The following is a 62736-nucleotide window of genomic DNA, read 5'->3' on the forward strand; positions in this document are numbered from 1 at the left end:
AGAAGAAGAAGAAGGGGAGTTTCGGTCAAGAGAGGGGAAAAAGAGAAAAGAGAGAAAGAGAAGAAAAGAAAAAAGTAGGGGAAGGGGGCAGAAAGTGACGTGAGGAGGAAAAAGGGCAGAGAAGAAAGAGAGAGAAAAAGAAAGGGGAAGGGGAAAGAATCGGCCGAAGGGGGAGATCACGTGGGGGGGCGGAATTAGGTTTCTTTTTCTTTTTGAACTGTAAGATAGCCGGGAGCCACGCTCACCCTATCAATAACAATCTCAAAATTTAGGCATGAATAGTATTTGTTAGTAAAAATTTACATTAAATAAAAATTAAAATATAAACTTCTAAAGAAGGAAATTCATACGCTAAATCAAATCTTCCAGGTAAGAAAATCATTCCAGCACAAAATATAAACCTATTAAAAAATGTATGAGGTCATTTATACGAATTTATTAATTTAAAAAAGGATTTATACGAATTTATTAATTGAAAAAAAGATTTTTAAAACTCTTGCAACATGATAAAGAATGAGAGAAGCTTGAGGACTTTTCTTTTTCGGGAATTTTCTAAGACAAAAACTCGAATTTCCTTTCCCCTCCTTTTTTTTTTTTTTTTAATGTGATTGCATTTAATTAATCTAACTCAACCCACGGAATAAAATAAAAATCTATAATAATTTACTTAGTCACATAAAAAAAGATAAACTCCAGCAAAGTAAGGAATGAGGACTCGGGATGAAAATTACAAATTATTTATTTATTTTAACCAAATTAAAGGAGTTATAAAACTAATCCTGTTCCTGTTTCCGGACTAATAGTCCCTCACACATCCTCTCAGCACATCCTCTCAGAACTCACACAGACTACCAGACAACAACCAAACAGAGAGACTACCACAAAACACCCGCTGGCTCCTCCCTCCCCCGACCACCGCTAAACCCTCCCCACTACTCACATTTTTTAAAAAGCAAAGTAAAAATGGTATTACCGATTTGATAGTTGTGAGGGGGAGAGGGAGGCCGCCAGTGGCTTGCGCTCGCCAGACCGACAAATCACCCCCGACCCCACCAATGAACCACCGCACCGGACCAATGAACGCAGCACGACGTGCGAGAGGAGGCGGCGAAGAGAGAGAGTCGGGTGAGATGGAGCGTGAGAGGAGAGAGAGCGAGAAGGGGAGGCAGAAGAGAGAGAAAAGAGCGTATGGAAGAAGCACGGGAGGGATGAACAGAGAGAGGAGAGAGTGAGGGATAGGTGACAAGTGATAGGTGTTGATGAATAATTACGCTAGTCAGCTTTTTCTTTTTCTACACATTTATAGTACAAATAGTACAAGTCTACGTTCTAGCAAAATAAGGACGAAAATTAGAAAATATTTGTTTTTTCGAAATGAGGGAGTTATAAATTAATCTTCATAAAATTTAATTTTCAATCGGCTAAATAAACCTTAAACCTAAGTTAAATAATGATTTTTCTTCTTCGTTTTAATTAATTAAATTATCGAAGCCTCAACCATATATTTATTTGCACCGTGTAATAAATAATGAACTATATAGTATGAAAAGAATTCTTGATGTATAATAAAAAAAAAATCTCTAGATAATTGAAAAAAAGTTTAATTGGATTTTTATTGAAAAGAAAAAGACTAATCATAAATAATTTATCAACAAATTTTTTTAGATTAAAAATTGCCAAACAAAAAAAAAAAGCCAAAAAGATCATGACTCATGATCAAGTATCCAAGAAACTCTGGACAAATTGGTTTAATATTTGTGACCATCTTCATAATTCAACTTCATTGCCAAATAAAAAAATAAGTGTTTGCATAGAGTTTGGACACTACTTAACAAAAAGCCCCGTGTAAATACCTAACCATTTGAATGCTAATTCCATTTTTTCAATCAATTCCAAGGCTTTTTGGGGGGACATGGACATTTTTAAAATTTTGTCTGTAATAGCTCAATTTCAAATTTGTCACCCTAATCCTATTATCCTCTTATTTAACTACCTAGACAAAACTCTTTTTTAACTACCTAGACCACGTAAGAATATATATATTTTTTAAAATATACATTTGGGTAATATGACACTACATGTAAATATTACAACCCCAGTTTTAAATCTTGAAAAAGAAAATTGCAATGCAACATTCTTACCCTTAGTTTCTTCAAGAGCTTCTCCCAAGATCTCCTTCAAGATGATTAAAGTGAGGTTATTCTTGGTGGCTTGGGTTAAGATTGAAGCGTGGGGATTTAAGGATATTAACTTATTAAATAATTGAATAAAAGAGTGATTCACTATCTTTGGTTAGTGGACCGGAGTAAAATGATTTTCTGGGAACAATATTTTCTCAGGCCATTTTACTCTCCCCGTGACATTATATATTTAATTTTAATGTGTCTGGCAATGAGTAATAAAACTTGTTTTATTGTTTGCCCTTAAATCTTGTTAAATGTTATTATTAAATGTTATTATGAAAAAAGATTTTGTGGCATTCAGGAAATAATGCTGAAAGTTATAGACCAACTTATAGACCAAGATGGCATATGCCCAGAGATGCACGTGTTAAGTGTGTTGAGCAAGGTGAAGGTGTCAACCTTGGAGGAGCAAGTTCATCTTATTTTTAACAGTTTTCACTTAATCATTCGCAATCATCACTTATTTTCCTCCTTTGTTATACCGGACGAAAGAGACAAGTGAGTTCATTTTTCCTATTATGGTTGAAAATCTCAAGTTATTATCCTTAAAAATTTCAATTGTTGATATGAATTGTTGATACAAATTCATGTTTGACTATTTAATAAAAGCTGCCCAAAGTCATCATTCACTAATTGTGGTGGTTGGCGAAGCCCACATCCCTGGACTCTCAAAATATCTCATAATAGAGGCTTTATAATGAAGGCCGAGAACTCATAAAGGATCATGGTGCATGTTTGGAAGGCTCATAAGATCACATGTTCCAAATGCTAATTTTGTGCTTTTGACCCTAATCCTTAGGCTTGGTTTTGTGCAACAATCTTTTTTGCTAATGGCTTCCTTTCCTCCTCTCTATCTCTCTCTCTCCGCCTTTTTTAATCAAAGAAAACCTGTTATTTCCTATTCCTCCTCCCTCCTCCCTTGGCATGACAGCTCTCGTATTCCCAAGGGTTGAAAATGAATTTCAGCCAATATGAACAACAACAAGAACTCAACATTCTCAACAACTCGGCGTATCTTCGCTTGGCATTGGCAAAGTAGTACGCTACGCGCTCAAGTGGACTCCTTTCTAGACTTGTTTTAGAGGAGAGGAAAGTGCCCCTAGATTTATGGTAAATAGGTAGTATCATATCAGCATACTCTCTTTTAATAAATAATAAAATAGAAAAGTACCTCCTCAATACCTTACATATCTAACAAATTATTTAGCTTTTCAAACAAAATAAAACAGGAAAGGCAAAGAAGGGCAAAGTTTAGTATTAAAACGAGTTAAATTGTCACACCACGGTCTTGAGACCATGTAAGGTTCATTCCAACTAATAATATGAATTGCTTCGGCAACCCTTGAATCAATTTTTTGGCTAATTTAACATGGAGACTAAATGTCCATGCCCATGCCCATGCCCCTGACCAATGTTCTATTTCTAAGTAGTAGAGCATTGGGATTTCTTAAACTCAAGTTTTTCTAAGTAAACAAACTCTAGAGATTCATTTTATTTTGATTAAACAAGACAAAACAAGAGACTAAACTAAGAGACTAAACTAAACCTTTAGTTTTTCATTTCATCTTAAATAGACCATAGCTTCTTCATCCTTTATTTCAAGATTTCAAGCTTGGATCAAATTATCTTTTTTGAATTATTCAAAGTTTCATTAACTTTCTTTTTTTTTTTCTGAGGAACTTATTATGAGCAAGACCTTGAATAGAATATTCTATTCAAGACTTAATTCTCACCTAGTGGAGGAATTGCCTCATTTACATTGCATTTGGAATTTTTTTTTTTCATTTAAATGTACGCCAAGCCCATAGAGGGTAGCCAAGCTGATAGGTCCACAAGGCGTAGAGCCTCCTTATCCTAAATTTGATTTCCAAATGCCGGTTAGTTAAGTAAATCTCAAGATAATGTAAAACACACCTAAGGCTAAATCTCAACACAATGTTGATCACTAATTTTAAGAAAAATTGAAACTTTTGTAAGACAAGTGGTGGCCAGACAAGCGGAGGCCAGACAAGACAAGACAAGCAGAGGGCAGAGAGCGGAAGAAGAAGAAGAAGAAGAAGACAGGCTAGAGAGACGGAGAGGACCAGAGAGGTTGGGGAGGGGGAGGGGGAGGGGAAGGCTTCTCTCTCGCTCTCTCTTTTTTAATTTTTTTCCCCTCCTCCCTTATTCTCTCTTTTCTTTGTTTTGGATGTTGTTTACCAAGAATGCGGAAAACGAGGATTGTTTTCTTGCCGTTTTCTTGCCCGTGATCGACAGTAAGAAAGAGAGGAAAGAGAGAGAGCTCCGATCAAGAAAGACGAAAGGAAATCAAGATGAAAAAATGGTCTTTCGCTGATCATGAACACGAGCGCCCTCATTGGTTTTTCTGCACAAATTATATTATTTTCCCTTCTCTATTTAAAAATTTACTGTCATTGATGGACCTGTTGTTACTTTGTTCTCTCTCCTCTTTTATGGAGTAGGCCTGCACGCATTAATGGAATGGCGCTTTCTCTCTCCTCCTTTCTGAAGAACGAATGCCCCCACACTGCAGCTTCACTTCCCTCCTTTCTTTCCTTCTCAATTCAAAATTTTGGGTGAGAATTCGCTTTCTACGTTGCGTTGCTTCTCTGGCCTGCTCCGGGGCTGGGTCATCTCCGCTCTTTGGCCCAAAGCACGTTGCTCCTCCGCCTTGCTCCGGCGCTGGCTCATCTTCGCTCCTTGCCCCACAGCTCGTTGCTTCTTCGGCCTGCGTCGTTGTGTCCCTTCTTCGCCCTGCTCCGGTGTGGTTTCCCAGCGCAAGACGGCGAGGAATGTTCTTGCTGTAAGTCGCAGACTCCAAGCGATAAGAAGTTACAGCTCCCTCCAATTCGGCTTCGGATCGGCTACGTTCGCGGTTCATAATAGCGAGTTGATTCGGCGAATGCTTGCCGCGACCGGCTGCACAAGCTGTTGGTGAAGGAGATGGAGGGGTGGACTGGCATGTGCAGCGACAGAGGTGGAGAAAGCGAGCGGAGGAAGGTGATGGAGGCGTCATGCGGAAAGATGGACAAGGAGGTTAGAGGGAAGGACGTGGACTCGTCAATGAGGATGGCGGATTCGCGAGCAATGTTGTGTCATGGTGACGTGGGCATGCCCTTGTCTGTTGATCACAAGGTGAGCTCTCGCTCCGTGTTTGTTCGTTTCCATTGAAGCTGTGTAGCAGAAGTTTTAGGTGTCTGTATTTGATAGCAGCGTTTACTTGCTGCAGGAGACTATTATTTGAAGCCATACGTGATAGCAGAGCCAAAGATCACGGTAAGCAAGAGAACAGAGTTGGACGACTTCCTCGTGATAACAAGCGATGGGTTATGGGATGCGCTCTCTAATGAGGTTGTTTGCCAAGTCATGAGGAGACACCTCGATGGACATATAAAGAGGAGGTTCCCTGAGGGGCTAAGAGGAAGTAACGCCGCCGAGGCGGCTGCGGTGCTAGCCGAACTGGCCATGGCTCAAGGTAGCCAGGACAACATCAGCGTGATTGCGGTCGAGCTGAAGAAACCAAACTCAAAGAGTCCTTCAAAGTTCTTTATGGCCAGTGTTGGGCTAATCAATGTTCTTGTATAATCTATTGTATTGACTTCAAGTAGGTATTAAAATGCCAGATCCTTCATGTCATTGCTTTGTGGTGTTTATCGTTTATACCATAATGAAAAGAGAAAGTAAAGAGGAGTGCAGGAAATTCATGAACAAAGTCAACATGGGAAGAGCTCTCTCCAGATGAGCAAAAGTAAACTCTAATACAATTAAATTCTTTAAAAACCGAATAGATACAACTGTTTTACAGAATGCTAATCCTAACAAACAAAAAAATTGTTGCAAAGTTTTTTAACAACACAATCACGAGAAGGAAAAGTTCAAGGAATAAAAAGGACTCCGTGAACAATAAGGAAGCCTTTTCTTTTCTCACTTCTCAGCAAACCATGCTTTGTTGTGGCACATCTCAGACTCTCTTTTAATCAGCGAAGTAGAGGGGAAAGAGGATGAGCACTCGTTTTATAATGTCTCTTCACTCCTTTCGTCCTCCAATCCTCGCCCTTATTCAACTTGGAAGCAGGTTCGGACATCATGAAGCAAAGACGAAAATTTTCGAAAAGAAAGAAAGCGAGAACTTTCCAAGACCGTGTCTGACGGGTATGGCTGCACAATCCTTTACATCCCCGAAATCCAGAAAAACTGTGCAATTACTTCTGAAGCTGGAGTATCTTCCTATACCAGAGTGTAGCTTGAGATGGAGATGTCCGCTCGAGGCGAAGCGCGGATGTGCACAATACCAGAGGACACAGATCACCGCCGCCTCCTCCTTCCCCACCACCGCCACCACCGCCGTCAACCTCCCCATCCTCATCAACGTGTCCACCCCCTTCCCTCCAACCTCCTCGTCCATCTTTCCGCATGACGCCTCCATCACCTTCCTCCACTGTGAAGGTAGCCGATCCGAAGCCAAATCGGAGAGAGCTGTAACTTCTTATCACTTGGAGTCTGCGACTTACAGCAAGAACATCCTCGCCGTCTTGCGCTGGGAAACCACACCGGAGCAGGGCGGAGAAGGAACACAACGACGCAGGCCGAAGAAGCAACGAGCTTTGGGGTAGAGAGCGAAGATGAGCCAGCGCCGGAGCAAGGCGGAGGAGCAACGTGCTTTGGGCCAAAGAGCAGAGATGACCCAGCCCCGGAGCAGGCCGGAGAAGCAACGCAACGTAGAGAGCGAATTCTCGCCCAAAATTTTGAATCGAGAAGGAAAGAAAGGAGGGAAGGCAAGCTCTAGCGTGGGGACTTTCGTTCTTCAGAATTGAGGAGAGAGAAAGCGCCATTAATGCATGCAGGCCTACTCCAAAAAAGGAGAGAGTAAAAAAAAAAAAAAATGTCGGTCCCTATACTGCAACAAACTTTCAATCGGCTCAATATTCATAAATGTCCAATCTAGTCCTTCTATTTTTCCTTTTTTTTTTGTTTTTTCTCTCTTCCCTCTGCTGGAGCCGGCGGAGGGAAGCCAGCATCGGGCGAGGGCCGTCCTCGCCCGACACCGGGTGCTCCTCGCCAGCGTCGAGCAAGGAGCTCCTCGCAAGGTTGCTCCCTCGCTAGATCCGCAAGGGAGCCCCTCGCTGGCATCGGGCGAGGGAGCACCCCGACGCCGAGTGAGGGGCACCCGAGGGCGTCGGACGCCGGACCCTCCGCGGCTCCGCTGGCTCCGGAAGGAGGAGAAAAAAAAAAAAAAAAAAAAATTAAAAAGGAAAAAAATAATGAAGGACTAGATTGGATGAATAGTTGAAGGACCAAATTGAGCCGATCAAAAATTCATGGACTAGATTGGACATTTATCAATAGTTCAAGGACTAAATTGAGCCGATTGAAAGTTCAGGGATGAAATTGCACATTAGGCAAAAGTATAGGAACCATTTGTGACATTTTCCCTAAAAAAACAAGAACAGGTCTACCAATGACAGTAAATTTTTAAATAGAAAATGAAAAATAATATATTTTGTGCAGAAAAATCAGTGGAGCCGCTCGTGCTCACGTGGAGCCACGTGTCACTTTCTCATTAGTCGGGAGCACGCTGACTTGACGCTTCAAGACCATCCAATATTTTCCCGGGGAAATCACGCTTTTTGTGGCTTTTCGGAAATTTTTCGAACGACAAAACTCAAATTTAATTTTTAACCCTGTAAATAAATAAAAACTCCAATTTTTGGGGCACAATTTGGGCCATTTTCGAATTTTTTTGCTCATCCAACAAAAGAAATAATCCAAGAATAGAAAATCGGACAAATTTACAAATGAGAAAAAGTAAAAGAAGTTTTATTCAAGGCACATAACTTTATCATTACTATGAGGAGCTAAATTTAGCTCTAGGGAAAAAAAGAAGGATTTATTGGAAAAAAAAAACATAAGGTTGAATTAAACTAATCACTAATCAATACCTTTGTTTAATATTATTGCATCTCTCACGGTATTATTTTTCCAATTGATAAACAAGTTATCTATAATTTAATTTGATAACTATATATATATGTGTGTGTGTGTGTGTGTGTATATGTATGCCAACAACTCTAATAATTCTTTTGTGGCGGTAGTTTATTTCAATATATTTGCTTAATCCAAACAAAAGAATACAAGGGCCATCCATTCACATGCCTGACTTGTAAGGATTAAAGAAGAGCTAAAAGTTGTGAGTATTCATGAAGAAAATTCTAGGTTTGCAAAGGTTGGTAACCAAGCAAACTTGATAAAAAAAATACATCAAAAGAAAAAAAGTCAAAAAGAATGGATATTTAGGAGAAAACTTATAGGATGGAATCTTTTGGGACATTGTTCATTATCTATAATTCCCATTTGAATTATAACCAAATAGATTCACATCATACACATGGAGGCGGCTTCTCAAGTTTTCAAAATCTTTCCACTTCCCCCTTTTTTTTTACGTCACCTACGCGTGGAATAAAAAATAACTATTTAATACTTACATAAAAAGGTTAAAGGTCGGTATAGATTTGCATGCATGGAGTTTAGAATTAATAATTCCAAAAAATCACATTATTTCAAATTTAAAATAAGTATCTTGACGGCGTGATGGATGTATGATATTACTAAAATAGGCAAGCCACCCTCGAAGTTCCTCCTTTCTCTCTCTCGTCCCTCCACTCTCGCGTTCTCTCTTTCTGCTTGGGAGATTCGAGATTCGGAAGACTCTCTAGCCGCAAGCATTTCTGAGCAAATCAAAAGCAAGCAAGCGAATGCATGATTATGTGGACAAAAACATTTAAAAACACCATCGGCCGCGGTGGCTCCGCTGGATAAGACTCTGCTAATCCTCAGCCCAAAGGTGAAGGGTTTGAAATCCAGAGGAGGCGCTAGGTGTATGAAGTGTGAGGGGTGGTGAGTCATCCTACTTACATGTCACTTGGGGATTTACGGCGCGGCTGTCGGCTGCAAGTCGGTTCCTCCAATACCAAAAAAAAAAAAAAACATTTAAAAACCACGTGGCAATTTAATCATTTATTTATTTTATATAAAACAAGTACTTAACTCTCTTACCTAATTCAAATATAGTTGGAATGACGTTTCATTTTAGTTATATTTTCTAACTTTTCCAATCTTATGGTACCTCACTTTTTCTACTTTTTCTATTTGACGATGGTGTTAAGCTTTTCACGACCCTTAAGTTTTATTTTGATTATTATTATAAGCACGAGATATATTTCATTTGAACTTATCTTTGAAGAAGAAGCTGTGAAAATGGGATGGAGGTTTCATTCTTTGCTTGCCCGATTTGTTGTGTGATTAATGTATTAATGTGGAATAGTGATGTTTAATTGTAGGTTTGCCCACATTGACTTTACAAAATCGGTGGTTAATCTCGCGACCCCATCGATGAGGCTTAGACCGAGAGGCCACGGTGATAGTGATGGTTTGACCGTGGCAGGGGAGGTTGGAAGTTGTGGTGGTGGAAGGGGTGATGGAGGTCAGGTGGTTGTGGTACCCAAACCAACAGAGCCACCATTTCACCACCAAAATTAGAGGTAAATTTGCTTTTGAAGATTTACCTATAATCCATCCTAACAACTAAGAAGTAGGAGGCGGGTATATTCATTTAACACTATTAATACTCATTGAAGAGCTTATTTACTTATAGGTAGTTGTATTTTTTTATTAATTTTCTTGTCAATCTTGAAATTACGGGTTCAAAATCAATGGTGTACAATATTATTGATATTTTGCTAATATTGCGAGGCTAGCTCCTCTCCAGCAAATTAGAAAGGTGTTTGGAAAATAAATTGAAAATAGAGGTCCCAAAAAATAGGAAGTTTTGGAGAAGAAAGAAAGAGGAACCCGCGGTTCAAGAAGAGCGAGTGAGGCGGAGCAAGAAATGGCTCCTCCCGCCAAAAGGGAATAGGAGCGAATGACCTTGGACCAAACTCCAATCAGATGTCGACCCCAGAGAGACACGACACTTTAGCACTGCAAATTAAATGAATAAATAAATAGATAAAAAGGGAAGAAGTGACCGTCTTCTTCTCCTTCCCATAAAGAGCGTAAGATGCAGGCATTTGGTCTCTTTTCAAACCACCCCTCAAAACTCGAGAAATTTTTTTTTTTAAAAAGGAAAAAAATATCATGCTTTAGAATAATATTTTACTCTAGTTATAAAAGAAACACAGGTGCATTGGAAGGCTTTAGAAAATGGAAGCTGGGGAGGGAGATAGAGGATTTGGATGGAAAATAATTTTTTTGCTCCTTTTATTTTCCAAAAACAGCACAGCAGCCTTGATAATTTTTATTATGTTGGTCCTCGCATGCATTCATCGCATTTCCTTCTTCCTTTTAAAAAAGCATGAGCTAATTCTATCTTATTAAAAGAGTTTAGGTGTGAAAGAAATTTTTTATATAAATGGAGGAGGGTGTTGTGATTTGTAGGGATGGTGATGGGTCCAACATTTTGATCTTACTCGAACCGCTCCGAAATTGACACCTAAATTTGAAAGAGATTTTGGCCAGGCCAGTACAAATGAAAGAAAATAAATTAAAAGGAAGGAGACTGTGCCTTGGCCGCGCTGATCTTTAACACCTATTGGAATTTGCGTCTTGAAAAATGAAACAAAAAGGAGAAAGAAGTTTCGGTCAAAAAGCAGGGCAATATCCTCCCACAGGTCCCACAGGAGCGGGGAGCACGTGGGTCAAAACAAGATGAAAGAAAGTTAAATTTGACAGCTTTGTACTTTGACTTGAAGGACAAGCTTCGTGAGTCGGACTTCAGGAACGCCTATAAATAAATAAATAAATAACGAAGGAGTGAGCGAGGCGGGGGGACGAGGGCTCGGGAGCGAGGTGGCCACGACGGGACTAAAAAAACTCTCTTTTCTTCGCCCGATCTTATTGGACACTACCGCCTGGGAATATCAGTTTCGAGGCGGAGAGGCCCCACCGCGAAGAACCCTATTCCAGCCGTATCACAAATTAGTTAATAATTTTTAATTTGACTTTTGGTATATTTTCGTCGCCTAATTTTCTGTGAAATCGTAATCTTCTTCCTATCAATGAAATTCTCGATTGATCTTTAAAATTAAGAATTATTTTCCATATCATTTTCGAATTTTAATGAATATGGATAATATTTCTTTTGATATGATTTCTTTATTTTGCTCATTTAAAGAAAACCCATATATATATATATATATATATATACTTGTATTCGTATTTTATTTATTCTGAATTAATCAAAAAAATTGTTTTAGAAACATAAAAAATATCATGCCATCTCACCTAGGTCACATCATCCTGAGGATTGAGGATTTAAAAGTGGCATATATTTAACACTTTTCGTTATTAGATTAGATTATATAATTAATATGGTATGGCTATTATATTAAATTCTCATATTAGATTCATATTCATGGGCATTCGGGCATTCATGCAAATGCAAATTAGCTTCAAATAAGTGAAAATCCAACAAATTTCAAATTTGAAAGATTGACAAATCTTAATAATTTATTTCCTGCTATGTTAACAATTTATTTAAAGTATAGGTAATGATTGTCCAACTTAACTTGATTTTGGCATCCGGTTGGAATTTAGAGTATTCTTATCTCCGAAGTGCCTCTCCCCCTCCGTCTCCCCGTGTAAGCTTATTTAAAAGAAGAAGACGGTCGGTCAAAACCGTGTTGAACAAAAAAAAAAGTATCAAAAACCGCATCTCCCGTCGAACATTTGTGGCGCTGCAAGAGGTTAGTCCTTGCTAGTTTTTCTTTTCCTGATTTTTCAAAAGGTGGAAGTTTCGTTGAGGCATAGAGTCCATGGAAGGCATCTCCAAATTTTGGCAAATTTTGGCAAACGCCTAAATGGGTATCTATATGAGTCTGTGGTAACAAGGTCCAGGCTCTTTATGGAAGCTAGTGCATTACTTTACTTCATATGCACAAAGAAGGTAATTTAATCACAACTTTCTGCTGATATGTTTTGTAGTGGACTGAAATTGTAACTCATCACATGCCTTAATCAAATTTTAGCTAGATCTCTTTTCTGGCTAAGTAAACCACGAGCCACAATATAAGTATTAAGCCAAAGCTCAATTGAGTGATCCAATTACGAGATTGCTGAACTTGTCTCTTTTGAGGAATTGAACCTGTGATGTTGATCCTTTCCTTGAACTTGTTCGTACTTCTTTATGGATAGCATTTCAATCATAGAAAAACATAGTTGACCTTCATCTTAATAACCTTAGCTGGAGATGACTAAACTATCCAATGATGCTCCATTATCATTATCTTCTTTGCATTATTCAAAATTTATGTATGATTAACTTTTTTTATTTTTATGAGAAACTTATGATGAATTATGCTCCTGGGGCTTGCTTGGCATTGGGTATTTACCAAACGTGTAGCTAAGAACTTATTTTACTTCTATCCTAATTAATTATTTTATTTTTTATTTGGCGTGGAGAACAAAATAATTTGGAATGAGTTGGCTTGGATTATTAAAGATCATTTTTTTGAGTTGAAATATATTCTGCTAATATGGCCTTTTGATTATCCATAGGATTATCCATATGAATAGTTTATTATTTTTATTTGATGAATCTCCTAATTAATTATTTTATTTTTTAATTTGATGAATTTATTTTGATTAATAAGTGGACAAAATGTAAAGCAAAGGAGTAACTATTTTGAATTAATTTTTTTTGGGTAAATTTAACTTTGAATTAAGTAAATTTAATAGGGAGACTAAACATAACATGCCATGGCCATGCCCATTCCCATGCCTCCCATTCCCATGCCCTTGCCTCCCATTCCCATGCCCTTGCTGTGCTCAATGTTTAAACTCAAGTTTTTCTAGGAAAAAACAAACTAAATTAAGAGAGTTAACTGAATAGACCATTTTATCTAAAAATAGATATTCATTAACTTTTTCTTTTTTATTCCTCCCTAGCTTAGCTAAGCTATGGGGTCTTGCTTGGGGAAGGAGTTGGTCTAGGTATTACTTTGTTTTGTTTCTACTTCTCTCCCTCATTAATTATTTTATTTTTTATTTGATGAATTTGTTTTGATTAATAAGTGGACAAATATACTTCTCTCCCTAATTAATTATTTTTTTGATGAATTTATTTTGATTAGTAAGTCGAAAAAATTAAACTATTTTAAATTAATTATTTTGGTAAACATGCCCGACCCATTCTTATGTAAAGTATATGTTCTAGAGCCCGTGCCTAGTGTAGTAGAGCATTGGGATTTTCTTTTTCTAAGTAAACAGATTTATTTTGATTTATTTTGATTACTAAGAGACTAAACTAAACACACCATATACCCCATACGTTTTTCATTATCATCATTATCTTCTTTGCATTATTCAAAATTTATTGAAAATTTATGTATGATTAACTTTTTTTTTTTATTTTGAGGAACTCATGATGAATTATGCTTGTGGGCCTTGCTTGGCCTTCCTAAGGTAAGTTACTTAAGTTTGTTACTAAAGAAGAGCATAGGTTTTTTTTTTTTTTTTTTTTTTTTTTTATGAATTTATTTTACTTCTCTCCTAATTAATTGTTTTATTTTTTAATTTTTTTGCATAAATTTAACAAGGAGACTAAACATAACATGCCATGCCCATCCCATTCCAATGCCCGTGTGCAGCGGTGGTGATAATTTTTTTGGGATTTCCTTTTTCTAGGTAAACGGATTTATCTTGATTACTAAGAGACTAATTTTCACTATCATTTGCATTATTCAAAATTTATGATTAATTTTTTTTTATTTCGTGGAAATTATGATGAATTATGGTTGTGGGCTTGCTTGGCATTACTCAAGCTAAGTTACTTAAGTTTTGGAGTATGGATTTTCTTGTAATTATTTTCTTTTGTTTTATTATGCATAGTTTTTCTTAGTAAAGAAGAGTAATGAATAGTTTATTTATTTTTTATTTGATGAATCTCCTAATTAATTTTTTTTTTAATTTGATGAATTTATGTTGATTAATAAGTGGATAAGATGCAAAGCAAAGGAGTAACTATTTTTAATTAATTTTTGGTAAATTTAACAAGGAGACTAAACATAACATGACATGCCATGCCCATTCCGTGCCCAATGTTTAAACTCAAGTTTTTCCAAGGGAAAAACAAACCGTCTAAAAATAGATGTTTGGAGCTTGGATGAGGATTATTAAAGATCATTAACTTATTTTATTTTATTTAGGAACTTAATCAACCCACTTCGGTTGGTTAGCTTAGGTAAGGTTGGTTAGCTTTGCTAAGGTATGCGGGGGTTGCTTAGGGCCGGTGAAGATGGAAATCTTAATTATTTTGTTTTGTTTCAATTGGTACTTTCTTGGCCATTATACTTCTCTCTCTAATTAATTATTTTATTTTTTATTTGATGAATTTATTTTGATTAATAAGTGGACAAAAAGTAAATGAGGGAAGAACTAAACTATTTTGAATTAAAACTAACTCCAGTAAACAATTTATTTTGATTAAACAAGTAAAGGGAAAAAGAAGAGACTAAACTAGATAGAGACCATAGAGTTTTCATGTTTATTTTGATCATCATAATTATCTTCTTTACTTTGATTATTTAAAATTTTTGTACCAGTAACTTTTTTATTTTTGAGGTACTTATCATGAATTTATTTCTCCTTTGTATTAAGTGTAGAGCATTGGATATTTTCAAAATAAGACTAGCACTAACTAATTCAATGATAGTTTCTCATTTTGATTAAACTAGTATTAGTTTTAATTAATTATTTCATTTTTTAATTTGGTGAACTCCAGGGAACAAGTTTGAATTAAATTTTTTGGGTAAATTTAAAAGGGGTGCCTCTAGTACCTAATTAGATAGTATGAGCTAGGGGACAGGCAAAATTGGCAAATTGGATGAAGTGTTTAAGCTAGGATTATGTTAAAATTAGTATTTACTGATTCTTTAAAAAGAAATTTAGGACAGAGAGTGGCAACTCCACGCCGGATGAAAGAGAGGCAAGGGTGACGGTGACCTTCGTGGACCCCACCCTGGGGCGGTGGCTTCGTTTCATGCCGCTACCACGGGAGAAAAGCTTGAAGGTCTTTAAAAAATTATTAAATAATTCTTCTTCTTTTTTAAGTCCAAATGGTCACCTTCATCACCGTACGACACGACGCCCAACTCCGTCATACTTGTGAAACAAAAATTTAATCAATTTGTGTTCTTCTGAGCAGAAAAAAAAAAAACCCCGACTCAAAATTTCTATTTCTGATTCTCAAATACTGAATAATATAATTTTAATTTCTGCATATCATTATATTATTACTTCAAGATGGAGGAGCTGCACTTCACCGGCGACGTGCTGGTCACAAATTCCTCTTCCTTCCTCTCTTGGACTGAGTAATCTGGACTGAGTAATCTGCTTCGTTATCTCACCATGCACTTTAGCAGCTTCTGTAGCTTCAGAACTTGAGAGGATAGGGTCATCATTAATGACAGAGGTTATTGCAAATCTTCCTCCATTTCATCCTCACCGAACATGGGTGCTTGTCATGAGCTTTCTAATTCGCAGAGAGTTCGAGACAGACATAGGAGAACTCCCAATCCACCTAGAACTTGTTACTCCTTCCAACATTCCGTATCCCAATATCAGATAATGAATCTCCACATTAGCACAGGAATGGCTTGGAATCCAGTGATTCTCCACCATCTACATCTGTCCTATGTGCTACAGGACAAGCATTAGTGGAGTGACCAGACTTAACCTAAGAACACGAAACATGTTTGGTTAGGGCAAAATAACTAACATTTGGCGTTCCGCCCAAACAGAACAAAATATTAAAAATCCTATACTTATATGCCAAAAAAGGCTATAAGTTTGAGGTTTTTGTTGTAGAAAAAGTTTTAGAGTACATTTTTTTTTTTGGGATAAATTTCTCCTAAGGTTTAATTTAAGGTAAGGTATAACTTAAGGTTTTTGTTATTTACAAAACCCTCCTAGACACATACTAAAATTAAATATATATTGCCACCGAGAGAGAGGACAAAATATTGTTCCCAGAAATTTTTTGTTCTCCCGTCCACTCTAACCAAAGAGTGAATCGCTCTTTTTTTCAATTATTTAATAAGTTAATATCCTTGAATCCCCACGCTTCAAGTCTTAACCCCACTTTAATCATCCTCAAGGAGATCTTGGGAGAAGCTCTTGAACAAACTAAGGGTAAGAATGTTGAATTGCAATTTTCTTTTTGGAGGTTTAAAACTGGGGTTACAACTCATATATATACTTAAAAAATAAATTTATTCTTAGGCCCTGGGTAGTTAAAAAAGAGTTTTGTCTGGGTAGTTAAAAAAGAGGATAATAGGGTTAGGGTTTTTCTTTCCATAGACAAATTTGAAATTTGGCTATTACTGACGGATTTTTTTTTTTTTTTTTTTTTTTGTTAAGTAGTGTTCAACTCTATCCAACTCTCTATGCAAGCGTCATTTTATCAAATTATTGAAGTTGAATTATGAAGATATGTCACGCCCATCTCCAAATTATTGAAAAAAAATATTAAACTAGTTTCTCCAAGTTTCTCGTGCATATACTTTACTTGAATTGAATTTTCTTGATTAGTCAATCTTTGCAAATAAACTTTATTTATGATTAACAACCAGATAGTGGCATGTTTAACAACAGTTTCTGTGAAATCAACTTCAACTCCCTCTTCTTGATGAACCCTCTAGCCACTAACCAAGCCTTTAATCTGTCAAGACTTCCATCACGTGCTAGCTTAGTTTTAAACACCCATTTACAGCTTGTGACATTCATTTGGTTCATGTTCATGCTGACTTAAGGAGGAACTTTATATTCAGCCAAACATCCATATCTAGGATTTGGCTTTACAATCCCATATTTTAGTGGAGTTTGCATAGGGTGAACAGAGAGTGTACCTTCAGTGTTAGGTGGAGAATTTAGGTGTGAAAAGTTTCAGCTATTTGAATAAGATCTTATTCTGGAGAAGCTGAGTTAGACTTGGGACTCTAAAAGAGATGAATTTTGTGACATTATAACAGGATATGATGTATTGTAATGGCCAGCTTCCAAAATTCCACTATCATGTAAATGTCCTATATGTTCATTTGAGTGATATCTCACTTGTTCTTCACTTGTAGAGTCTAGAAGATTAATTTCTTCTGCCCCACTGCCTAAATTTACCAACATAATTAATTTAAAATAGTTTAATTTTGTCGACTTATTAATCAAAATAAATTCATAAAAAAATAATTAATTAGGGAGAGAAGTACTTTTGTCCACTTATTAATCAAAACAAATTCATCAAATAAAAAAATAAAATAATTGAAGTAGAAACAAAACAAAGTAATACCTTGACCAACTCCTTCCCCAAGCAAGACCCCATAGCTTAGCTAAGCTAGCGGGAGAATAAACAAGAAAAAGTTAATGAACATCTATTTTTAGATAAAATGGTCTATTTAGTTAACTCTCTTAATTTAGTTTGTTTTTCCTAGAAAAACTTGAGTTTAAACATTGGGCAAGCATGGGAATTCCATGGGCATGGGCATGGCATGTTATGTTTAGACTCCTCCTTAAATTTACCCAAAATATTAATTCAAAATAGTTACTCCCTTTGCTTTACATTTTGTCCACTTATTAGTCAAAATAAATAGAATCAAATTCTAAAAAAATTAAAATTCATCAAAAAAAATACTAATTCATTACTCTTCATTTTTACTAACAAAATAAAAACTCAAATAAAAAAAATAAACTGTTCATACTGAAACAAAAGAAAATAATTATTGGAAAATCCAAATGCTCCATACTTAAGTAACTTACCTTGAGTAAGGCCAAGCAAGCCCAAGCCACACGAGCATAATTCATCAAAAGTTCCTCAAAATAAAAATAAGAAAGTTAATCATACATAAATTTTGAATAATGAATAATGGATAATGAAAATTAGCCTCTTAGTAATCAAAATAAATCTTTTTACTCAGAAAAAACATTGGGCACGGCTCTACTTAGAACATAAGTATTATTCGGCATGGGCATGTTTAGTCTCCTTAAATTTACCCAAAAATTAATTTTTATTTTCTCCATTTATTAGTCAAAATAAATAAATCAAATAAAAAATTAAAATAATTTAAAAATAATTAATTAGGGAGAGAAGTATAATGGCTTTAAAGAGAAAGTATGAAACAAAACCTACTCCTTATCCAACTCCAAGCAAGCCCCACATAGCTTAGCTAAGCTAACCACAGCTAAGCTAACCACTTCCGGAGAAATAAGTGGATTAAGTTCCTTAAAAAAAATTAATGATCTTTAATAATTGATCATCTCTATTTAGTTTAGTCTCCTAATTTAGTTTGTTTTTCCCTGGAAAAACCTGAGTTAAAAACTTAAGTTTAAACATTGGGCACCCTACCGGCATTGGAATGGGCATGATGGCATGTTATGTTAAATTTACCCAAAAATTAATTCAAAATAAATTCATCAAATTAAAAAATAAAATAATTAATTAGGAGAGAAGTAAAATAAATTCATCAAAAAAAAAAAAAAAAGCTATGCTCTTCTTTACTAACAAAAACTATGCATAATGAAACAAAAGAAAATAATTATGGGAAAATCCAAATGCTCGAACTTAAGTAACTTACCTTAGGAATGCCAAGTAACCCCCACAAGCATTTCCTCGAAAAAAAAATAAAAAATTTAATCATACATAAATTTTGAATAAATTTTGAATAATGAATGATGATAATGAAAATTAATCTTTTAGTAATCAAAATAAATATGTTTACTTAGAAAAAAAGGACTTTAGTCTCCTTAAATTTACCCAAAAAATTTATTCAAAATAAATTCATAAAAAAAAAAATAAAATAATTAATAAGGAGAGAAGTATAATGGCCAGAAAGTATCAATTGAAACAAAACAAAATAATAATTATGAGATTTCCGTACCTTGACCAAATCCCTTCCCAAGCAAGACCCGCATAGCTTAGCTAAGCTAACCAACCGAAGTGGGAGAAATAAGTGGATTAAGTTCCTAAAAAAAATTTAATAATCATCCAAGCTTCTGGTCTATTTAGTTAACTCTATTAAATTAGTTTGTTTTTCGCTAGAAAAACTTGAGTTTAAATATTAGGCACCGCACGGGCATGGGATGGGAGGCATGGGAATGGGCATGGCCATGGCATGTTATTTTTAGTCTCCTTGTTAAATTTACCCAAAAATTTAATTCAAAATAGTTACTCCTTTGCTTTACATTTTGTCCACTTATTGATCAAAATAAATTCATCAAATTAAAAAAAATAATTAATTAGGAGATTCATCAAATAAAAATAATAAGTATTCATTACTCTTCTTTACTAACAAAAACTATGCATAATGAAACAAAATAAAATAATGGGATATGTGCAACACAAGTCCTAAAACTTACAAGGAAAGTGCAATTTAGTCCTAAAACTTACAAAAAGTGCAATCGAGTCCTAAAACTTGTCAAATTAGTTCAATTGAGTCCTAAAGTTAACGCCGTCAAACTGAGTAACGGAAAATGCTGACGTGGCGCTGACGTAGCATTTTAAATGATTTTTTATTATACACGTGGCTTTTAACATTATTTTTTATTAAAAAAATTTAAAAATTAGATTTAAAACTAAAAATGAAAAACTAAAATTTAATTAAAAAACAAAACTGTTAAAAAATTAAGAAAATGGCACCAGCGGGCATTTCCACCGCAGCCGCCGCCCATCGCCGGAGGGGCCGGCGACGGTCGCCGGCCCGGGCGAGGCCTCGCCGGCCTCGGGTGAGGCCCGACCGCCCCGCCAGTCGGGCGAGGACACCCAGATCTGGGCACGCCGGCCCTCACGGGGGCCGGCGACCCCGCCCTCCCTGCGGGAGGCCTCGCCGCCCTCGCCCGGGGTCGGCGATGCTCGCCCAGATCTGGGCACGCCGATTCAGCTCCGTCGCACTCCCGACGCTGTCCAGATCTGAGTGAGTGGGTTCCGGAGGGCAGGAGTTCCGTCACCGTCGCTGCACCGGATTGCTGCCGAGTCGTGCCGCCGTAGCCCCGACGCCGTCCCTAGCAAACCAGCCGTGACCCTTTGCGGTGCCGGGCTGCTACCGTTCGTTCTCCGACGTCCTACGTTGACCCCTAACGCCATTGCTGCACCGGACTACCGTCGTCGCCCAACCGCCACCGACGACTCCACCCGATCCAGCGTCGGGGACGCCAGATCCGGGCGAGCATCGCCGACCCTAGATCTGGGCCGGCGTGCCCAGATTTGGGCGTCCTCGCCCGACAGCGGGGTGGCGGCCCTCGCCGGGGCCGGCGAGGCCTCTCCCGGCGAGGCGCAGGCCACCCCGCCCAGACCGGCGACCGTCGCCAGCCACTCCGGCGATGGGCGGCGGCGGAAGCACCACCGGTGCCTTTTTATTTTTTTGCACAGTTTTGTTTTTTAAAAGAAATTTATCTTTATCTTTTCTGTTTTTAAATCTAATTTAGACAAGAATAAAAATAATGTTAAAAGCCACGTGTATAATAAAAAATCATTTAAAATGCTACGTCAGCGCCATGTCAGCATTTTCCGTTACTTAGTTTGACGGCGTTAACTTTAGGACTCAATTGAACCAATTTGACAAGTTTTAGTACTCGATTGCACTTTTTGTAAGTTTTAGGACTAAATTGCACTTTCCTTGTAAGTTTTAGGACTTGTGTTGCACATATCCCTAAAATAATTATGGGAAAATCCAAATGCTCCAAACTTAAGTCAAGCCATAACTTCCTCAAAATAAAAATAAAAAGGTTAATCATACATAAATTTTGAATAATGCAAACAAGATAATGATGATAATGAAAATTAGTCTCTTAGTAATCAAAATAAATCAAAATAAATCTGTTTACTTAGAAAAAGGAAATCCAATGCTCTACTTAGAACATTGGCACCCTCTACTTAGAACATAAGTAACATAACGGGCATGTTTAATCTCCTTAAATTTACCCAAAAAAATTAATTCAAAATTATTTATTTTCTCTGCTTATTAATAAAATAAATTCATCAAATAAAAAAATAAAATAATTAATTAGGGAGAGAAGTAGAATGGCTTTAAAGAGAAAGTATGAAACAAAACAAAATAATAATTATGACATTTCCGTACCTTCTCGACAACTCCTTATCCGACTCCAAGCAAGCCCAAGCAAGCCGCATAGCTAAGCCGCATAGTTACTCCTTTGCTTTACATTTTGTCCACTTATTGATCAAAATAAATTCATCAAATTAATAAAATAAAATAATTAATTAGGAGATTCATCAAATAAAAATAATAACTATTCATTACTCTTCTTTACTAACAAAAACTATGCATAATGAAACAAAAGAAAATAATTATGGGAAAATCCAAATGCTCCAAACTTAAGTAACTTACCTTGAGGAAGGCCAAGCAAGCCCCAGGAGCATAATTCATCATAAGTTTCTCATAAAAAATTAAAAGTTAATCATACATAAATTTTGAATAATGCAAAGAAGATAATGATAATGAAAATAAATAGGGAAAAATACCAAAAATAGTCGTAAACCTTTTTTGCACCGATGCAGTTAGTCCTAAACTTTTTTAATTAGACCAATTTAGTCCTAAACCTTTTTACATTAGTACCTATTGGCTAAGACAAATTTTATAATTTTTATATTTTTCAGATTTGTTAAATTATTATTTTTCTTTTTTTCTCTTTTTTTTTTTTCTTTTTATTTTCTCCTTATCCTAGGTCACTTTGGCGGACCAACCATCCCTGCGCCCCTCGCAGCTCGCCAGCCAAAGGATAAGGAGAAAAGAAAAAAAAAAAAAAGAGAGAAAAAAAGGAAAAAAAATAATTAAAAAATCTGAAAAAATATAAAAATTATAAAATTTGTCCACATGACGCCACATAATAAGACCGCCGGTGGCCACGTGAGCAATTTTTGTCTTAAATTAGCTGGATGGACTACTGAAGTTTAGGACTAAATTGGTTTAATTCAAAAGTTTAGAATTGACTATTTTGGTACTTTTCCCAAAATAAATCTGTGTATTGGTGTATTTAGTTTTGTCTCTTAGTAATCAAGATAAATCTGTTTACTTAGCTAAGGTAGAAAAATGTTGAGCAAGGAAAATAAATAAGGACTTTCACCAAACCACTATCCCTCAGATTATTTTTGAGGGAAGGGGTTAAGCAAGAGGCTGCAGGACTACAGCAGCAGAACTTAGCAAGGATAAATGAGATGGCATTAAGGTGAAAACAAACCTCATTCAACTCTTCAACCTTTTGCTTCCTCAAGCAATGCAAGAAGTCAAGAAGAATTTGCATATGTCTCTCGGCTTCCTCTTGTTCCATTTTTCTTCTTCTTCTGCAAGAAACACGATAAGGCTATCTAGCTCCTCGATTGACACTAGACAACCCTATGGATAATCAAAAGGCCATATTAACAAAATATATTTCAACTCAAAAACAACCAACACAGTCCAAATTATTTTGTTCTCCACGGCTACTTAGCCTGGAGCATCATTGGATAGCATCTCTAGGTTATTAAGATTGAAGGTCAACTGTATTTTTCTATGATTGAAATGGTATCCATAAAGAAGTACGAACAAGTTCAAAGGAAAGGATCAACATCTAATACTTAATACTTATAAATCCATAAGATCTGTGGCTCATGGTTTACTTAGCTAAGGTAGAAAAATGTTGAGCAAGAAAATAAATAAGGAAGAGAGATCTATCTAAAATTTGATTAAGGCATGTGTTAAAGTCATGGGTTACAACTTCCGTGCACTATAATTGTCGCAACCTATTTTTCGCCTAAAACAAGTTTAATAGACTACTAAGTTTTTATACTAAGTTTTTAAACTTAGCTCAGGCTCCCTTCATAGGAATTCACGACTTAAAGTTCAAATATTTAACATGCAAAAAATTATTAACTAGAAGTCGTTCCTAATCGACTAATTGAGTTTATTACTATCATGCACATGCAAATGTAGTCACCACATGAGTCCTCATTCATTATTAAAGAATAAATTGCATCACATCAATCATTTTTTTTTTAGAATTCTTTTATAAAAATGCATTTTTAAACTAAATGACTTAATCTTATTAATATGCAAATTCTAATTAAATGGGTCTATTCTGATTAAATAATCGTATTATGCAAACTAGTTAACATGCACATGGTATTTTTGGATTTTTATATTGAAATTCAAAATTTATAAAGATTAATCTATCTAAAAAGGGATAATTTTCTAATTTATTCCAAGGATTAATTTGACTTAAACCCTATCCTATCTTAAAAAATTATTTTTTTGGAAAAATGAGATAATTAAAATGTGCGATCATTATCTAAAAATAAAAAAATTAATTTAGGTCCAACCCTAACTTATTTCTAAAAGTGCCCTAAAAATGTAATCCTAATTTACTAAACCTACATGTCTAATTTACCTATATGCCCATGCAGAATTTTGATTTTTTTGATTTTCTGATTTTTTTAAGATAAGTAATTATTAAATAAATATTAAATCTAAACTATCAATAAAATAAAAATAAAGGATTACAATAATTTGGACAAAATCCTAACGGATAATGCCTACAAAATACAAAATGCACAAATATTAACATTCAATATTACAATTCAAATAATTAAACTAAAAAAATGCTATCAAATAAAATAAACAGAAAAGTAACATAAAAATAAAGATAAAAAAAAAAAAAAACTGAACTACAAAAATAAAAAAGAACAAAAACTACCTAAAGGGGGGAAGTAAACCGACGGTGGACGGTGCTGGGCAATCGTCGGAGCTCCGGCGGGAGCGGTTGCAGATGAACGGCAGCGGCTCGAGCTCGGGGCAGCGGAGATCGGTGGAGCAAGGGCACGGCGCGGCGTCTGGCGGGGCTGGCGGGGATCACAGTGGCACGGGGGCCGACAGTGTTCGGGTGTTCGCGTTGGGCGCGCAAGCAGAGGCTGGCGGGCGCGACGGGGCCGAGCAGGATGCTAAGGCGGTGGCGAGCAACGGGCCGGACTCAGCGACGGGTGGGTCGCAGGTTGCAGAGGCGCGGCGGCGTCGGACTCCGAGCGGTGATGCGGCTGCAGGCGAAGCAGGGGGTCGGTGCAGGTTGCTGCAGCGGGCGGTCAAGGCGGAGCGGCGAAGGCGTCGAGTGGGCTGGCGGAGGTGTCGGGTCGCCGCAGCTGTAGCAAGGACAACAAGCGGCGGTGCTGGTGCGGTGGCCAGCGGGAGGAGCGAGGGGCGGTGCCGCGCGGCGTCCGGCGTGGGGGGTGACCGGCGAATCGCTGGTGAAGCGACAGTGGACAGCGAAGAGAGTGCTGCACGAAGGAGAAGAACAGTGCACTGTTCTGTTTTTTTTTTTTTTTTTACTCTTACCTCTCACGTCACTTCTTTCTATCTCTTTTCTGACTTTTTTCTTTTCTTGTCAGAGAAAGAAAAGAGAAAAAGCTTTCTTTTTGACCAAGACAGACGGGTGCGTTTGGTTCAACTTTTGGGAAAAGCCTTTGAGATAATGCAAAGACCTTTAGCCTAAAGAGGTTTGGTAAAATGCAAAGACTGTTTGGTAAACTATAATTCAAAAATGCCTTGGAAAGTGGCTTTGGGGAAATGTTGTTTGGTAAACATATATTTGGAAAGTCATTTACTATGACCAATTTAAGTTTTTTTTTTTTTTTTTTTTAAATTGAAGAAAAAACAATGGTTGTAACTTTTATATTTGCGTGTTAAGAATAACGTATTAAAGACATTAACAAATTTACAAACCAAAAAATACATTAAGGTAGATTTTTCGCAATTAAAAAGAAAGTAATTTTATTATAATAAGCACGGCCACATATATTTTGAGGAAAAAAAATGTTATCCTTAAATATTTCATGCACATTCTTGGACGATTCCAAGGGATAGCAACCGCCAACATTCTCATGTCATCATCTAACAGGAAACGGATGCTCGAAAAATCACATTTATGCATTAATCGATGTGCAACAACATAAGTGTTTAACATACATCAACATATTAGTTTGAAAAATAAAAGCCACAATCTTTAGTACAATTGACATGCATCAACCCATATGTCTTAGGAGCAATCCCTCATAAAAAAAAGCACCAATCAAGTAGAAACCAACATGTTTTAGCAATGGTCACTATACAATAGTGTTACTCAGTACAACCACATTTAATGTCTGTCTCACTTTTTCTGTTTCGAGACTTCAACTTGCATATTGTTGTTCGTGTTCACCATATGCTCAATCCTTTCCACTTTCCAGCAACATATTGCGCAGAGACTTGAACTAGTGGTGAGTTGATACCTTGAAGAGCCATCCAAGCAATTTCCTTCTCCCATCTTTCTTTAATCCCACCAAGCAAAAGAATCTTTCCAATAACATTAGATCCAGTTAGACTAGTATCGAATCTAAAAATACAGCCTTATCATCATTTTCATATTGCATCAGAGGCTCATAAATTTGCTGTAGGATGACTGCCTAAAAGGTATAGGTTAATATTCTCGGTGATATATTACAGCTTGATGTGATAGCATTTTGATTGTAATGCCAAGGAATGGGTCTACGAACAACAACACCAGCATCATGAACAGGGAAGGGAACCAAATTTTGGTATTGAATGCATCTGCGCAGACCACTAGTTTTATCCCAAGAGATGTGGTGCTTCAAGCACCAGCGTAAACAGGCCACGACCTCCACCCCAAATACTCCGGAAATCCTATTTAAAAATCAAACCATGGTCAGCAATGGAAAGAGAGCCGCACAAGAGAACAGGTAACATTTGAAATAACAGAGGAACTATCTGTCCTTTCAGCACTTTCCTCAACGAGTTCTCACTCGTGATCCTCCATGAGGAGGTCCTGCATATTAATAATAACCCCAAAGGCTGATGCATGCTCAACTACAAAAGCAATATGAAGATTGAGAATGGATGGAGATCCATGAAACATTGATTTCGATGAGGAAAATGTGAGGGCTTTGAGGATTTGGGAACGAGTCAATTACGACGTAAAAAAACAAAAATGCACACATTGATGTTAGAAAAAGTTGCACAGGAACGCAACATGCAAAAATTGTATTACTTTAACGACCTCAAAGACCTCTTCAACAAGCTTTCCAGCATCAATCTGAATAAAAGCCAATATAGATAAATAATTAAATGAAATAAGATCGGGCAAATAAATGTACAGAATTTCAACATATTTAGAGATTTCCTCACCATTCGACTTTTCCTTAGAATTGTAATACTCAATAACTAAAAGGCTAGACTCGAGAACACCTTAAACATTTTCTTTATTGTTTCTATATTGTCATCTTCTCTTCCCTTCAAAACCAGTAAGAAATAGTGGAAAAATATCAACAGCTCAATAAAAATGGTAGCACAGATCCTATTTAACTTCGAGGAAAGATCAAGATAACAACTTATTTCTACGAGACAACATAAAATTAATAATAAGCTCATAAAGGGAACTGAACTAATCGATTCAAATCAACTCACGTGAGCCGTGGTAAGCAATTCACAAGAAGCCACCCCCAGCTTTGAGCCAAACCATTCCACCATACTTTTCCTATACGGATCCCGCGAATGCTCCGACTCAAATACGCTCTAATCAGCAAGCTCAGCCCAGAATTTCCCCCAACTTTTTCAAGAATTTCAAAGCACGCGAACCTAATCGAAAAGGAAAATGGGAAAACTTGGAATGCTGGGTGGTGAGAGAGTCCAACCTGTGAGCAATCAGAGAGATAGGGAACTCTTGCTGTAATTTGTGACTCCAACCCGATTGGCGACACACCAGAGAGAGAGGGGGGGTTCGGCCAGTCGTCGTTACACGCCAGGTGCGGTGATGCCGGGGTCCCGCGACCTCGATGAGCCTCACAGCAATAGATCTAGGCGATGATGCAACTGTCGACTAGGCGACTGGCGACGACCATCGATCAAGTGGCCGGAGGTGACCAGGTGAGCAATGTCACTGGCTGATCAACGTTCGTGCAGCGAATAACAGAGGCGAGAGGGCTGTGTTTCGTTAGACAAGCGATCGAGTGAAGAGAGGCGAGGGAAGAGAGACGCGAGAAGAGAGGAGACGCGAGGCGAGGGAAGAGAGAGGCGAGGGATTAGGGTTTTGACATTAAAAAGGGGTAAATGTGGAATTATGGTTAACGAGTGAGGGTAAGATTGGAAATTCAAAAAATTCATTAACTGAGGTACTGTTGCATGCCGAGAATGCCAGAAAGCCAAAGCAGGGGAGAGGGAGCCTTGAGCTAAGGGCCTTTACAAGGCCTTACAAATGCTAGCATTTCCCAAATGGGCTCCCAAAAATAATTGTCAAACACACTTGCCTTCGCCCAAGGGGCTTTAGACGTCCAAAGGACTTTGCAAAGTTGTTCCCAAACGCAGCCGAAGCCTTCTTGCAAAAATTCCTTATTTTCTTTGAATTTTCTCACTCCCGAAACTTTGTGCTCTCAATTTTCCGAAAACCCCCCCTCGCATCCGTATGGATCCACTTATTTTATAGTAATTTCTAGACGGCCGCTCTATATGGCATTTCTCGAATTTCTCTGTAAATTTTCAGATTTCTTCCATTTTGCAAAAAATTATTACCCTTTATCCACCCGAAATATCCAAATTTTAATTTTCCCCGCATAATTCAATCAAATCAATTTCCCCTATTTTCAAAAATACAATTTGATTTTTCTAAAATTAGGTGTCAACATGCGTGTCCTGTGCATAAAAAAGAAAGGGCCTACATGTTTTTGTTTTTTATTTCTGTTCTTGAACACTTTTTTTGTTCAGGAACAAAAAAAGAACAAAAAACGCGTTTGGTTGCGTTTCTGTTTTTTTTTTGTTTTTTTGTTCCCGGAACAAAAAAAAGAAACAAAAATTTTTACTTCTTGTTTCAAAAACAAAAATGAAGAAACGTTTCTCTTCTCTCTCTTCTTCTTTTTTCTTCTTTTTTCTTTTGCCGGTCGCCGGCCCTCGACCATGGCCGACGACCGGCCGTCGAGGGCCGGCGACGCCGTCGAGGGCCGGCGAGGCCGAGCCTCGAGCTCGCCCAGATCCGGCAAGCCCGAGCTCGCCTAGATCCGGCGAGCCCGAGCCTTGCCGGGGCCGGCAATGCTCGGCCTCGTCGGGGCCGGCAATGCTCGGCCTCGCCGGGGTTGGCGAGCCTCGCCGTGGCGGGCGAGTCTGCCGGCCCCATCGGCCGGTCGCCGGCCTCCGGCGACCGGCCGAAAAAGAAAAAAATAAAAAAGAAAGAAAAAAATAAAAATTAAAAGAAACAAAAAAAGAATAAAATTTACCAAACGTGTTTCTATTATTTTTTTATTCCTGGAACAAACGTTACTAAACGCGTTCTTTTGTTCAAAAACCGTTCCCGGAACATAAACACTTTTTATTTATTTATGTTCTCGGGAACAAAAAGGAACAGAAATAAAAACATGCGCACCCAAAGTGTCCGGTGAGAATTTCAAGTTAGAAATGCCCTCTCGCTAAGTTATTATTTGCTAGGAGCAATGAAGTAAAGTAATGCAGTAGAGCTAGAAAGTGAAAAATAATAGTTGCTCATATACATACCCATTTGGAGATGGCTTCCATCCACTCTCTATCCGACTCTCTATGCGTGAATGAAACTTCCACCTTTTAAAAAATTACGAAAAGAAAAACCAGTTGCAGAGCGCCACAAATGTTGGAGATGCAGTTTTTGATACTTGCCGAGCAGAAGTCTTCTTCAATAGCTGCAAATGAGCTGGAGGGATACCATTAAATAAGCTTACACTGGAGACGCAATACTCTAAATCAACTTGGACACCCGATGCAATTGGGCAACCATTACCTATACTTTAAATAAATTGTTAACATAGCAGGAAATATTTATCTTAAAGCAATCAATCTCTACTTAGCTAGAAAATCATGAGTAATTGTGTATGTGATTGGCAATTTGTTGGATTTTCACATGAATCTAATATGAGAATTTAATATAATAGCCATACCATATTAATTATATAATCAAATCTAAGAGAAAGTGTTATATCCTATATGCCACTTTTAAATCCCGAGGATGCTATGACCTAGGTGAGATGGCATGATATTTTTTATGTTTCTAAGACAATTTTTTTGATTAATTCGGAATAAATAAAATACGTAATTTGACATGGAATACAAGTATATACACACACACACACACACACACACACATATATATATATATATATATATATATATATATATATGGGTTTTCTTTAAATGAGCAAAATCAAGCAAAGAAATCATATCACAAGAAATATTATCCATATTCATTAAAATTCAGAAATTAATTTTAAAGATCAATCAACAAGATTACGATTTCACAAAAATAAAAATAAAATAAAATTAGGCGACGAAAAAATACCAAAGTCAAGTTAAAAATTATTAACTAATTTGTGATACCGCTCGAATAGGGCTCTCCAACTTCCAAAAATGGAGGTCAACGATGCTTCACCGGTGGGGCCTCTCCGCCTGACGGGTTACGTCGTCCCTTCCTATCGATTGAATTATTTATTTATTTATTTATAAGCTTCTCCTTCGTGTCAAAGTACAAAGCTGTCAAATTCACTTTCTTTCATCTTCTTTCAACCCACGTCGTCCCGCTTCTTCAATGTGCCTTGTGGGAGGATATGATATTATTGCAACGTGTGCTCACCCCTGCTTTTTTACCAAAACTCCTTTCTCCTTTTGTTTCATTTTTCAAGAGGCATGAGGACAAATCCGGTGAGAATGAGAAAGAGGCGGGCGCAGTCTCCTTCCTTTAATTTATTTTCTTTCATTTGTAGTCACGCCAACGGAAGAGATAAAACAAGATTCTATTCTTGGCCAAAATCTCTTTCAAATTTAGGTTCTTGACCATACCATCCCTATGCCTACAAATCACAAGACCTCCTCCACTTATTCAATTTTTTTCTTTCACACCCCCAAACTTTTACTTTTGCTGTGCGAAGCCTAGTAAGAAAGAATTAGCTCAAGATACTTTTTTATAGGGAAGAAGGAAATGGGATGACCAACATAATAAAAATTATGGGGGCTGCTGTGCTTTTGGAAAATAAAAGGAGCAAAAAAATTGAGGGGAAATTTTCCATCCAAATCCTCTATTTTGAAAAGAGACCAAATGCCATAATGGGAAGGAGAAGAGGAGGTTACTTCTTCACTTTTTATTTATTTATTTAATTTGCAGTGCTACTGGGTGGACATCTGATTGGAGTCTTGAACCGCGGTTCTCTTTCTTTCTTCTCCAAAAACTTCCAATCCTATTTTTTGGGACCTCTATTTTCAATTTATTTTCCAAACACCTTTCTAATTTGCTGAGACTCGAGAGGAGCTGGCCTCGCAATATTAGCAAAATATCAATAATATTGTACACCATTGATTTTGAACCCGTAATTCCGAGCTTGACAAGAAAATTAATGAAAAAATACAACTACTTCAATGAGTATTAATAACCGACCCAAAAAAGAGAGAGTATTAATAGTGTTAAATGAATATACCCGCCTCCTACTTCTTAGTCGTTAGGATGGATTATAGGTAAATCTTCATAAGCAAATTTACCTCTAATTTTGGTGGCGAAATGGTGGCTCTGTTGGTTTGGGCACCACAACCACAACCACACTGGGCCTCCATCACCCCTTGTCCCCTTCCACCACCACTACTTCCAACCTCCACTGCCACCGTCAAACCATCACCACCGCCTCTCTGTCTAAGCCTTTGTAAAGTCAACGTGGGCAAATCTACAATTAAACATCACTATTCCCACATTAATACATTGATCACACAACGAGAATCAGGCAAGCAAATCCTAACAACCGGTGAATGATTCTTCAAGACAAGTCCAAATCAAATATAACTCCTCCTTATACTAACAATCAAAATAAAAATTTTCCATCAAATAGAAAAAGTGAGGTACTATAGGATAGGATTAGAAAAGTTAGAAATATTACTAAAATGTTATTGCTTGGTTTTTAAATGTTTTTGTCCACATAATCACCGAATCACGCGTGCTCAGAAACACTGCGGCTAGAGTCTTCCGAATCTCGGATCTCTAGCGGAGGGAGGAGAGAGAGAAAGGAGGAACTTCAAGTTTTCTCCCGATTAAATTCCACATTTTGTCGTTCCCAAGCCACCACCGCCGCCATCCCCAAGCCACCGTCACCACCTCTTGCCGCCGCTCGCTCCGCCGTTCGAGCCGTCATTGCTCCGAACCGCCACTGCCTCCGCCAGAACTGAGCTCTTCCCCCCTTGGTCGTGGGTTGAGCCGCGACCGCCGCCGTCTTCACCACGCCGTCCGTGCCGCCATTGGTGCCGTGAGACTCGTGTCTTCGTCACTGTCGCCGAACCTCCCTCAACACCGCCGCTCGACACTGTCACCCCTCGCTTGCCTCGCCGTGGACACCGCCGTTGGACGCCGCTCGTCCCCCGGGTGGAGGCTGCTCGCCGTTTGGCTATCCAGTCGGGGGCGACGCAGGACGCCTTGGAGACTCGGGCCAGGGCCTACCGGCTTATGGATGACGAGACAATAGGTTTTCCTCCGCATTTTTTCTCTTTTCAGTTCTTTTCCTCCCCATTTTTGCTCAAGTTGCTCAAGCTTCATTATTATGCAACGGTAGTTATTAATCACGAAATTATAAATTAGACTCTGTTTTCTCTAGAAAACTATGAATTTAGTTGTCTATTAGGATGTAAAAGATTAGCAATACATTGCTGTGTGGCAGGTATATGGAGGGTTGGCTTCCATATTCCAAAACTTTCCTTAGGTTCTTCATTTGCTTTACTTTCACACTTTCACTTTCATTGGAAGTTATCTGCATTCTAAAAGAATCCAATATTTCGTTTCTCGGGTATGCGGTGAGCTTAGGAAAATACCACCTTCCTTCATCTTAAGAAATTTAACCATTTGTCCTGTTTGTAAAATGAATTGGAGTACTTGGTAGATTATGTGCTCCCATTGGTCAAGTATGAGTTCGTCGGTTTTCTTCCTTCTTCCTTCTCTAGTTGCTGCATCAGCCATATTTCTGCTAGTACGCTGGATGACTCTCACGCCACCTTGGGTCTGTTCTCTATCTTGCATTTCTTTCATGGCCACAAGCTTACTTGATTATTTATCTGGGCTTACCTTTTACTTTCTGCAGAATCCAATTTTGGAATTCTACACATCTTATAAGGCATCTCACTCCATTGCAAGACTTGCAATCCAATGCAAAAGAATACTATACACATCAAGTATCGGCAGCAGAAGCAGAAGGTACACTAAGCTCAACAACTAGAACAAATTAAAATAAAACTTCTTCTTTATAGTTCAAATCTCAAAATGAAAAAAAAAAAAAGTTCCGAGAATGGCTTGCTTGGCGTCTGGTGAAGCTAAGTTACTTGAGTCTAGCCATTAAATCCATAATTATTTTGTTTTGTTTCAAGAAATGATTTCATAGTTCATTTATTTTTTTTGTAAGTAAAGACAGCCCCACGACGTCCGCCGAGGCTTGCTTGGCTTGCTTGGCTTGCTTGGCTTGCGTGGCGTCTCGTGAAGGTAAGTTACTAGCCATTAAATCCATAATTATTTTGTTTTCTTTCAAGAAATGATTTCCATAGTTCATTTTTTTGTAAGTAACGAAGAGTAATGCATAAATAATTATTTTATTTGTTATATTTCATTAATTTATTTTCATACAAGAGTAAACTAGTTTTGTAAATTTAACAAAAAAACATGCCATACCATGCCCGGATAGATTTATCAACCTAAACTTATGGATCATCATTATTATTTTTATTTTTATTAGGATTGAATCCACTTATTTCTCTCGCCAAGTTGGTTGGTTAGCTTCCTTGGAGCTGGTCGAGTTGGGTTGGTCTTGATAAATTGCCGTAAAGTTTGTTTTTTTCTAAAATTATTAATTTTTTTATTTTTTATTTTATGAATTTATTTTAATTACTAAACGTGTCTTTTGCCTGTATCCAATGTTTTGGTAGAGCTCGGCTAAAACTCAACTTTGTTTTTTTCTAAGTAAACTAAATTCTCTCCCTAATAATTATAAATTATTTTATGAATTTATTTTCATTATTAAACATGTCTTTTGCCAAGCTATGCCGTACCCAATGTTCTACATTCGTAGAGCTCACTTGGGATAAAACTCAAGTTTATTTTTTTTCTAAGTAAACTAAATTCTCTCCCTAATAATTATTAATTATTTTATGAATTTATCTTATGAATTTATTTTCATTATTAAACATGTCTTTGGCCAAGCTATGCCATGTTCTACACTCAAGTTTGTTTTTTTTTTTAAAGTAAACTAATTCTCTCCCTAATAATTATTAATTATTTTATTTTTTTATTTTATGAATTTATTTTCATTACTAAACATGTCTTTTGCCAACCTATGCCGTATCCAATGTTCTACATTCGTAGAGCTCAGTTAGGATAAAACTCAAAATTCTCTCCTTAATAATTATTAATTATTTTATGAATTTATTTTTATTACTAAACGTGTCTTTTGCCAAGCTATGCCGTACCCTAGAGCTCACTTGGGATAAAACTCAACTTTGTTTTTTTTTTCTAAGTAAACTAAATTCTCTCCCTAATAATTATTAATTATTTTATGAATTTATTTTTATTATTAAACATGTCTTTTGCCAAGCTATGCCGTACCCAATGTTCTACATTCGTAGAGCTCACTTGGGATAAAACTCAAGTTTGTTTTTTCTAAGTAAACTAAATTCTCTCCCTAATAATTATTAATTATTTTATGAATTTATCTTATGAATTTATTTTCATTATTAAACATGTCTTTTGCCAAGCTATGCCATGTTCTACACTCAAGTTTGTTTTTTTTTAAGTAAACTAATTCTCTCCCTAATAATTATTAATTATTTTATTTTTTTATTTTATGAATTTATTTTCATTACTAAACATGTCTTTTGCCAACCTATGCCGTATCCAATGTTCTACATTTGTAGAGCTCAGTTAGGATAAAACTCAAAAATTCTCTTCTTAATAATTATTAATTATTTTATGAATTTATTTTCATTACTAAACGTGTCTTTTGCCAAGTTATGCCGTACCCTAGAGCTCACTTGGGATAAAACTCAACTTTGTTTTTTGTTTCTAAGTAAACTAAATTCTCTCCCTAATAAGTATTAATTATTTTATGAATTTATTTTCATTATTAAATATGTCTTTTGCCAAGCTATGCCGTACCCAATGTTCTACATTCGTAGAGCTCACTTGGGATAAAACTCAAGTTTGTTTTTTCTAAGTAAACAAAATTCTCTCCCTAATAATTATTAATTATTTTATGAATTTATCTTATGAATTTATTTTCATTATTAAACATGTCTTTGGCCAAGCTATGCCATGTTCTACACTCAAGTTTGTTTTTTTAAGTAAACTAATTCTCTCCCTAATAATTATTAATTATTTTATTTTTTATTTTATGAATTTATTTTCATTACTAAACATGTCTTTTGCCAACCTATGCCGTATCCAATGTTCTACATTCGTAGAGCTCAGTTAGGATAAAACTCAAAAATTCTCTCATTAATAATTATTAATTATTTTATGAATTTATTTTCATTACTAAACGTGTCTTTTGCCAAGTTATGCCGTACCCTAGAGCTCACTTGGGATAAAACTCAAGTTTGTTTTTTTCTAAGTAAACTAAATTCTCTCCCTAATAATTATTAATTATTTTATGAATTTATCTTATGAATTTATTTTCATTATTAAACATGTCTTTGGCCAAGTTATGCCATGTTCTACACTCAAGTTTGTTTTTTTTTTAAAGTAAACTAATTCTCTCCCTAATAATTAATAATTAATAATTATTTTTTTATTTTATGAATTTATTTTCATTACTAAACATGTCTTTTGCCAACCTATGCCGTATCCAATGTTCTACATTCGTAGAGCTCAGTTAGGATAAAACTCAAAAATTCTCTCATTAATAATTATTAATTATTTTTTGAATTTATTTTCATTATTAAACGTGTCTTTTGCCAAGCTATCCCGTACCCTAGAGCTCACTTGGGATAAAACTCAACTTTGTTTTTTTCTAAGTAAACTAAATTCTCTCCCTAATAATTATTAATTATTTTATGAATTTATTTTCATTATTAAACATGTCTTTTGCCAAGCTATGCCGTACCCAATGTTCTACATTCGTAGAGCTCACTTGGGATAAAACTCAAGTTTGTTTTTTTATAAGTAAACTAAATTCTCTCACTAATAATTATTAATTATTTTATGAATTTATCTTATGAATTTATTTTCATTATTAAACATGTCTTTGGCCAAGCTATGCCATGTGCTACACTGAAGTTTATTTTTTTTTAAGTAAACTAATTCTCTCCCTAATAATTATTAATTATTTTATTTTTTTTTATTTTCTGAATTTATTTTCATTACTAAACATGTCTTTTGCCAACCTATGCCGTATCCAATGTTCTACATTTGTAGAGCTCAGTTAGGATAAAACTCAAAATTCTCTCCTTAATAATTATTAATTATTTTATGATTTATTTTCATTACTAAACGTGTCTTTTGCCAAGTTATGCCGTACCCTAGAGCTTACTTAGGATAAAACTCAACATTGTTTTTTCTAAGTAAACTAAATTCTCTCCCTAATAATTATTAATTATTTTATGAATTTATTTTTATTATTAAACATGTCTTTTGCCAAGCTATGCCATACCCAATGTTCTACATTCGTAGAGCTCACTTGGGATAAAACTCAAGTTTGTTTTTTCTAAGTAAACTAAATTCTCTGCCTAATAATTATTAATTATCTTATGAATTTATCTTATGAATTTATTTTCATTATTAAACATGTCTTTGGCCAAACTATGCCATGTTCGACACTCAAGTTTGTTTTTTTAAGTAAACTAATTCTCTCCTAATAATTATTAATTATTTTAATTTTTTATTTTATGAATTTATTTTCATTACTAAACATGTATTTTGCCAACCTATGCCGTATCCAATGTTCTACATTCGTAGAGCTCAGTTAGGATAAAACTCAAAAATTCTCTCCTTAATAATTATTAATTATTTTATGAATTTATTTTCATTACTAAACGTGTCTTTTGCCAAGCTATGCCGTACCCTAGAGCTCACTTGGGATAAAACTCAACTTTGTTTTTTTCTAAGTAAACTAAATTCTCTCCTAATAATTATTAATTATTTTATGAATTTATTTTCATTATTAAACATGTTTTTTGCCAAGCTATGCCGTACCTAATGTTCTACATTCGTAGAGCTCACTTGGGATAAAACTCAAGTTTGATTTTTCTAAGTAAACCAAATTCTCTCCCTAATAATTATTAATTATTTTATGAATTTATCTTATGAATTTATTTTCATTATTAAACATGTCTTTTGCCAAGCTATGCCATGTTCTACACTCAAGTTTGTTTTTTTAAGTAAACTAATTCTCTCCCTAATAATTATTAATTATTAATTATTTTTTTATTTTATGAATTTATTTTCATTACTAAACATGTCTTTTGCCAACTTATGCCGTATCTAATGTTCTACATTCGTAGAGCTAAGTTAGGATAAAACTAAAAATTCTCTCCTTAATAATTATTAATTATTTTATGAATTTATTTTCATTACTAAACGTGTCTTTTGCCAAGCTATGCCGTACCTTAGAGCTCACTTGGGATAAAACTCAACTTTGTTTTTTTCTAAGTAAACTAAATTCTCTCCATAATAATTATTAATTATTTTATAAATTTATTTTCATTACTAAAACATGTCTTTTGCTATGCCGTACCCAATGTTCTACATTCCCTTACTTGGGATAAAACTCAATTTCTAGGTCTGAATTTTGTATACTTACCTTTTTTTTCATATGCAATTGTATTTTATTAGGAATATTTTTTTTTTCAGGAAGCATGCCATTTTTTTGGTCAGAAAATTATGAGTAATCTTTTATTTTGGTGGAATAAGATGGGCGCCAAAATTTCTATTTCTACAACACAAATCCCTTGCATAAAATAATAAAATTCCATTTGTTGGAATAGAAATTGATTAGATAACACATAAAAAATCCTCAAATACAAAATAATAGTCAAAATAATATGAAAACAACATAGAAATCCTATAATAGTCGAAATAATACTAATACATTACTTTCAAAATACAATTTCATGAATATGGGTGAGCGCTACAAGATTATCAACAAAATAAAATGAATATATGAGAATTTTAACTTGAAGCAACTTGAAGTAATATTTATGGTTAGAAACCAATCCGGGGTGTTGATTTGATTTATTTTGATTCTCAAAGACATGCCCTTGCATAGCAAAGAGGGAATTGAAGAGAATCTTAAATTTGTAAGAAGTTTTTCTTGAATTGGCAACTTTTTCTTCAATTGGGGAGGGAAAGAGCCCATTGTTTTTAAGTAATTGTTTTTAAGTAAGGGTCATTTTTAAAATTGGGACTATTATGGAAAAAAAAAAACACGAGCAAAATAAGAAAATATTTGTGAAGTTGTGATTACTAGTTAGGAAGAAAAAATATAAGAAAAAAAAAGGAATAAAACCAAAAATTGAAAGTAAAAAGGGCGGAGAGCGTCTTGATGCTAAGGGGTGCATGCCCTTTGTTCCTAAGGGGTATACCATTTTTTCATCTTGATTTCCTTTGGTCTTTCTTGACCCGAGCTCTCTCTCTCCTCTCTTTCTTACTGTCGATCACGGGCAATAAAACGATCCTCGTCTTCCACATTTTCCACCTTCTTGGTAAACAACATAGAAAACAATGAAAAGAGAGAACAAGGGAGGAGGGGAAGAAAATTAAAAAGAGAGAGGCAGAGAGAAGCCTTCCTCTCCCCCCGCCCCCAATCTATTCCTCCCTCGTCGGTCTCCCTCTGAGCAGCTAGTCTTCTTCTTCTTTATTTTGGTGGAATAAGATGGGCGCCAAAATTTCTATTTCTACAATACAAATCCCTTGCATAACATAATAAAATTCTATTTGTTGGAATAGAAATTGATTAGATAACACATAGAAAATCCTCAAATACAAAATAATAGTCAAAATAATACGAAATCAACATAGAAATCCTATAATAGTCGAAATAATAATAATACATTACTTTCAAAATACAATTTCATGAATATGGGTGAACGCTACAAGATTATCAACAAAATAAAAGGAATATATGAGAATTGTAACTTGAAGCAACTTGAAGTAATATTTATGGTTAGAAACCAATCATGGGGTGTTGATTTGATTTATTTTGATTCTCAATGACATGCCCTTGCATAGCAAAGAGAGAATTGAAGAGAATCTTAAATTTGTAAGAAGTTTTTCTTGAATTGACAACTTTTTCTTCAATTGGGAGGGAAAGAGCCCATTGTTTTTAAGTAATTGTTCTTAAGTAAGGGTCATTTTTAAAATTGGGACTATTATGGAAAAAAAAAAAACACGAGCAAAATAAGAAAATATTTGTGAAGTTGTGATTACTAGTTAGGAAGAAAAATATAAGAAAAAAAAAAGGAATAAAACCAAAAATTGAAAGTAAAAGGGCGGAGAGCGTCTTGATGCTAAGGGGTGCATGCCCTTTGTTCCTAAGGGGTATACCATTTTTTCATCTTGATTTCCTTTGGTCTTTCTTGACCCGAGCTCTCTCTCTCCTCTCTTTCTTACTATCCATCACGGGCAGTAAAACGATCCTCGTCTTCCACATTTTCCACCTTCTTGGTAAACAACATAGAAAACAATGAAAAGAGAGAACAAGGGAGGATGGGAAGAAAATTAAAAAAGAGAGGCAGAGAGAAGCCTTCCTCTCCCCCGCCCCCAATCTATTCCTCCTCGTCGGTCTCCCTCGGGCAGCTAGTCTTCTTCTTCTTTATTTTGGTGGAATAAGATGGGCGCCAAAATTTCTATTTCTACAACACAAATCCCTTGCATAACATAATAAAATTCTATTTGTTGGAATAGAAATTGATTAAATAACACATAGAAAATCCTCAAATACAAAATAATAGTCAAAATAATACGAAAACAACATAGAAATCCTATAATAGTCGAAATAATACTAATACATTACTTTCAAAATATAATTTCATGAATATGGGTGAGCGCTACAAGATTATCAACAAAATAAAAGGAATATATGAGAATTGTAACTTGAAGCAACTTGAAGTAATATTTATGGTTAGAAACCAATCCGGGGGTGTTGATTTGATTTATTTTGATTCTCAATGACATGCCCTTGCATAGCAAAGAGATAATTGAAGAGAATCTTAATTTGTAAGAAGTTTTTCTTGAATTGGCAACTTTTTCTTCAATTGGGGAGGGAAAGAGCCCATTGTTTTTAAGTAATTGTTTTTAAGTAAGGGTCATTTTTAAAATTGGGACCATTATGGAAAAAAAAAACACGAGCAAAATAAGAAAATATTTGTGAAATTGTGATTACTCGTTAGGAAGAAAAAATATAAGAAAAAAAGGAATAAAACCAAAATTGAAAGTAAAAAGGGCGGAGAGCGTCTTGATGATAAGGGGTGCATGCCCTTTGTTCCTAAGGGGTATACCATTTTTTCATCTTGATTTCCTTTGGTCTTTCTTGACCCGAGCTCTCTCTCTCCTCTCTTTCTTACTGTCCATCACGGGCAATAAAACGATCCTCGTCTTCCACATTTTCCACCTTCTTGGTAAACAACATAGAAAACAATGAAAAGAGAGAACAAGGGAGGAGGGGAAGAAAATTAAAAAAGAGAGAGGCAGAGAGAAGCCTTCCTCTCCCCCGCCCCCAATCTATTCCTCCCCGTCGGTCTCCCTCGAGCAGCTAGTCTTCTTCTTCTTTATTTTGGTGGAATAAGATGGGTGCCAAAATTTCTATTTCTACAACACAAATCCCTTGCATAACATAATAAAATTCTATTTGTTGGAATAGAAATTGATTAGATAACACATAGAAAATCCTCAAATACAAAATAATAGTCAAAATAATACGAAAACAACATAGAAATCCTATAATAGTCGAAATAATACTAATACATTACTTTCAAAATATAATTTCATGAATATGGGTGAGCGCTACAAGATTATCAACAAAATAAAAGGAATATATGAGAATTGTAACTTGAAGCAACTTGAAGTAATATTTATGGTTAGAAACCAATCCGGGGATGTTGATTTGATTTATTTTGATTCTCAATGACATGCCCTTGCATAGCAAAGAGAGAATTGAAGGGAATCTTAAATTTGTAAGAAGTTTTTCTTGAATTGGCAACTTTTTCTTCAATTGGGGAGGGAAAGAGCCCATTGTTTTTAAGTAATTGTTTTTAAGAAAGTGTCGTTTTTTAAAATTTGGACCAAAAAAAAAAAACACGAGCAAAATAAGAAAATATTTGTGAAGTTGTGATTACTAGTTAGGAAGAAAAAATATAAGAAAAAAAGGAATAAAACCAAAAATTGAAAGTAAAACGGGCGGAGAGCGTCTTGATGCTAAGGGTGCATGCCCTTTGTTCCTAAGGGGTAGACCATTTTTTCATCTTGATTTCCTTTTGTCTTTCTTGACCGGAGCTCTCTCTCTCCTCTCTTTCTTACTGTCCATCACGGGCAATAAAACGATACTCATCTTCCACATTTTCCACCTTCTTGGTAAACAACATAGAAAACAATAAAAAGAGAGAACAAGGGAGGAGGGGAAGAAAATTAAAAAAGAGAGGCAGAGAGAAGCCTTCCTCTCCCCCGCCCCCAATCTATTCCTCCTCGTCGGTCTCCCTCTGGGCAGCTAATCTTCTTCTTCCTTATTTTGGTGGAATAAGATGGGCGCCAAAATTTCTATTTCTACAACACAAATCCCTTGCATAACATAATAAAATTCTATTTGTTGGAATAGAAATTGATTAGATAACACATAGAAAATCCTCAAATACAAAATAATAGTCAGAATAATACGAAAACAACATAGAAATCCTATAATAGTCGAAATAATACTAATATATTACTTTCAAAATACAATTTAATGAATATGGGTGAGCGCTACAAGATTATCAACAAAATAAAACGAATATATGAGAATTGTAACTTGAAGCAACTTGAAGTAATATTTATGGTTAGAAACCAATCCGGGGGTGTTGATTTGATTTATTTTGATTCTCAATGACATGCCCTTGCATAGCAAAGAGAGAATTGAAGAGAATCTTAAATTTGTAAGAAGTTTTTCTTGAATTGGCAACTTTTTCTTCAATTGGGGAGGGAAAGAGCCCATTGTTTTTAAGTAATTGTTTTTAAGAAAGTGTCATTTTTTAAAATTTGGACCATTATGGAAAAAAAAAACACGAGCAAAATAAGAAAATATTTGTGAAGTTGTGATTACTAGTTAGGAAGAAGAAATATAAGAAAAAAAAAGGAATAAAACCAAAAATTGAAAGTAAAAAGGGCGGAGAGCGTCTTGATGCTAAGGGGTGCATGCCCTTTGTTCCTAAGGGGTAGACCATTTTTTCATCTTGATTTCCTTTCGTCTTTCTTGACCGGAGCTCTCTCTCTCCTCTCTTTCTTACTGTCCATCACGGGCAATAAAACGATACTCGTCTTCCACATTTTCCACCTTCTTGGTAAACAACATAGAAAACAATGAAAAGAGAGAACAAGGGAGGAGGGGAAGAAAATTAAAAAAAGAGAGAGGCAGAGAGAAGCCTTCCTCTCCCCCGCCCCCAATCTATTCCTCCTCGTCGGTCTCCTCGGGCAGCTAGTCTTCTTCTTCTTTATTTTGGTGGAATAAGATGGGCGCCAAAATTTATATTTCTACAACACAAATCCCTTGCATAACATAATAAAATTCCATTTGTTGGAATAGAAATTGATTAGATAACACATAGAAAATCCTCAAATACAAAATAATAGTCAAAATAATACGAAAACAACATAGAAATCCTATAATAGTCGAAATAATACTAATACATTACTTTCAAAATACAATTTCATGAATATGAGTGAGCGCTACAAGATTATCATCAAAATAAAAAGAATATATGAGAATTGTAACTTGAATGAAGTTGAAGTAATATTTATGGTTAGAAACCAATCCGGGGGTGTTGATTTGATTTATTTTGATTCTCAATGACATGCTCTTGCATAGCAAAGAGAGAATTGAAGAGAATCTTAAATTTGTAAGAAGTTTTTCTTGAATTGGCAACTTTTTCTTCAATTGGGGAGGGAAAGAGCCCATTGTTTTTAAGTAATTGTTTTTAAGTAAGGGTCATTTTTAAAATTGGGACCATTATGGAAAAAAAAAAAACACGAGCAAAATAAGAAAATATCTATGAAGTTGTGATTACTAGTTAGGAAGAAAAAATATAAGAAAAAAAAAGGAATAAAACCAAAAATTGAAAGTAAAAAGGGCGGAGATCGTCTTGATGCTAAGGGGTGCATGCCCTTTGTTCCTAAGGGGTAGACCATTTTTTCATCTTGATTTCCTTTGGTCTTTCTTGACCGGAGCTCTCTCTCTCCTCTCTTTCTTACTGTCCATCACGGGCAAGAAAACGATCCTCGTTTTCCACATTTTCCACATTTTCCACATTCTTGGTAAACAACATACAAAACAATGAAAAAAGAGAACAAGGGAGGAGAGGAAGAAAATTCAAAAAAGAGAGAGGGAGAGAGAAGCCTTCCTCTCCCCCCCCGCCCCAATCTATTCCTCCTCGTCGGTCTCCCTCTGGGCAGCTAGTCTTCTTCTTCTTTATTTTGGTGGAATAAGATGGGCGCCAAAATTTCTATTTCTACAATACAAATCCCTTGCATAACATAATAAAATTCTATTTGTTGGAATAGAAATTGATTAGATAACACATAGAAAATCCTCAAATACAAAATAATAGTCAAAATAATACGAAAACAACATAGAAATCCTATAATAGTCGAAATAATACTAATACATTACTTTCAAAATACAATTTCATGAATATGGGTGAGCCCTACAAGATTATCAACAAAATAAAAGGAATATATGAGAATTGTAACTTGAAGCAACTTGAAGTAATATTTATGGTTAGAAACCAATCCGGGGTGTTGATTTGATTTATTTTGATTCTCAATGACATGCCCTTGTATAGCAAAGAGAGAATTGAAGAGAATCTTAAATTTTCAAGAAGTTTTTCTTGAATTGGCAACTTTTTCTTCAATTGGGGAGGGAAAGAGCCCATTGTTTTTAAGTAAGGGTCATTTCTTAAAATTGGGACCATTATGGAAAAAAAAAAAAACATGAGCAAAATAAGAAAATATCTGTGAAGTTGTGATTACTAGTTAGGAAGAAAAAATATAAGAAAAAAAAAAGAATAAAACCAAATATTGAATGTAAAAAAAGGGCGGAGATCGTCTTGATGCTAAGGGTGCATGCCCTTTGTTCCTAAGGGTAGACCATTTTTTCATCTTGATTTCCTTTGGTCTTTCTTGACCCGAGCTCTCTCTCCTCTCTTTCTTACTATCCATCATGGGCAATAAAACGATCCTCGTCTTCCACATTTTCCACCTTCTTGGTAAACAACATAGAAAACAATGAAAAGAGAGAACAAGGGAGGAGGGGAAGAAAATTCAAAAAGAGAGAGGGAGAGAGAAGCCTTCCTCTCCCCCGCCCCCAATCTATTCCTCCCTCGTCGGTCTCCCTCGGGCAGCTAGTCTTCTTCTTCTTTATTTTGGTGGAATAAGATGGGCGCCAAATTTTCTATTTCTACAACACAAATCCCTTGCATAACATAATAAAATTTTATTTATTGGAATTGAAATTGATTAGATAACACATAGAAAATCCTCAAATACAAAATAATAGTCAAAATAATACGAAAACAACATAGATATCCTATAATAGTCGAAATAATACTAATACATTACTTTCAAAATACAATTTAATGAATATGGGTGAGCGCTACAAGATTATCAACAAAATAAAAGGAATATATGAGAATTGTAACTTGAAGCAACTTGAAGTAATATTTATGGTTAGAAACCAATCCGGAGGTGTTGATTTGATTTATTTTGATTCTCAATGACATGCCTTTGCATAGCAAAGAGATAATTGAAGAGAATCTTAAATTTGGAAGAACTTTTTCTGAATTGGCAACTTTTTCTTCAATTGGGGAGGGAAAGAGCCCATTGTTTTTAAGTAATTGTTTTTAAGTAAGGGTCATTTTTTAAAATTGGGACCATTATGGAAAAAAAAAAACACGAGCAAAATAAGAAAATATTTGTGAAGTTGTGATTACTAGTGAGGAAGAAAAAAAAAAGGAATAAAACCAAAAATTGAAAGTAAAAAGGGCGGAGAGCGTCTTGATGCTAAGGGGTGCATGCCCTTTGTTCCTAAGGGGTAGACCATTTTTTCATCTTGATTTCCTTTGGTCTTTCTTCACCAGAGCTCTCTCTCTCCTCTCTTTCTTATTGTCCATCACGGGCAATAAAACGATCCTTGTCTTCCACATTTTCCACCTTCTTGGTAAACAACATAGAAAACAATGAAAAGAGAGAACAAGGGAGGAGGGGAAGAAAATTCAAAAAGAGTGAGGGAGAGAGAAGCCTTCCTCTCCCCCCGCCCCCAATCTATTCCTCCCTCGTCGGTCTCCCTCTGGGCAGCTAGTCTTCTTCTTCTTTATTTTGGTGGAATAAGATGGGCGCCAAAATTTCTATTTCTACAACACAAATCCCTTGCATAACATAATAAAATTCTATTTGTTGGAATTGAAATTGATTAGATAACACATAGAAAATCCTCAAATACAAAATAATAGTCAAAATAATACGAAAACAACATAGAAATACTATAATAATCGAAATAATACTAATACATTACTTTCAAAATATAATTTCATGAATATGGGTGAGCGCTACAAGATTATCAACAAAATAAAAGGAATATATGAGAATTGTAACTTGAAGCAACTTGAAGTAATATTTATGGTTAGAAACCAATCCGAGGGTGTTGATTTGATTTATTTTGATTCTCAATGACATGCCCTACCATAGCAAAGAGACAATTGAAAAGAATCTTAATTTTGTAAGAACTTTTTCTTGAATTGACAACTTTTTCTTCAATTGGGGAGGGAAAGAGCCCATTGTTTTTAAGTAATTGTTTTTAAGTAAGGGTCATTTTTAAAATTGGGACCATTATGAAAAAAAAAAAAAAACACGAGCAAAATAAGAAAATATTTGTGAAGTTGTGATTACTAGTTAGGAAGAAAAATATAAGAAAAAAAAAGGAATAAAACCAAAAATTGAAAGTGAAAAGGGCAGAGAGCGTCTTGATGCTAAGGGGTAGACCATTTTTTCATCTTGATTTCCTTTGGTCTTTCTTGACCGGAGCTCTCTCTCTCCTCTCTTTCTTACTGTCGATCACGGGCAAGAAAACGATCCTTGTCTTCCACATTTTCCACCTTCTTGGTAAACAACATAGAAAACAATGAAAAGAGAGAACAAGGGAGGAGGGGAAGAAAATTAAAAAGAGAGGGAGAGAGAAGCCTTCCTCTCCCCCCCGCCCCCAATCTATTCCTCCCTCGTCGATCTCCCTCTGGGCAGCTAGTCTTCTTCTTCTTCTTCCCTCTGACCTCCGCTTGTCTCCCCACCACTTGTCTTACTGAAGTTTCATTTTTTCCCAAAATTAGGGATTAAGTCGCCTTAGGTGTGTTTTACATTGAAGGGGAAATTAAATTTTGGATAAGGAGGGCCATGGTCCCAATATTTACAGCGTATTACTATAGAATTTAAATAAAATAAAAAGATTCCAAATGCAATGTAAATGAGGCGATTCTTCCACTAGGTGAGAATTAAGTCTATTGAGTTTTTGCTAATAATAAGTTCCTCAGGAAAAAAAAAGAAAGTTAATGAAACTTTGAATAATTCAAAAATAACTTCCGCGAAAGACCTGGATTTCCTTTCGTCTTTCTTGACCGGAGCTCTCTCTCTCTCTCTCCTCTCTTTCTTACTGTCGGGCAAGAAAACGATCCTCGTTATCCACCTTTTGGGTAAACAATATCTAAAACAAAGAAAAGAGAGAACAAGGGAGGAGGGGAAGAAATAAAAAAGAGATAGCGAGAGAGAAGCCTTCCTGTCCCCCCGCCCCCAATCTTTTCCTCTCTCGTCAGTCTCCCTCTCGGTCTCTCTAGCTAGTCTTCTTCTTCTTCTTCTTCTTCTTCTTCCCTCTCTAGCCATGAGATCATCCATCTCATCTGCATCCATTATGAGATGCCTGGAGAGTCCAGGGATGTGCGCTCCGCCAATCACCATGAATAGTGAAGCATGACGTCGAGCAGTTTTTAGCAAATTATCGAACATCAATCTAAGAGATTTTTAAGGACAAGTTAGATTTTCAACCATAATAAGCGAATAATAGGAAAAATGAAAGGAACTCACTTGTCTCTTGCCCCGCGTACGACCTTTGTCACAGATACGGGAAATAGGTCAAGATCGTCAAACATTAACTCAAAATTGTTAAAGATAAGATGAGCTTTCTCCGGGGCGTTGACACCTTCACGTTGCTCAACTCGCTCAACTTCTGGATCTCTTCGCATGGCATGACCTCCAATAAAAATTTGGTGAAACGCTAAAAGAATAAAATGTGAAGAAAATGTCACAGAATCATTCTATTTAATAACAGGGGGCCAAAGCAAGTTTTATTACTTTTTCATTCATATCTCCGTATATAACGTCTGCTCCACACTTTTTGGCCTCCTAGATAGCCACATAAAATTCACTAGAGGGATCCTGCATTATATTCACTCCATCGGGCATCGCCAACTCAAGAAATACACCGCTCGGTTTCATAGTAGCAATAATCTCTTTCACCTCTTGCCTTGATGTCTGAAAAAAAAAAAAAAAAAACTATGCTAGCTAGTCTCAAATCAATCTATGTCAAGTAAGTAGCCTTACCTCAGTGTCGTGTACTGTTCCTAAGATAGTGATATTGCACCACCGGGTGATCCCATTCCCATTCCCTTTCCGCCCAGTGATTGCTTTCCCAGTGATTAATGATATCTGGATGTTAAATATAGGGTTCCGACTATAGAATGGGCAGAATGGCGGGCCGGCCTCACCCCCATTTAATGAAATGGCTTCACCCCCATTTGATGTAGGTGTGGGGATCAGCTTTGTGAGCAAATAAGGTGGAGGAGTGAAGTGAGGTCGAGGAGGAAAGGGAGGAAAGGTGGGAGATGTGGGAGAGAGCAACGAAGAAGAAGGATGAGGAGGAAAGCGATAGCTGAGGCTGATCACCCTGGGAATCATTCACCGAGTCATACTCCTAGTCATGCAGAAGAAGAAAGACATTTTTTAGGGTTGATCACCCTAGGAGTCATTCTCCGAGTCATACTCCCAGTCATGCAGAAGAAGAAAGACATTTTTTAAGGGGATTCTCAGGAAGAGAGGAAGAGAGTTTATGAGGATGATTAACAGAGTTTCTTGAGCAAGAGGAGCAAGAGGAAGAGGATTTCGAGCGAGAGAGAGCAAGCAAGAGACATGGCTGAATTTATAATCTAATTTAATTTTTCTAAAATGGGATTCTTTTCCTCCCTCGTCGGTCTCCCTCTAGGCAGCCAGTCTTCTTCTTCTTCTTCCCTCTGACCTCCGCTTGTCTCCCCACCACTTGTCTTACTAAAGTTTCATTTTTTTCCCAAAATTAGGGATTAAGTAGCCTTAGGTGTGTTTTACACTGAAGGGGAAATCAAATTTCGGATAAGGAGGGCCATAGCGTATTACTATAGAATTTAAATAAATAAAAAGATTCCAAATGCAATGTAAATGAGGCGATTCCTCCACTAGGTGAGAATTAAGTCTATTGAGTCTTTGCTCATAATAAGTTCCTCAGAAAAAAAAAAAGTTAATGAAACTTTGAATAATTCAAAAATAACTTCCGCGAAAGACCTGGATTTCCTTTCGTCTTTCTTGACCGGAGCGCTCTCTCTCTCCTCTCTTTCTTACTGTTGGGCAAGAAAACGATCCTCATTATCCACATTCTGGGTAAACAACATCCAAAACAAAGAAAAGAGAGAACAAGGGAGGAGGGGAAGAAATAAAAAAGAGATAGCGAGAGAGAAGCCTTCCTGTCCCCCCGCCCCCAATCTTTTCCTCTCTCGTTAGTCTCCCTCTCGGCCTCTCTAGCCAGTCTTCTTCTTCTTCTTCTTCCCTCTCTAGCCATGAGATCATCCATCTCATCCGCATCCATTATGAGATGCCTGGAGAGTCCAGGGATGTGCGCTCCGCCAATCACCACGAGTAGTGAAGCATGACGTCGAGCAGCTTTTAGCAAATTATCGAATATCAATTTGAGAGATTTTTAAGAACAAGTTAGATTTTCAACCATAATAAGCGAATAATAGGAAAAAAGGAAAAAAACTCACTTGTCTCTTGCCCCGCGTACGACCTTTGTCACAGATACGGGAAATAGGTCAAGATTGTCAAACATTAACTCAAAATTGTTAAAGATAAGATGAGCTTTCTCCTAGGGCGTTAACACCTTCACGTTACTCAACTCACTCAACTTTTGGATCTCTTCGCATGGCATGACCTCCAATAAAAGTTTGGTGAAACGCTGAAAGAAGAAAATGTGAAGAAAATGTCACAGAATCATTCTATTTAATAACAGGGGCCAAAGCAAGTTTTATTACTTTTTCATTCATATCTCCGTATATAACGTCTGCTCCACACTTTTTGGCCTCTTGGATAGCCACATAAAATTCACTAGAGGGATCTGTATTATATTCACTCCATCGGGCATTGCCAACTCAAGAAATACACCGCTCGGTTTCATAGTAGCAATAATCTCTTTCACCTCTTGCCTTGATGTCTGAAAAAAAAATTATGTTAGCTAGTCTCAAATCAATCTATGTCAAGTAAGTAGCCTTACCTCAGTGTCGTGTACTGTTCCTAACATATTGATATTGCACCACTGGGTGATCCCATTCCCGTTCCCTTTCCGCCCAGTGTGACACCCCTCGACGGCCCCCGATCCGATTTGGGTCGCCACAATTTGCTTACCATTTACTTTCCTAATAACATGTCACTCTGATACCATTTCAATTGCAGCGGGTCCATACAACCATGGGGGTTTACACATTTTTCTTTATAGGTCGCTTACGCAATTTATATACGGAAGCACATCTAGCAAACTCCCTTCCCTATATTTAGAAAATGATGCACACCTACTAAACATCTTATATAAGTTAAAGCCGTACACTTTTATTTACATAAAGCAGATGGACATCTTTAGTCAGTACATCGAAATGCCATAGTTTCCTATACATGGCTATACTTCAAAAGATGACCGATATCTCTTCCCATGCTTAAGGTCCATCATTCAGTGTCGGCGTCCAAAGGTTCCCTCCTTTGCTATCCTTCTCCTCGCGGTCATATCCAACCGCTCAAACCATCTACTAATCTGAAATGTTGGTCCCTAGAAGGGGTGAGTACAACCATTCAGCAGGTAAAGGAATCCAATAACCACTCAATGCATCATACAAGTCATACATGCATTGCAGGCATTACTTACCTTGAAGCCATGCATATACTATCATGCCTCATCACCACAATCATAACACATACATGTGTATCATCATGTCATACTCATATCATCGTCATCATGACATTATTATATCACACACATGTCATCATCCTCATATTACACATGTTATTATCATCATGTCATCATGTCATATCATATATCATCATCATTATCATCATCATGCATATCATGCCATGGGTGATCATCATTATTTCACATCACATATCATCATCATGCATATCATATCATGAGTGATCATCATTATTTCACATCACATATCATCATCATCATGCATATCATCATGCGTATCATTATTATGGGTGATCATCATTATTTCACATCACATATCATTATCATCATCATCATGCATATCATATCATGGGTGATCATCATTATTTCACATCACATATCATTATCATCATCATCATGCATATCATATCATGGGTGATCATCATTATTTCACATCACATATCATCATCATGCATATCATCATGCATATCATATCATGGGTGATCATCATTATTTCACATCACATATCATCACCACCATGCATATCATCATGCATATCATATCATGGGTTAATTTCCACTTTTAGCTTTCAATTTGATCACCACATCACCCATTCCTCAAATCATCAATTTCATCATCCCCTTGGGCAAAGACCTCCGAGGCTTCCGGCATTCAGCTTCCCAGGCCACCGGGCATCCGACCCCCCACATTCTGGGCATCTCGCATCTCAATTAGCATCACGAGGCATTCCTTTCGGGCAAAGACCTCCGACAAGGCTTCCGGCATTTACACTCCCTGGCCGGGCATCCCGCACCCCAATCCTGGCATCGCGAGGCATTCCTTTCGGGCAAAGACCTCCGACAAGGTTTCCGGAATTATGTACCGACATACCACCAGGCCTCCCCTGGAATTACGTACCGTATACCACCGAGCATCCCGACACTCCCGGGGAATCTCCGGAATCACGCCACTAGGCCACCGAGCATCATCATCCACCACAACCATCTCCTCATTTTACCATTATCCATGTTCACCAATTTCGGTCTTAATTTAGTATGGCATATGACGTGGCATCAAACAAGTCATACTTGGCATAGAATTCACACATGCATCTCAATTCAATGTCATGCATACATCAAGACCTCATCATACATGCAACATGGTATAATTATTTATGAAATAAAATTAATGGAATTTATGGCCAATAAAATAATCCATTTTTCATGCCCTTTTTCATTTATTTAAATTCCAACTTTTGTCATTTCCATAAATATTAAATTTAATATCAACAAATTCCCAAAATTATAAAAATTACAACAAATATTAAACAAGCCAATAGGATGATAACTTCATACAAAATACATGGCCAAATAGCATTTCACACAATTTCCCAATTTTCACAAAACCTCATATAATTTTCGGATGAAACCAGAATGCACGGTTTCCGAAGAAATTCGATTAAAATATCCATACGGCCTCCAAAAATTACGAAATTTTACCGAGTTATAGCCAAGACATTTTCGCACATCTTTCATGAAGACTTTCAAGCCAGATTCTTTCTAGATTATTTTCTACAGTCACAGGAAGCTTCTGGATCCATTACCGCATCGTCCAGTGTATGCTTCTCCGAAATACTGAGATTTCACCTACCTATTCTTCTTCATTTCCTCTGAAATTTGGATATGTTATACATCAAGATGTTCTATACAAGTTTCGTGAAGATATCCAAGTCAAATATCCAGATTATAGTCGTCATTTAGGTCCATGAAGTCTCGGGTGTCCTATAATACATCTCCAGAATCACCGTCTTCAAGATCTAGTCGATTTACTAGGCTATACTTGTTCATTTCACCTAAAATTTGAGTATGTTGTAGTTTAAGATGTCTCCTAAAACTTTCATGAAGAAACCGAAGTGATATTCTCAACAAAACCCAACATGCAACCACGAATCCAGCAAGATGTCAGTAAAAACTCTCCAGATCTGAGGTCTCCGTAGAACAAGACTTTGACCCCTCAAATCTCCATCATTTTCCACGAAATTTCAGTATGTTATAGTTTAATATGTTAGATACAACTTTCATGAGAAACCAAAGCCAAAATCGGACTCTAAACATGCATTCAAGCTCTCACAACATTCTGACTCGAACGGATTCATGCGAAAACATTCCAGATCTGACATCTCTGTAAGATGAGAGTTTGACCCCTCAAATCTTCATCATTTTCCACGAAATTTTAGTATGTTGTAGTACAAGATGTTAGCTACAACGTTCATGAAGAGATAGAAGTCGAAATCCAACTTGAAACATGCATGAAAGCCCTCACAAGATTCTGGTTCAGGCGGATCTCACGAAATCAGCATGCAAAGTCAAGAACAGCCACATTCTAGCTCCGATTTTTGCCTTCCCTATGATCCGAAACCTACCACAAACAAATCATACATGCAAGGCACACATGCAAGAGCAGCAAAGGACCCCAACTTGCCTCTAAGACTGAGCAAACACGACCACACGGACGGCACACCGGCGACGGACGAATGGCGTGCGGGCGGCGACGGGCGAGCTCCTTCTCTCTCGCCACTCCCTCTCTCTCGCAACCTCCTCTCTCTCCCTTTGGCCGAACAAGCCACTCTCTCTCTCTCCCTCTCTCTCTCTCTTTTTGGATGCTTATATATTGCATGTATTCTCTTTTTGCATGGGGGACAAGTGTTCTCATGAGGAGAACAAGTGGCAATAAGGAGAGGACAAGTGTTGGAGGACATGCAAGGTTAATGGGCCCTCTTCTTGGGCCAACCTTGGGCCAGCAAATGGGCTGGTCGACAGCCCCTCCTTGGCTCCAATGGGCCGACCATTTGGCCCTCCAAAATCCATACTCTTGGGCCTAAGGCCCAACCTAATTAAACCCACAATTTCCTTTCAATTATTCATCTTTAATTATTTCTTTTAAGAATTTAATTACTAAATTCCACATGGCCAAAATCTTGAAATCATAATTCCATAAATTCCAATTTATAAAACACATGGCCAATGATAGGATTTTCTTTCCTATCAAATACTTGTCCATTAAAAGCTTGGCCATAAATCTTATTGCAAATTATGGATTAAATGGCCATAAAATAATTTGATGGTACTTCCATCACCTATTCATAGACTTTAATGTAACTAGAGATCATTATGAATTTTGGGATGCCACACCCAGTGATTGCTTTCCCAGTGATTAATGATATCTGGATGTTAAATATAGGGTTCCGACTATAGAATGGGTAGAATGGTGGGCCGGCCTCACCCCCATTTAATGAAATGGCTTCACCCCCATTTGATGTACCCCATTTGATGTGGGTGTGGGGATAAGCTTTACTGAGCAAATGAGGTGGAGGAGTGAAACGAGGTCGAGGAAAGGTGGGAGATTTGGGAGAGAGCAGCCAAGAAGGATGAGTGAAATGAGGTCGAGGAGGAAAGGGAGAAAAGGTGAGAGATGTGGGAGAGAGCATCGAAGAAGAAGGATGAGGAGGAAAGCGATGGCTGAGGCTGATCACCCTGGGAGTCATTCTCCGAGTCATACTCCCAGTCATGCAGAAGAAGAAAGACATTTTTTAGGGGATTCTCAAAAGAGAGGAAGAGAGTTTCTGAGGATGAGCAACGGAGTTTCTTCAGCAAGAGGAGCAAGAGAAAGAGGATTTCGAGCGAGAGAGAGCAAGCAAGAGACATGGCTGAATTTATAATCTAATTTAATTTTTTAAAATGGGATTCTTTTTTTCTAAATCCATTATTAATTTTCTTATTTTTTTTTTTAAAAATAAAAATAATTAAACTTTCGAATTCTTTTAGAAATAATTAAAAATAATTAAAGATTTGTTTGTAGGTAATACTTTGATTTTGAAAAGATTTTTTAAGAAATTTTTTTCCAAAAACCAAAAACAAACTCTTTTTCTTATAAAATTAATTTTTCTTTTTAAAAATATCATTTTTTTAAGTCATATAGGCAGACTCCTCCGCCAAGCAAGAAAGAAAAAAAAGGAAAAAAAGACTGAAAAAAAAGGAAGAAAGGGAAAAAAAGACTGATTTTGATGCATCGTCGTGTGCTAGTACTGGTATGGAATACTGAGAGAGCGGCTAGGAGAGAGAGAGCGAGGCAGAGAGAGGTGCGAGAGGGAGAGGGGGACGCACACTGGGGTAGGACAAGACATGTAGTAGGACATGTAGTTATAGTTATGGTGGTAGGACTATTCGAAAGCTTTTTTGCTTTGCTCTGGCCCTAGCAATTAGGTATAATTAGGTATAACTCCACATTGGCACTTCTTAAATTTACCAACAAAAAAAAAAATCATTCAAACTTCTTCTTCTTCCTCTTCTTCTTCCTCTTGGTTCACCACCTTGGTTTACTTTGGTCCAGTTGTGACCCCACTTAATTTAGCCGCACCGCTTAAATCCCCACCCCAAGCCACCACACGCTATAACAAATTCCAAGCCACCAATAGCAAATTGAGAAACTATTAAATTAGTTTACTAACTAGGCATTACCCCCAATCCCAAAACTCACCAAAGCTCACCATGAACCATGAACTAACCCTCCAGCTCATACAATTTTTTTTTAATAATCCAAATAAGATAAATAAGATAATGATGATCAAAATAAATGATCCCAAGCTCTTCTTTTTCCTTTTACTTTTTCCCTTTACTTGTTTAATCAAAATAATTTTTTTTTCAAAAAGGAAATCCCAATCCTTGGCACTTACAACATTGACATGGTTACTCTCCTTAAATTTATCCAAAAAAAAATTAATTTAAAATAGTTTATTTCTTCTTCCCTCATTTACTTTCTTACTTTCCTCCCCTTATTAATCAAAATAAATTCATCATATAAAAAAATTAAATAATTAATTAGGGAGAGAAGTAAAATTAAATAATTAATTAGGGAGAGAACAAGATTAATCAACACTAGATTAATCAAACAATAGATTAATCTAATCAAATAAAGAGAAACTATGAATGATAAGTTACCAATTTTTTTTTTTACTAATCTTTAATAATCCAATAATGGAAGCTTGAAAACCTATGGAAGCTTGAAATTGTCTATTTTTAGTGTGCTCTTAGTTTTGTTTGTTTTTCGGTTTAATCAATCCACTTTAAACATTAGGCCCATCTTAAAATTGGGCACCACGGCAGGGCAAGGAGTGGGCATGGCATGTTTATATTTACCCAAAAAATTAATTCAAAATAATTTACTCTTTAGGGGCCTTTGGTGGTGGTGCCTTTGTTTGGTAAGTATGCTGAACTTGGGAAAATGCTACCCGCAACCAACCATTTTGAAGTAGAGCCTAGGGAATAACTTTGATTTTTCCCTCCTTATTATTTATTTAAATGCCAAAATAATGTTAAAAAATTAAATATATGTAAATGCTAAAAAAAAATTAAATATATTTTGGTCTCTTTAAAAAAATATTTACATATATGATTTTTTTAGAATATACATTTGATTTTAAGAATATATATATATATATATATATATATATATATGTATGTATGTATTTGATCAAATTTTATATTTAAAAAAAGTTGCATTTGTTTTCAATTTTAAACAAATAAAAATTAAAAAAAATCGGGCTTTAGCCTTTTTTTTTTTAAAATTATATATATGTATGCATTTGATTTTTAGCATTTATTTTAAATTTATATTTAAAAATTTGCATACCTTATTTTTTTAATTTAAAAATTAAAATTAAAAATCGTATTTTTAAATTATATATATATATATATATTTGATTTTTTTAGCATTGTCAAAATTTATATTTATATTAAAAGTTGCATACATATTTTTTTTCAATTTTAAGAAAAAAAAAAAAAATAATTTAAAAAATTATATATGTATTTGATTTTTTTAGTATTATTGTCAAAATTTATATTTACAAATTTGCATACATTATTTTTTTCAATTTTAAACAAAAAAATATAAAAAAACTAATATTAATCGGGGACTTTATTTTTCTCCTTAGGGCTTTTGCAAATCCTTTGAATTTTCGCAGCCTTAGTCCCCTTTACTTTTGGTTTACTTTTGTTCACTTATTAATCAAAATTAATTCAAATAAAAAATAAAATAATTAATTAGGAGAAGTAAAATAAATTCATCAAAAAAAAATAAAATAAATAATTAGGGAGAGAAGTAATAAAAAAAGAAGAAGAGAAACTATGAACACTAAGCATTACTATTCTTTACTAACAAAAACTATGCAAAACAAAATAATTATGGAAAAATCCCTACTCTACACTTAAGTAACCAGGGAGAAATAAGTTGATTCTTCCTCAAAAAAAAAAAGTTAATGATACTTGAATAATGCAAAGATAATGATGATCCAAGCTTGAAAAAGGATGAAAACGGTTGGTGTATTTAGTTTAGTCTCTTAGTTTAGTTTTAATCAAAATAAATCTCTTTACTTAGAAAAAAAAAACTTGAGTTTTATTTGGGCATGGCATGTTTAGTCTCCTTAAATTTATCCAAAAAAATTAATTCAAAATAGTTTAGTTTGGTTTACTTTTGGTCTACTTATTAATAATAAAAATCATCAATTAAAAAAATAAAATAATCAAATTAGGGAGAGAAAAAAACCAGATTAATTAAAATAAAAATAAAGAGAAACTATCATAATTATTGAAACAAAACAAAATAATTATGGGAGAAATAAGTGGATTCATGATAAGTTCCAAAAAAAAAAATTTAATGATCTTTAATAATCCAAACGAGATAATGATGGTGATCTATGGTCTATTTAAGATGAAATGGTTTATTTAGTCTAGTCTCTTAGTTTAGTTTGTTTTTCCCTCTTCTTTAATCAAAATAAATCTATCCATTCTAAACAAACAAACTAGAAAACTTGAGTTTAATGTTATGTTTAGTCCCCTTTACTTTGGGTTTACATTTGTTGACTTATTAATCAAAATAAATTCATCAAATAATCAAATAAAAAATAAAATAAAATATTAATTGGGAGAGAAAAATAAATTCATCAAATAAAAAAAATAAAAAAGTAATTAGGGAGAGAAGTAATCAAAATAAAGACCATTACTCTTCTTTACTTACACTTAATAAAACTATGCATATAATTCGATCAAAATCAAATAAATTCTTCAAACAAAACAAAAATAATTATAGGATTTTCATAATGGCAATGGTCTATGTAACTTACCTTGACCAACGAGCAAGCCCCACATAGCTAACCCTCAACTAACCCTCGGGAGAATAAGTTCCTCAAAATAAAAAATAAAAAGTTAACCATACAAATTATGAATAATGCAAAGGATGAAAAAAGGATGAAAAACCTTTAGTTTGGTCTATTGTTTAATCAAAATAAATCTTTACTTTACTTGAGTTTTATTGGAAGGCTCTACTTAGAACATTGGGGGCATCTCCTTAAATTTACCAAAAAAATTAATTAGAGAGAAGTAAAATAAATTCATCAAATAAAAAGATAGAATAACTAAAATAACTAATTAGGGAGAGAAGTAAACAAGAACAAAAAAAAGGGAGTAACTCTTTTGAATTAATTGTTTGGTCTCCCACGCCCATTCCCATTCCAATGCCCATGCCCAGGAGAGAGAGGAAGAAAAAGAAAAAGAGAGAGAGAGAGAGAGAAAGAAAAGAACATAAAAGAAAAGAGAAAGAAAAGAAGAAAGGTTGAAAAGTGAGAGGAGAGTTTATAATCTAATTTAATTTATTTTTTAAAATCGGATTATTTTTTTTATAAATCCATTATTAATTTTCTTATTTTTTCTTCTTTTTTAAATAAAAATAATTAAAAATAATTAAAAATTAAATATATTATTAAAATGAGTAAAAAAATAGTTTGTAGGTAATAGTTTGATTTTGAAAAGATTTTTTAAGAAAAGGTTTTCAAAACCAAAAACAAACTCATTTTTTTATAAAATTAATTTTTTTCTTTTTTTAAAATATCTATAATTTTTTAGCTCGTACCCGACCCGATGAGAGGCTTGCTTGCCCGATTAGAGGCTCTGGCTCTGGCAGACTCCGGCTGAGCAAGAAAGAAGAAAAAGGAAGAAAGGGAAAAAGAGAGAGAGAGAGAGAGAGAGAGAGAGAGAGAGAGGCCATAGAGGGAGGGACAGTCTGGTGAGGGCAGGGCTGGTGCTCTCAAGTGCTCGCTCGAGGCCACAGAGGGAGGGACCACACTACAATGTGGTGAGGGTCAAGGGAGGGACACTCTGGTGAGGGCTGGTGATGGCTCCTGCTCGTACGAGCACAGAGAGATACTCCCTCTCGGTTAGGAGAGAGAGAGTGAGGTGAAGTAGAGAGAGAGAGAGAGGCGCGCAGAGATGGAGGGACACAGGAGGGACAAGAGGGACAGAGTCTGGTGAGGCTCCTACTGGTACGAGCACGGAGAGATACTCTCGGCAACTAGGAGAGAGAGAGTGAGGCAGAGAGAGGCGCGTAGGGAGAGGGGGACAGTAGGAGATAGCTCCTTTTTGTCGCCTACGTATAATTAGATAGCAATTAGGTAATTACATAGCAAAGAAGAAGGAGAGCTGCCTTGCAAAATTTACCCAAAAAATTAGGGAGAGAGAGAGAGAGAGGAGTATAATGGCCTACTTACAAGATTATTCAACACTAGATTAATAAGATTAATCAAACAATGATAAGTTACCAACTGATCTAAAACCTTGGTCTATTTAAGATTGATATGGTCTATTTATTTAAGATTTATTTAAGATTGAAACGGTCTACTCTTAGTTATTAGTTTGTTGTTTTTCCCTCTTGTTAATCAATCCCTGGGCGGGGCATGGGAATGGGCATGGGCAGGTTTATATTTACCCAAAAAATTAATTCAAAACTTAGGAAAATGCTACCGGCAACCAGAGCCCAGGGGATTTTTCCCTCCTTATTATTTATTTAAATGCCAAAATAATGCTAAAAAATCAAATATATAAATGCTAAAAAAATTAAATATATTTTGGTCTTTTTAAAAATAAGACAAGTATGATGATCAAAATAAACATCTCTAGCTATTCAAACAAAATAAAATAGGAAAGGCAAAGAAGGGCAAAGTTTAGTATTAAAACAAATTAAATTGTCACAAACGATGTAAGGTTCATTCCAACTAATAATATGAATTGCTTCCTTAACCCTTGAATCAATTTCTAACATGGAGACTAAATGTCCATGCCCATGCCCATGCCCATGACCAATGTTCTATTTCTAAGTAGTACAGTATCGGGATTTCTTAAACTCAACCTTTAGTTTTTCATCTTAAATAGACCGTAGCTTCTTCATCCTTTATTTCAAAGATTTCAAGCTTGGATCATATTATCTTTTTTGAATTATTCAAAGTTTCATTAACTTTCTTTTTTCTTTTTTCTGAGAAACTTATTATGAGCAAAGACATAGAATATTCTATTCAAGATTTAATTCTCACCTAGTGGAGGAATCGCCTCATTTACGGAATCTTTTTATTTTATTTTATTTAAATTCAATAGCGGTAAGTAAATGCGGTAAGTACATGTGGAGTCCTACTACCAACCTTCCAATACTGCAGCCCATAGAGGGTAGCCAAGCCCATAGGTCCACAAGGCATAGAGCCTCCTTATCTGAAATTTTGATTTCCTGATGCCGGTTAGTTAAGTAAATCTCAACACAATATAAAACAGACCTAAGCTAAATCTCAACAAGATGTGGATTGCTAATTTTGGGAAAAATTGAAACTTTAGTAAGACAAGAGGTCGCTATTAGTAAGACAAGTGGTGGCTAGACAAGCGGAACAAGGCAAAACTTAATAATTAAAATTTATCATTATTTAAATGAAAATTACTTTTAGCTATTTTTTTTTTTCCCACGTCCTCATTCCCCAAAATTTCTCTACGCCGGAAGGAGACCATCAGTGAGGATGAAAGAGAAGGCTTTCTTTCGGCATTTCTTGAATTCGAGGCAGGTGGACTCACTTAAAAACTTTAGCGAGAGAAGGAGAGCCGGAGCCAATCCGGGACCTTCCCGATGCTGGGTTGTGGATAAAAAGCGTTGCGGATAAAAGGGACGATTCTTGCAGTGCATCGGGGTGCGTTGGGAAGATGCCCGGCTTTTGCAGTGCATTCATCTTTTCAGCTTTGCCGTGACCGTGAGAAAAGAGAGAGAGATTTTCTTGCAGTGCAAGGCAAAACGTCCGCTTTAAGCGGTGCATCACCTCTTCAGCTGCTATCATTTCCCAAGATTTTGTCTCCATCCCACCTACGGTGACGTGACACCAATCGGATCCCTAGCTCGATCCGAACGCGCTCTCCAAAGACCGGCATCGCGCTCAACCACGTCCGGCGGGTAGATTTCGCCGAACCCCGTCGTGTCCATCCATGTTTCCTCAGCTTCTTTGTCTGTTGCGAGATCGTCGCTGTAGTGATTGCCAGTGACTGCATGATTTGATGCCGGCGTAACCCTAGCCCGGCGTATTGCGGTTCTTCGAGGTCCTTTTGTCAAGTTTTTTTTTTTTGTCTTCTTTGCGTTGTGCATGAGGAACCGGTGGGTATATCTTGTCATGAAATTTCCAGTCTGTTTACCTTCGTTAAGCCAAATTTATTTTGCTCGGTTGCTTTAATCGGTGAATTATCTTTTGTGGACAAATTTGACACTCGAAGATCAAATGGACTTAGGCATCAGAATTGAGATTAAAATTGTTTGATGCGGTGAATTTGGAGGACTCAAAAGCATAATGTCATTTAGTTGACAGAAGCATGGACTCGTTCCAATGATGCGATCTCTAGATTTTGCTTGAGATTTTTATTTTGTTCCATGAATGAGAAGTTCTTGTCTTTCCTCTTAATCAATCTGCTATGTGTAGGGCTATGTATACTTGTCCCATGGCCGTTTTCCTATTTTTATACCATCCTCGTGGCTGACCTGGAAATGTCGGGGATGGATTCTCCTTTAAGGATAATCCAGCATACTCTTTGTCATCCATGATCTTTCAACATGTAGTGTCCGACAGTCCATGTTATTCCGATGTACCTTTTCCTCTTATAGTAACCGAATATATTTTACATGGTTTTATTTCCTATCATCGTATAAAGTTTCTTCATTAGCATCTAATGGCAGCATCTCTTTTATATGGAAGATTGGATGGATAGATTTTTCACTTTGCTGGAAGATCGTGTTTAATTTTTACTTGGATTTGAATTGAGAAGAGCTTGTTTGAGCTGCCTTTGACTTGGCTGCTGCTACTTTCTAAATTGAATTTTAGCCTTAAGCCTATTTCCCATCCTCCTCTTTTCCCTCACTTTGACTTTCATTGGATTGAGGAATTAGGAGCTGAAACTTTTGAGATTGTTGCATTTCCTAAGACACGACAAAAAGGAAGATATAATAAATATATATATAAAAAAAACATATCTTGCAATTTATGGGGTAATTTGGCATCCGCTTGGAAGTCAAGTCTCTCATCACAAGCTTGGGAATAGGGGCTGCTTCTGGCCCTAGCTTCTCTTTATGTGGCTTTGGTGCTAAACAACTTGTTGGGTTGAAAGTCCTAAGCCACAAAAGAAGTGTGGATAAAAGTTCCTCAAATAACCTCCAAATATTTTATTTTATTTCAATCGACAATTAAGCTGCTTTGGAGTGCATCTTTTTCACTTTGGGATTTGATTCAGCAGTTTGTTACTCGACTTCCCGGTGGTCGATAGGTGGCATAAACCGTTGACCATACTGACGTGCTTTAATTGGCCATGAAGTGCATTTATTGTTAAAACTATGGTGTATAAATATCCCTGTAGTTATCTCCAAAGAAATGTATATAATGGGAAGTATTCAACATAATTTTTTGATAAGTTAAATTTGGAGAGGCTTATTATTATGGTAGCTTAGCTGTCTAGGCCACTGCATTTGATTCAGGGCTTAACAGCAAAAGAAATGGAAGAGCTTCACGGTGACATCAAAATGCATCTCTATTTGGACACAGAGACACTGACATATGTTGAGTACTGGAAGCTAATATGCTTTTTTTTATATTTTATATTTTCATGCGAATGGTCTAGAGATCTTTCATTTAGTCTCTAATCGTCATTATATGGCTCACTTCTCAGCATCCTTGATTTTGGTATCTATGCTAGTCATGGAATTGCTACATGAGCTCTAAGAGATCATTTGACGCTTAACATGGTCTTTTGGTCTTTGAGCGTGCGAGGATGTTACCTGAAAGTAGTGTCTAAAAGGGTGAATTATTCAGACTAGCATAGGAAAAGTTGAACTTCTGGGTCTGCAGATTCTTATCTCTTTATCTTACCGAGCACGCACTTTGGGAGCTGGCGAAGCCAAGAAAAAGGATGCACTTTATCGAGCCGAGAGGGTGTGGGGAGGAGCCTCTGGTTTGAGTTGCTTGCGGAAGAAGGGGATACGTACTCTAGCATCCAAGCGAGATGTGGGGATTATCCGCATAAGAAGACCAACCGAGAATACATGCTGGTATGCTGGTGTTGAGACTCAATTGCATACCGGCACAGCTATAAGGTCATGGAGTTTTGGGAAGTTATCTTCAATTGCATCCACATAGACAAGGCAAAGGTAATTATACTTTGACTGAATGAAATATAGGCTTTCAAGAAAGAATTTCATGAGAAAATTTTGCGCAAGCATCTTCAACGTCTGTGGATGTCGTTGATAATCCGAACCGCTAGTGTCCTCGGTCCTATATACAAGAAGGTGTGCTCGACTGCCGACTAATAACTTTTCTATAGAAATCTTGTTTCGGCTTCGCTTTCAATTGAGTGGTTACTAAGTTACAATTCCTATGGTTTTGATGTTTAGATGAAGGATCCATATAGCCGGAACCATTGAGATGATGGAGTCGAAGAGGGGCTGGATCATTTTCGAGGGCGGGGTGATGAAACTCAAGGGAACGTTGACTGAAGAGGACAGGGCTGCATTGGAAAATTCCTTTCTCCTCGTTAGACAGACTGTTTGCTTAGTGCAAACATAGTGCAAACCGAGTAAGGTTGTGCATCTAACCAGAGGTCTCCGGTATATAATTTTAGGAACGGAAAAGAACCGAGGTGCTAGAAGAACAACAGAGACGGATGCAAGGAG

At 36.1% G+C, this 62736-nt stretch overlaps 1 protein-coding gene and 2 long non-coding RNA genes across 3 annotated transcripts; 2 read left to right on the forward strand and 1 right to left on the reverse strand.

Annotated features, from left to right (window-relative positions):
• The first annotated feature begins 4675 nt into the window (after positions 1-4675).
• LOC104424913 lies at positions 4676-5817 on the forward strand. The gene is made up of 2 exons (XR_005547296.1): positions 4676-5318; positions 5413-5817. It is a non-coding gene; the product is annotated as an uncharacterized LOC104424913 (long non-coding RNA).
• Positions 5818-23978: 18161 nt separating this feature from the next.
• Positions 23979-24675, forward strand: LOC120289732 (glycine-rich protein 1-like). Its single transcript, XM_039305066.1, has 2 exons — positions 23979-24500; positions 24592-24675. The coding sequence occupies exons 1-2, from the start codon at positions 23979-23981 to the stop codon at positions 24673-24675; spliced, it is 606 nt and encodes a 201-aa protein (XP_039161000.1).
• A 433-nt stretch (positions 24676-25108) lies between these two features.
• LOC104441942 lies at positions 25109-25728 on the reverse strand. The gene is made up of 2 exons (XR_725029.3): positions 25683-25728; positions 25109-25534 (listed from the first exon to the last, which is right to left on the reverse strand). It is a non-coding gene; the product is annotated as an uncharacterized LOC104441942 (long non-coding RNA).
• Positions 25729-62736: the final 37008 nt, after the last annotated feature.

The sequence above is a fragment of the Eucalyptus grandis genome, chromosome 11, assembly GCF_016545825.1.
Source record: "Eucalyptus grandis isolate ANBG69807.140 chromosome 11, ASM1654582v1, whole genome shotgun sequence".
Classification (NCBI taxonomy): domain Eukaryota; kingdom Viridiplantae; phylum Streptophyta; class Magnoliopsida; order Myrtales; family Myrtaceae; genus Eucalyptus; species Eucalyptus grandis.

Excerpts from the sequence above, each read along its gene's own strand:
- LOC120289732 (XM_039305066.1), top strand. The coding sequence starts at position 23,979 with ATGAACGGCAGCGGCTCGAGCTCGGGGCAGCGGAGATCGGTGGAGCAA. Across the intron at positions 24,501-24,591 it reads CTGCACGAAGGAGAAGAACA|AGAAAGAAAAGAGAAAAAGC; the intron begins GTGCACTGTTCT and ends TTTTCTTGTCAG.